General features: G+C 34.5%; 8 protein-coding genes and 1 long non-coding RNA gene across 16 annotated transcripts in view; 6 read left to right on the forward strand and 3 right to left on the reverse strand.

Annotated features, from left to right (window-relative positions):
- The first annotated feature begins 14,822 nt into the window (after window positions 1-14,822).
- On the forward strand, window positions 14,823-15,912 carry LOC105162875 (transcription factor IBH1-like 1). The gene is made up of 2 exons (XM_011081035.3): window positions 14,823-14,985; window positions 15,161-15,912. The coding sequence occupies exons 1-2, from the start codon at window positions 14,975-14,977 to the stop codon at window positions 15,735-15,737; spliced, it is 588 nt and encodes a 195-aa protein (XP_011079337.1). The 5' UTR covers window positions 14,823-14,974; the 3' UTR covers window positions 15,738-15,912.
- Window positions 15,913-22,507: 6,595 nt separating this feature from the next.
- Window positions 22,508-27,253, reverse strand: LOC105162874 (Alg9-like mannosyltransferase family). 2 transcript variants are annotated; one of them, XM_011081032.3, is made up of 9 exons: window positions 26,943-27,252; window positions 26,724-26,841; window positions 26,338-26,442; window positions 25,888-26,174; window positions 24,903-25,184; window positions 24,362-24,563; window positions 23,762-23,913; window positions 22,934-23,096; window positions 22,508-22,810 (listed from the first exon to the last, which is right to left on the reverse strand). In XM_011081032.3, exons 1-9 carry the CDS (start codon window positions 27,164-27,166, stop codon window positions 22,727-22,729), a joined length of 1,617 nt encoding a protein of 538 aa, XP_011079334.1. In that variant the 5' UTR covers window positions 27,167-27,252; the 3' UTR covers window positions 22,508-22,726. The 2 variants fall into 2 exon arrangements, 1 of the variants encoding a protein (XP_011079334.1); XR_016065416.1 differs by lacking the exon at window positions 22,508-22,810 and having other exon boundaries at window positions 22,957-23,096; window positions 23,644-23,913; window positions 26,943-27,253.
- A 4,536-nt stretch (window positions 27,254-31,789) lies between these two features.
- On the forward strand, window positions 31,790-34,774 carry LOC110011983 (uncharacterized). 2 transcript variants are annotated; one of them, XR_016065437.1, is made up of 2 exons: window positions 31,790-33,142; window positions 34,421-34,774. It is a non-coding gene; the product is annotated as an uncharacterized LOC110011983 (long non-coding RNA). The 2 variants fall into 2 exon arrangements; XR_016065436.1 differs by having other exon boundaries at window positions 34,469-34,774.
- A 4,726-nt stretch (window positions 34,775-39,500) lies between these two features.
- Window positions 39,501-45,896, reverse strand: LOC105162873 (putative E3 ubiquitin-protein ligase XBOS32). 5 transcript variants are annotated; one of them, XM_020693877.2, is made up of 12 exons: window positions 45,882-45,896; window positions 45,023-45,705; window positions 44,512-44,821; window positions 44,342-44,401; window positions 44,059-44,130; window positions 43,778-43,953; window positions 43,534-43,694; window positions 42,189-42,247; window positions 42,058-42,104; window positions 40,597-40,737; window positions 40,429-40,547; window positions 39,501-40,315 (listed from the first exon to the last, which is right to left on the reverse strand). In XM_020693877.2, the coding sequence occupies exons 3-12, from the start codon at window positions 44,704-44,706 to the stop codon at window positions 39,795-39,797; spliced, it is 1,551 nt and encodes a 516-aa protein (XP_020549536.1). In that variant the 5' UTR covers window positions 44,707-44,821; window positions 45,023-45,705; window positions 45,882-45,896; the 3' UTR covers window positions 39,501-39,794. The 5 variants fall into 5 exon arrangements, with proteins under 5 accessions (XP_020549536.1, XP_020549537.1, XP_020549535.1 ...); XM_020693878.2 differs by lacking the exon at window positions 45,882-45,896 and having other exon boundaries at window positions 45,120-45,806; XM_020693876.2 differs by lacking the exon at window positions 45,882-45,896 and having other exon boundaries at window positions 45,023-45,806.
- Window positions 45,897-46,268: 372 nt separating this feature from the next.
- On the reverse strand, window positions 46,269-48,233 carry LOC105162959 (cation/calcium exchanger 1). Its single transcript, XM_088880774.1, has 2 exons — window positions 47,773-48,233; window positions 46,269-47,673 (listed from the first exon to the last, which is right to left on the reverse strand). Exons 1-2 carry the CDS (start codon window positions 48,002-48,004, stop codon window positions 46,361-46,363), a joined length of 1,545 nt encoding a protein of 514 aa, XP_088736900.1. The 5' UTR covers window positions 48,005-48,233; the 3' UTR covers window positions 46,269-46,360.
- A 2,911-nt stretch (window positions 48,234-51,144) lies between these two features.
- Window positions 51,145-52,243, forward strand: LOC105162871 (RING-H2 finger protein ATL39). Its single transcript, XM_011081028.3, has 2 exons — window positions 51,145-52,013; window positions 52,125-52,243. Exon 1 carries the CDS (start codon window positions 51,370-51,372, stop codon window positions 51,940-51,942), a length of 573 nt encoding a protein of 190 aa, XP_011079330.1. The 5' UTR covers window positions 51,145-51,369; the 3' UTR covers window positions 51,943-52,013; window positions 52,125-52,243.
- A 182-nt stretch (window positions 52,244-52,425) lies between these two features.
- Window positions 52,426-54,860, forward strand: LOC110012001 (uncharacterized). Its single transcript, XM_020693954.2, has one exon. The coding sequence runs from the start codon at window positions 53,765-53,767 to the stop codon at window positions 54,698-54,700; it is 936 nt and encodes a 311-aa protein (XP_020549613.1). The 5' UTR covers window positions 52,426-53,764; the 3' UTR covers window positions 54,701-54,860.
- A 10,242-nt stretch (window positions 54,861-65,102) lies between these two features.
- Window positions 65,103-66,425, forward strand: LOC105162958 (uncharacterized). Its single transcript, XM_011081138.3, has one exon. It carries the CDS (start codon window positions 65,205-65,207, stop codon window positions 66,177-66,179), a length of 975 nt encoding a protein of 324 aa, XP_011079440.1. The 5' UTR covers window positions 65,103-65,204; the 3' UTR covers window positions 66,180-66,425.
- A 2,430-nt stretch (window positions 66,426-68,855) lies between these two features.
- The window catches only part of LOC105162870 (uncharacterized), a 4,593-nt gene continuing 1,604 nt past the window's right edge, over window positions 68,856-71,844 (forward strand). The window contains exons 1-2 of one of the 2 annotated variants that reach the window (XM_011081026.3): window positions 68,856-69,092; window positions 69,933-70,035. In XM_011081026.3, the coding sequence (XP_011079328.1) occupies window positions 69,013-69,092; window positions 69,933-70,035 (183 nt within the window). In that variant the 5' untranslated portion in view covers window positions 68,856-69,012. The remainder of the gene's footprint in view (window positions 69,093-69,932; window positions 70,036-71,844) is intronic. The other variant, XM_011081027.3, reaches the window with a different exon arrangement.

Consider the following 71,844-nt stretch of genomic DNA (forward strand, 5'->3'; position numbering starts at 1 on the left):
ATGTCACGAAAATGTGATAATTAAATTGGAGATTTTGTCCAATTAAACGTTGAATCAGCAGGTCAGATGACATATAAACCTTCAATAATATTATTGTCTCAAAAAAATATTTTTTAATATATTTTGAAAATATTAAATCGGGTCACCAGATCCTAGGCAGGTTGCGTCGGGGTCCAAGATTTTTTTGACAAACACGCCCCATGCCCAACCCATTGTCTATGTTAAAATATGGATAAACTGTATCTACACTCCCTAAATTAGATTTCATTATACAAATATTTATACTATTTACAAAATTATAAGTACATCTCTTGAAAGTTGATGTAATTTATCGCATTCGGTGTACGTACTTGTAAGTTTTTTGTTCATGAACTGTGCCGATATAAAAGTTATAATTCTGATACTACAGAGTGTATTTATAATTTTACAAACAAATATGGAGTGTTTGTATAATTAATCATGATCTTAGGAGGTGCCCATGTGACTGTCCCTTTAAATCTTATTCATAAGCTTTTATATTGTAACACACAAAATAAATTTATACATATAGAAACTGCGTATCACGACAACTAACTGACGAGCCCTAGGACCTCGTTTGGTAGGTTTTAATGTCATGGGTAGATAATTCCACATAGTGGCGTATTTACTAGCAAAATGGGCAGCCCGTTATAGCTGGGGATGACGAGGAATTTTTGCTCCAAGATAAACCTTACTTGCCTTAACAGAAATGCAAAAAGTTGAAAAGGGAAGGCAAATTTTGAAGGATTCAAGGGAACCGAGAAAAAGTGGCAAGAAAATGACAAAAGTTGATGTATGACAAGACAATCAATTTTGTCTTATACTGGAGGAATGAAGTAATGTTTCAATACTATGAACCAAGTTGTCTTAAGTTAGTAAACACACATGAGAAATAGTCATAAATATAATCAAAAGAAATTTTGAACAAGTAAATGACTTACCAACCAGTTATTCACCACCAAACCCACAAGACAAGTATATTATGTTTGGATTTGTGTTTTAGTTGTTTTGTTTTGTATTTTGGAAATAGAGAGAGAAAAATAGAGTAAGTGAGTGTGTGTTGAAAATAGATAATATGTTTGGATTTTTGTTTTGAAAAAATTTAAAATATTTTAAAATAAGTGGTGTAGGTTTGATGTTGGAATTTGGGAGACAAAAATTACTGTTCATTGTCAAATCATATATTTTTATATATAAATATATATATATATAAATATTTTATGTTTAATGTTGTACTTTTGGAAGACAAAAATTACTGTTTATTGTCAAATCATGTCTGTTTTATGTTATGTATATATATAAATGTAAATATATATTATATATAGAAAGTTGAAAAACAGAAAAACACGCAGATAAGGTGTAAAAATACAAAAACAAACATTGAGTGTGTTTTATCTTGTATCGGGAAATGCGAAAACACAAAACCAAACAAAGCCGTAAATTTTGCATTTTCGCATTTTTGCAAAAGCTTCAATCATGTGCCCATCTCAATCACATTTCTTCTACCAGAGATATATCACTTTGAAAATGAACATTGTGTTTGTAAATACAATGTTTGATGACATTGTTTGCCTAAAGATGCAAGGCAATGGACCTAATACAGGGGCAATCTGTGCAGCCTTGCTTGCTGTTAACTCAAGGTTTAGGAAGTGACTATTGTATAGCAACTGCTTTGAATGGGTTTTCCATTTGAAAGAGCACCATGCAGTGTTTTTGTAGCTCATCAAACGTCGTGACGTTGTGTGGAATCCCGATCATCGCCAACTTGTGGTTACGATGTTGTATGGCCTTCAATTGGATGGGTATATCTTTCCTGTTTAACAATAATATTAATTTAATAATAGGCTTGGTGTGCGCCTACATTTTAACAAATTACACTCTTAGACTTAGCCCCATATGTAATTTAATTTTATTTTTTTATTTTCCTTTTTCGGAAAATCTTCATCCTACCCTACTGTTGGGCCCTTGAGGCACATTGTGTCCAGCTTAAAAAATTATATGCCCAGATTCAGCTAGCCTCGCCACCTACAAAATAATTATATATGGATATCTTGTGGCTCATTTTATTTTGGGGCTCATATTATTTTGATTTCAATTGTTTGTCAAAATAAGTTAAATAAAGAGGATAAATGCATATATGGTCGCTTGGGTTGGGCTGATCAAAAAGCTTGGGCCGTTGCAGCTGCATATAATATAGAGATAATTACACACCCTTCCCCTGAAGTTTGGTGTTATTACATATAAATTTCCTGTGATTTGGAAAATTACATCTACCACCCCTGAGGTTTGCTTCCGTCTAACAAATAAGTCCCCCCATTAGATAAAATTTATTGAATTTGCTGATATTAATAAAAAAAATTGAATGGAATTGATATTTACCCTCGATTGATTGATTACTGACTTATTGCAGGTCAAACAATTTTTTTTCGATCTAAACTACCTTTATAACAGTGAAGATATACCTCATCACATGCATTAACGCGAGAAGACGTATGAGGGTAATTTGGTCATAAAAAGATTTATTTGACCTAGAATAGGTCAATAAGAAGTCAATCGGCTCTTAATATAGATTTTTTTCTAATTTTTTTGTTAATATCAATAAATTCAGTAAATTTTGACTAACGGATGGGCTTATTTGTTAGACAGAAACAAACCTCAAAGGTGCTAGATGTAATTTTCTAAATTATAGGGGATTTACATGTAATTACACTAAACTTTAGAGAAGAGTATAATTATCCCTATAATATATATATTTATATATATAAGTTTTTAAAAATATTTTATAAGATATTTGACAATATACAAGATGTTTTAAATTTTTTAATAAAATATTCAGACAACTATATATATATATATATTGATTGCAGTTCCAACATTGACATGTTCACATATAGATGGTAATTGTAATTAGGGTGTAGCGGTACGTAGTTTTAAATGTTGCAATTAATATTAATATATTTCATGCTTTGCTCTAACTTAATTTCCATCATTCTCATTGAAGCAACCCCTCTTTATATATGTGAATCACATAATTAAACGGATGGCCGACGACTAACAGATTTAGAAAAGAATGAAATTAGGGACAGTAGGCACATGTTTGCCCAAAACCTAAGATGGAGACATGAATTAAAATCATGTTGTACCAATCAAGAATCTTGGGAAGCCATGCACGTGTGTCTCATTAACTTCACGAACCCCATTAGACATGACATCTCCCTGTCCAAACATATGCTTCATCCATTCATGAATAATTCACCTATATCCATATCTACATCAATATCATCATCCCTTCTTCACTCTTCTAATTCTAATTAACTATATATATATATATATATAGAGAGAGAGAGAGAGAGAGAGAGATATGGCCATGAGGGCAATAAAGAGAGTAGGCGCCACCTTAATTAGGACCTCACATTGATTTTCAATTAATTCTCTTCCAATTCTCTCAGCTGGCATATATTCATCATGGGTAGTATATGTGCAATATGGTGGGGGTGGGGGGGGGGAGGTATTTGTTACCGACACGCCTGTTTGGAGATCTTGTTATTGTTTGGACAAAATTTGATCAAATTTAATATAAGTTCGATCCATGCACAATATTATGACTCATGCGTTGCGGGGTTTAGGAGAAATTAACGTAACAAATTTAGCAACGAATTTGTTGAGAATATATATTAAATATTGTAGATTAGCTATGAAAGTTTTACTTACTAATCAACTCTTTGCAACGCTAATTTTAATATAAAATAAGTTAGAAATCATTAGAGAGTTATAAAGAGCTTTATGTAATAACGATAACATCTGCATCGAGTCGTATCGAATCAGTTAGGATCCATCTAATTAGCTTGATATCAAACTTAACCCTGACGAAGCTCACACACCCTATTTGCTAAGGTTCTTAATGTGTCTTAATTTTTTTACGACTAATTAAAATACCTTTACATATACTTATATTTTTCTCCAAACTAATGAAATCGATCGATTCGTTCTGTTAATAATTTTCTATTTACATATATACATATTTAAAATTAATTCATTTAATCAGTTCTCATCAATTGTTTGTTTTATTTTATTCTCTTCCACTTAATCAAATTAACAAGTATAATAAGAATTAAACAAATTACAGATCATCATGTGTTTTTATTGCCAGTACTGATGGGATCCGGTGCATTAGTGTTGGTATGATCGCACCCGTTGAGATATGGGCGCTTTAACGTTTTATGAGGCAGCGGGAGGAGCATGGAGGGCGTCGAAACTTACGGACGGCCTAACTTTGCGCATGGGTGGAGTTACGCGGTGAGCAGCATATGCACGCGAAGCTCTCTTCGAGCTCCACGACGTATAATAATCATCTCGCATGGAATTTTAATGTGTAATTATTGTTAATTAATAATATATAATATAATAAAATAGTGATAATTTATGATGAATGAAATTTCAAAGTTGAAGTGATGTAAGAGAATGAAGACGATTTGATGTGGGAACCCTTAAGATTTTGAAGGACAAGATTGGATTAATTATCTCATTTATGGGATGTGTCTTCACATTGTGAAGTGGTCCATATTCAGAAGTAGATCACCAATTATTCTACGTCACTTTCATGCACAGACAGACGTCGCCCTGCACCAAGCACACGATTCACTTCCCAATATCACACATTTTTATAAACTCAATTAATGTACATGTAATGCAAACGTAACCATCAATGATGTCTTAATTTACTGATTAAAGTCGATTAAATTTCTCGTTTATATTTGAAGTTATAAATTTGAATTATTGCCAAATATGTAGATATTTATTTAATATGAGTTTATTTAATGTAAATTTATGAATAAATTACACTTTTAATGTTATAGGACAGATGGATCAATCCTTTCAATTTTTTATTTTATGAAATTTTCAAGATGATTCTAAAATTAAAAAAAATCGACGTATATAATCCTATGCTTTACGGTATATTAAGTCTCTCATGTCCAAATTTCTATCATAAAATGGACATAAAGGACACGCGTAACATGTGTATATACATGTGTATTCATCACTTGCGTGAGTAGTTGCTTAAGACGCTCTATTTTTTCACGAAAACTCGACGTGTTGAGGTTTATACAATTTTGGGACCGTTTTAAATTTGTCGAGACTAAAAGTATTGAACCATCTTGTCATGTGGAACTACAAAAATATAAGTTTGTCGTAAATTATTAATCAAATCGATGTAATTATTTAATTTATTAATAATAATGTAAGATGCATGTAATCATTGTTTTTACGAAATTAATGTAATTGCAATGAATATGATCTCAAAAAAAAATTATGAGCAAGAATTTAGGGTTCTTAATTGGTTGGATCATGGACCAAATACTTTTGGGGGGGGGGGGGGTTAAAGTAATAGGTAGGGGTGGCCTAAATCCACATAATTAGTAGCCTATGGGAACAGTGTTTGGCTTTCTTAGGACAGTGGGATGGCCCATCCATGTGTGCACATGTATGTATTCACTGCTCCTTTCTTGCACCCTACCTATATATGTATCTATCTATCATTCATTCCTCTTAAATGAGTGCGTGCGTGCTTGCTTCCTTCTTAGTTCTTTCACTTCACACCCTGTTTTCATCACGCACACACCCGCATGTTTCTCTGTGTGCATGCTTATATTTATATATGTATATGTATATACACACACACATACTTATGTGTGTGTGTGTGTAATATTGCTCTGTCGTGTCGTCGTCGTTCAAAAGCAGCTGCTGGTCATTAATTTCGATTTTCTTTTTTCTAATTAATTACCCTTTTGCAATAATTCATTAATTTTGATTAAATTATTTTGATCGTATTTGATTCATTGTTACTGAATTTCCAACACTAAAATGAGGAATTTAAGTCATAATTAATATAGTGGTTTGAAATTAAATTTATGTCTTGTCTCTTCCTTACAACTTTGATTTTTGTTTTTTGTCTTTTTCTGGTAATGAAATGGTCGTTCTATGCTTTTCGTTGTCCATATTAAAGCATTGGTTAATTTATTATAATTAATTTATAACATACATATACATAGCAATATGTAATAAATGCAGATAACATATATGCTATTCGGAGAAATTTTTAATTCATAATGGAAATCATAAGAGGTAAGAAAATAAATAAATGAATAAAACATACAAAATTCTAAAACTAAGTATAGAGGCACAATACTTTTAGTCCATTTGGAATTTACTTTTGCAACGATAAGGATATTCGTCGTCGCATTAAAAAAATATAATATTTTATTCTGATTAATAAAAATTTATAACAAATATTAACAAAGTTCGTGAAATTGCATGCTGCTCGTCTGGAGGTGAGGGTAAAACATTAATTCGTCACAATTTATAATAACCATAATAAATATTTTCGATACAGTTAAAATTAACTATAGTGAGTTGATTAAATTGAGTCCGAAACTTATACTTTTACATATGTTTTATGATAGTATCGATTTATTACAGTTTTTAAGTCGTAATCATTTATAATTAATATAGGTAGTAATTTTTTTTATAGTTTCGGGAATTGCTAATTTCGTTTAAAGATGTTCCCAATTTGCGAGCATCACGCAACAATACACGTGACATTTTCTGGCCAAATTTGCAATTTTCAGCAGCAAACATTTTCAATATGCCATGTTTTTCTTAATTTTTGTTCTCAACTGTCAATATATTAAAAAGGTTTAAAGGCAATTTTCATATCCTAATTTCAGGTCATTCTCGTTTTAGTCACCTAAGTTACTAGGGTTCCATTTTGGTCCCGTAAAACTGAAAAAATCTCAATTTTGGTACAAATTTGATTGGAAAGTTGAGTCACTCGCTGGAAAAAATCACATGCCAGGCATGTGACTTTTTAAATTGGGGCTTGCATTGTGATTGGCTGAAAAAAGATGATGTGGTGAAGACATGACCTGAAGTTAGGGGACGAAAATTGCCTTTAAGCCTTTTATTTTCAACCAATCACAATGGAAGCCCCAATTTAAAAAGTCACATGCCTGACATGTGACTTTTTCCGAGTGACTCAACTTTCCGATCAAATTGTACCAAAATTGAGATTTTTTTAGTTTTACGGGACCAAAATGAAACCCTAGTAACTTAACTTGAGGGATTAAAACGAGAATGACCTGAAGTTAAAGGACGAAAATTACCTTTAATCCTATTAGAAATGTCACCCCCATATAGTACTTTCAAGACAAAAATTACAAATTTTTGTGCCTGAAAATATATAGTGCTACGCCAAGTAAATTTATTTTTCTATTTCAAAAAATCTATAGAAGTAAAAAATTTGATTTTATTCCCCTGCCCGCCACACGCATAGTAGTGTACCGTTTATATTAGTGGAACTCCAACACATACTAGCGATATCTAACTAGACTTTTTTGTTTTTAAATAATTACACTAATAATGATAGACTTATTTAATTACAATGTCTATATATATATATGATTATCAAAAATACATATCTAATATTTAAATATATGAAATTCGCATTCCTAAAATTCGTAAAATAGTCTACCTCTTATATATTAATCCATGTAATAATAACAAAAATAATATAAAGCAAAATTAGTGGTTACATACAAAGCACCTACCCACGTACACGTACATATAATTACGTAAAATTTGAGACACGATTGTCACAATCTCCGTACACGCAATGAACTGATGGTTTGTCAGTGGAATTATATATCTGAAATTGAGGATATCCGTGAATCTCGGGCGTTCCAAGTCCAACTGCATGGTCCCATTTTTATCAAACACCATGTGGCTATTGGAGTGAAAACTTTTTTTTTTTTTTTTATTTCATTTAATATAAACATATTATGTATGTTCAAAAAATTATTTATATAAACATATTATGTGTATAATTTTTTTTGAAGTAAAGAATATAATGTTGTTTTAATTTACGTTGTATATTGGAAGCTAGTAAACTAGATTTTTTGTCACATTTTTTTACGTTAGTTGTTTTCTAGACGGGGAAATTGCATTTTTGGTCTTCAAGATTTATACATCTTTTATCGCATTAAGGATGTGTGATTTCTCATTTTTTTTTTTTTGTGAAATGTAAGTTTTCATTCATCCAGTAATATTTACAGAGTACTCCGAGCATACCCGGAGAGATACAAAAGGACCCTAACTGAAGTTTAAAAAGCAATTAAACCGTGTGGGAAAAGTGTTAAGAGGAGCCTATACACTATGATCTTGACTGAGATAATAAGCCCCTCGGGATTGGGTTTAGCGCCTTCAAAGATGACTTCATTGCGATGTCTCCAAAGGGTGTGAACCGTGCATGCCAAAGCTAGGTGTCGCACTTTGTTATGAACTGAGGGCCGATTTTATCCTTCTTTAGCCATTTCACCACGCTGTGCAGGGTGGACATGCGTCGGTTAATCCCAAGCCATTTTCGGATATGGGACCAAACGTAGTTGCTGAACGGACACTCAAAGAAAAGGTGTTTGGCCAATTCCTTGATGTTGATGCAAAGTGAGCACAAGTCCTCCTTATTGAGGAATCCAAGTCTGTCCCTTGTAAATTACCTTTCGTTACATTTCATTTGTACTTTTATGAAAAAGACATATGCCAAGCACGTAGTCGATCATTATTTATATGACGAAAATAACTTAAAAGGTAGAGTTTTTTGTAACTTATGGGACCATTAATAAAATTAATCCCGTAATCAATAAAACTAAAAGCGCTCAACATGTGACTAAAAGTGGCCAAAGAATTAACAGTCACATGCTTAATACGTGCCTTTTTTATTGAAATACTAAAGCAATCGAAGGAAAGGACTCCAAGTGAGATTTTTGTAACTTATGGGACCATTAATGAGAATCCTGTAACCCAATGGAACGAAAAGTATACTAATCCTAAAATATGGGACGAAATTTACCCATCTGTTCGAAGGGTTCGTTAAATGAAAGTTAATTATATTTTTCGTCCTGTAACTTTAGATCATTAGCACTTTTGGTTCTGTAACTTACTCTATTTACATATTTAGTTTATTTTTTGACAAATTCAGTCCTAATCATCTCATATGCAATCCCTTTTTGGCTAATTTATCTTGTGTTGATAATTTTAGTCCTAATAACTCATAATTACGGTGTGACTAGGATCAATATTGTCAATATATGACTAAATTTATTAAAAAATGACCAAATGCAAGATGTTCAGGACTAAATTCGTCAGAAAATGGTTAAATGTGTAAATAAAGTAAGTTACAGGATCAAAGTACTAATGATACGGACAAAAAATATAATTTTACCTAAATGAAATACGAAATTACTTTATTTCGACTTATAATTATGAATCAAGTCGAATTATACTATTTTTTTTTTTATTTTTGGGAGTGGGTTAATTATATCTCGATTGAAATATTCTAAAATAAGAGATCATTAAGTAATTAATGACCTCGACAATATGATTGTAGGATTGAAACAATTAGACTATAAAGAGTAAATAACGCGTACTTTTTATAAGGTGACTGCGGGAATATATTTAAATGGAAGGATTTAAATTTAAGAAGTAAGAATTTTAAATGATTTCATATTAATTAGATTTAAAATATATTATGATGTTACTGAAAATAACTTAAATGAGAATTGAATGATTTCAAGTCATTTAAGACGTAAAATTATTCAAAACAGCACAATTAATTTATTAGGAAAAAATATTATTTTAGTCCGTTAAGTATGCCTAATTTTAATTTTAGTCCGATAATTATATCCATTTTTGTTTTGGTCTAGTAACTTACGAAATTGCTTACTTTTAGTTCTCTAACAGATTTTCGGACAATTTTACCCTATGCAACTTTTGAAAGGCAATTTTAGTCCATATGCACTCATAGGGATAAAATTGTCCGAAAATCTGCCAAAGGAATAAAAGTAAGCAATTTCGTAAGTTACTGGACCTAAACAAAAATGGACATAGTTATCGAACTAAAATTAAAATTAGACATACTTAACGGACTAAAATAATACTTTTCCCAATTTATTATTATGAATTTCAAATTTCCAACTCGAAATACATGATCGATCCAATCGAATGTGAGGTTATTTTGCTTTACCCCATCATACGATCGATGAACATATATCCCGAGTTTGGAATTATTGCACTAATCATATACTTCTAAACAGAGGATCTTGATTAATTAAAAAAAGGATCTTAATTAATTTGGTTGCTTCAAAATTTCTACAGCAGAACATGTTGACTTAGTATACTAGTTTATTAATCTTCTCTTTTATTACATAAATAGTAAAAAGCTGACAAATAAGTAAGAAAGGGACTGTAAGAATTAATGAAAAAGTCTAACTGAGAAGAGAAATGGAGTTAGGATTAGTAAGATGGGATGATCTGAAATCGAGATGGGGTCCACGAGTGATCTGAATTAGAGGATGGGATCCACGGGCAATCCTTTGCTCGAGTTGTAAGCTAATTACGTTGATCTGAAAATAAATTAGATTTATTGGGGTGACTCCCAACTAAAATTCTCTAATTATACTAAATTCAACGCCATTTATAAGTAGAGCGGAGTCGAGAAGCTAGAACTCTTAGTATTAATTGCATACTTGTCAAATGGTTGCTCCTGGTATTTATAAGGTGTCGATATGTCCAAAAATACACTGAGCCACATGACGTCTCGATGGTTGCTCGATGTTTCCGGCATCAACTGTCGTTGAAGCGGGGCCTCAGATGGGTCGAGTTGGGTCGTGCCCGACCTGTGTCGGAAAGACTCGGATCCCTATCTTGTTTGGTAATGAATGATGTTCAAGGAGGGTTATCACCAAAGAACCCCATCATAAACTCAGTGATCCAACTAATCTTAGGAACTCTTAACAGATGTCCAAACAAGTGTCGCACGTAAGCCGAAAGGGGCACGACATACATGTAAATACACATATATATATATATATGTGTGTGTGTGTGGATCATAATTGGTACTTGGAGAAAGCTATCATTCACAGCTCAGAATGGGTATAGTAATAAAATTGCATGTGGTGAGCATGTGATCCCTTTCTCTTTCCTTCCAAAAATTGATGCCCTAAGAATATATTTTTCTTGGTGGGGCCCATTCCCCTCTTCCCCATGTTTTCCGGATCCTGCCAATTTTCCCTTTTTTCTTTCTTCTGCTGCCCAATCCTTAATCATTTGCCTTAGAATCCTAATAATCAAGTCTAAGACAAGGACGAGGAAAAGTTCTCATGTCTCAACAGTTCAAGATTAAAGGAGAATATTTCATGTATTTATACATAAATATAAAATGTATATATTTATATGTGTGTATATATATATACATCTATATTCATTTGTATAGTATTTAGAAAAATAATATTTTTCGTCTCATATCTTAATATCAGTACACTTTTCGTCCGATTAATTATGAAGTTTTCAAAAATGGTCTCATAAGTTAACGAAATTATCAATTTTAGTCATTCTGTCAGATTATGTTGGCATTTTAATAAAAAAATGCGCGCGTGGTTATTAACTCTTCGGTCTTTTGGATAACGGCCACATGACCTATCTGTGAAAATACTAAGATAATCTGATTAAAGGACTAAAAGTGATACTTTTTACTTATGAAATTATCAATGAAACTCTTGTAACTAATGAAATAAAAGATATATTGAATCTGAGATATAGAATAAATATTGCAATTATCCTTGTAATGTCAATAATCGAAACATTCAGTTCGGACAATGTTGTTCAAATATTTGAATTGTTGAATTGCTAATTACAAGTAGGGAAAAGTATTATTTTAGTCCGCAAAGTATGCCTAATTTTAATTTTAGTCTGATAACTATGTCTATTTTTATTTAGGTCCAGTAATTTACGAAATTGCTTACTTTTAGTCCTCTGGCAAATTTTCGAACAATTTTACCCCTATGCAACTTTTGAAAGGCAGTTTTAGTCCATATGCACTCATACGGATAAAATTGTCCGAAAATCTGACAGAGGACTAAAAGTAAGCAATTTTATAAGTTACTGGACTTAAAGAAAAATAGACATAGTTATCAGATTAAAATTAAAATTAGGTATATTTAATGAACTAAAATAATACTTTTCTCTTACAAATATATATAACTTTTGACATAATACAAGAGATAGAGAAATCACTGGGATACAACACAATCAATTTGAACTTTCTTGTGAATATGAATTAGATGATTAGATGTATATTGCTTGTTCGAAGACTTATTATAATTAGTTCTATTTATATATATATATATATATATATTCATAATCCTTTGCTCCACACGTACTTAATGTTAAGGTTGATGTTAAAAAAATAAGTAACAAAATCAAACGTTTAATGCATAAATCTTCTCACAATCACCGTAAGAAAATAACTTTATAGCTATAAAAAATTTAATGTTAAAGTTAATCTTGAGTTAATTAGTAAGTAAATTTTTTATTGTTAATCTATATTATTTAATGTATATTTTAAACAATTCGTTTATTAAATGCATTAGCAGATAAATTTTTATTATTAAATTCATTAGCAAGTAAATTTTTCGTATGAAATAATACAGATTAGCTACGAGAATTTTATTTATTAATTGTTTTGACGTTTTCTTTACTTTTTTTGTTCCTATTGAGTTATTATTTTATAGTGAATACATATATATAGGGTGAATAGCAAATTACCATCCTGTAATATTGAAAATGAGTACATTACCCCTCTATGAAAAAAATAGAGCAATTTACCCCTGTACTTTTTAAAATGAAGCAATTTACCTTCTTATACAGGGAGGTAAATTGCTTCATTTTAAAAATCATAGGGAGATAGATTGTTGTATTTTAAAAATTACAGGGAGGTAAATTGCTACTTTTTTTTTTTTATAAGAGGTAATTTGCTCATTTTCGATATCGTAAGGGGGTTGCTTGCATTTTTTCCTATATATATGTGTATATATATAACCAACACAAATTTGAGTGATAAAATTAAGATTGTCATTAATTAATTTCGTATAGTTAATAGTAAGATTAGGTTTTGTTTTATTGTTATATGACTTCCATAATATTAGCAACAAATTAAGGATCGTGTATACATAAATTTGTGAATAGTGAATAATAATTCGTGTATATTGATTTAAGGGAAAAGTATTTTATTTTAGTTCGCTAAATATGCTTAATTTTAATTTTAGTCCAATAACTATGCTCATTTTTGTTTAAGTCCAGTAACTTACGAAATTGTTAACTTTTAGTCATCTGGCAGATTTTTGGACAATTTTACCCCTATGCAACTTTTGAAAGGCAGTTTTAGTCCATATGCACTCATAGGGGTAAAATTATCCGAAAATCTGTCAGAGGACTCAAAGTAAGCAATTTCGTAAGTTAATGGAGCTAAACAAAAATGGACATAATTATCGGACTAAAATTAAAATTAGGCATATTTAGCGGACTAAAATAACACTTTCCCTTTGATTTAATAACAAGACTATATATAGTCTAAGTTATATCAACATTGATAAAAATTAAATGAAACTATTCACTCTGCTGATAAGTTACGTTTTTCAGAATCATATTGTGGAAAAATTAAATAAACTAATTATTATTGGTGCATGCATGGCATTATGGCTAATTAATTAAATCTTACACCCAAGGTAATAAATCATTCCTTTTTCAGTAAAATGATCAAGCATACTATTAAATCTCTACACAACAATTAATCAATTAGCAATAATTAATCAACCAATTACAACAAGAAATATTATTACAACCAAGTATATATATATATTACCAATACTTACGATTTAGGTGAGAGTCTAACTCAAAATTCCTAAATCTTGAACCTCAAATTTGTCTCTTAAAAGAGGACCACATTGGAAGTAATTATATAGTTTATGAATTATAAGTTTGGTTCTTCTCTAAGCAAGTACTCTCTTATTTTTCTGAAAATATTTAGGTTGGATCAAAATTAGCGCTGGCGAAACCTAGCAAGTCTATCACATTTACCATGCGAAAATTATATCTATATATATAATTTAGCGAAAATATCGATTTATATCTTATAATTAATATAATATGAGCAAATTTAATTAATTCGAGTAACAATCTTAAAAAAATAATATAATTTTAGTCCTGTAAATATAAGGGGTTGCAATTTTGGTCATGTTGAAACCACTTTTGATAATTTTGTCCTACAATTAAAAATAATTGGCAATTTAAGGACAATTCTGACCAGAAATTCATAAATTGGTCAAAAAAGTGCAAGTCATGGGTGTGTGACATGTTAGTAGAGATAACTGTTCAATTTATGAATTTTCGATCAAAATTATTCTCAAATTACTATTTTTTTTTAAAAAAATTGCAAGATTGAAATTGCCACCATCTATACTTATAGGACTAAAATTATAATATTCCACGACAATCTTGACATCATTTGTATGTGTCTTACTACATTTTGGTGGTTACGAGCGCTTTCGATCCAGCTCTACCCTATCCCAAAGGAAAGTTGCAAGAAAACATTAATTGATGATGAAGTTATCCCAGTTTTGATAAGTTGAGAATTTTTTGTTTTCTTGTAGGTTGTGTTGTCACACAATAAGCTACAAATGTTAGGTTTACATTGCATCAAAGGGAGTCGACTACTTAAATAATCTTTTGTCTGTAATAACCATAACCCCCCCAAAAGAAATTTCAAATATTCTGTTTAGGGTTTTGACATGCGGGCCATGGAGTTGCATGTGCCCGCATGTGCTGTGTCTTTCTCCCATTGGCCCACCAAAAACACCCCCCCCCCCTCCCCCACACCCCCTTCTTTCAGCAAATAAATGGGCTTTATTCACTTTCTTCTCCTTCTCATTCCTCTCTTCCTCTATGTCTCATCTGTTTCTTGGTTCCTGTTTGGAAAGTAATTAATTCATTTTTGCAGTTTTTCTGCAATTTCTTTGTCTCAAGATTACATTCTTGCAACCTCGGATTTCTGCTCTTGATCATCAGTTCGATGAAAGAAAGGTATGTGCAGTTAGTTTTCTTGATTTCATGCTACTTAGAATGTAAGAAATAGATGAATATTTGATTTCTTTTCCTGTTTTTTTTTTGAAGAATTACAATTCATTGATTAATTTTATTGAAACCTTTTTATTATTTTAACTGATTTCATCTTCCTTTCGGGAAATTACATATGCAGAATGCCGAATTCATCAGCATTGATGAAACAAGAATTCCTGAAGAAATGGATAAAGGGTCTGCAAATATACAGCAGCTTCAAGAAGGAAATGACGATTTTCGAAAGAAAAAAGGCCATCAAATTGTCAGCAGATGTGGCCATTGCTTCGACCAGAAACGCCTCGACTCACTGGAGCCGGGCCCTGATGTCCGATGTTTCCACAGACGACGCCAACCACGCTGCCAAAATCGTCGTCGCACAAATATCAGGCCGAAAGGTAGAGAAGTACAGCAGCAGCAAAGGGTTGATGATGACATGCAGCAACAAGATTCTGAGAAGAAGCCGTGTGGCGAGTCGTTGTCGGAGAACTAGGGGTGTAGGTACAAGTGTTAAAGCGCGTTCCATTGCAAGGAAGGTGGTGAAGAACAGAACCCGAGTGCTTAAAAGTCTTGTACCTGGTGGGCAAGAAATGGATGGGGTTTGTCTGATTAAGGAAACCCTAGACTACATAGCTTCTCTCCGAGTTCAGGTTGATGTAATGAGACATCTTGCTGCTGCTGCTGAGCGTTTGGACCCTCCACAAAGGTCGATTTTGTAATTATTAATTTTCAATATATAATTATTTATTTCAGCTTTTCCTTTTCTTGTCTTTTTTTTTTTTCTGGTTTATAATTAGATCATGAAGAAGAGCATTATGTAACTCTATATGTACAGATGAAAGAGTAATCGATCGTGTTAGTAATTATATATATACTATTATAGAATTAATCAAAGTCGTGTTTTAATTGGATGACACTTTTAGACATAATGAAAATTAATGTGAATTTTGTGGAGATGCATGCTAATGAAAATTTGTTTGCACGAAGTATATGATTATTCTTTGAAATTTTGTCTTAGTTTTATAGTAAGTGTGCATGTCATGGAATTTAACTAATTTCCATATCGTTCCCCCCCCCCCCCCTTTAGATGAATTCTCAAAGGAAAAATTAATTACAATTTTAATCCTGTAAGTATATGTGCGGAGTGACGGTTTCAGTTTTGTAAGAATTCATTATCACTATTTTATTCTTAACGTGCGAAATTCTAAAAATTACAGAACAAACAGTCAAAATAAATTCATTTCACAACTAAAATTGCCGCATCCATTACTTACAATACTAAATTTGCAATTTTTCCTTTTTCAAATGTGCGTATATGGATTTCTGGACGGACAATGTAATTTCAATGTTTTGTTTTCTTATTAATCTTTCGTCAACCAAAAATACTTTAACAATGGCAACAACGTTCACGGTGAAAGTACGCCCCATCAAAATCGTGCCGGATTTGCAATGGGATTTCCGACTTGGAGTCCGTTACAAATATTTCATCAATATTTGGCGATAGGATTCATGATAATCATATGATAACCGGACTTATCCGTTCCAAATCAATCATAAAATTCCGTCGCAAGTTCCAATATTAGTGTATTCCTCGCGATAAACCTATTTATTCATAGTGATTATTACCATTAAATGCCTTCCAAAATCATTCTAAGTACCATGATCATTGTCATACATTTGTACGACGTACCGATACCGTTGACTTCAACTTGGAAGATGTCACTGCTCAATCGACGGCCCAGCTGGAGTTGTTCTCTGCAGTCATGAGGACTTTGTGTACTTTGTAATTCCACTCTATGGCTATTAATTAGTTCAAACTTCACAAGGAAAGAGCCTTTTTTTAGAAAAGAAAAAAAAAATATTCCGTAAATTCAATTAATACATCAATATACTAAGAATAATAAATTTCAATTCAATTAATATATTGATATAATTATAAATAAATTACAAACACACACGTAAAAATCAAATAAATACCCACACGTCCAGTGGGACTCAAACTCATCTCTCAAACTTGTTCATGGGACCTCAGATTTACCTTCAACCACGAGACTAAGATATGATTGGTGCAAGACACGAGTTTACGTATAATTTTTGAACTTAGCTGGACCACAATTTACTTTGGGAGTGTTTGTAAGGGCTTAAAATAAACGTTTACCAATTTATTGCTAAAAATAAGGTAAAAATATTATTTTATTTTACAATTTCTGTGATTTTTTTTAACTGTTTAAATTAAGTTGATTTAAGTCAGAAGCTAAGGTCCGTACCAATTTCTGCAATTTATTCGTAAAATTGTAAATATAAGTTGTTTTCTTTGTCCAAACACGCCAACTTCGACTATTGTATTCAAACACTCCTAACTTTTGTTACGGTTTAACTTACAATTTTCTATTTAACTTAATTATTCTCGGCACAAAAGTAGAAGTTATTATAAACACATTTTTACTCTCACATAGTAATAAGTAAATTGACTCGTAAGGTGTAGCTGAGATCTCTTGATCTTGGTTTGATGTTTCAGGGTTAAAAATACATAAAGGGGTAATTTTATTTTTGATACCCTAACTATACTTTTATTTCACTTTTGGTACCCTAAATTTTTAATTCATCAGACTTGGTACCTGATGTTTACATTGTTTATTATTATTGCTTCCGTCTATTAGTTTGACCGTGAAAATTAAGGATAAATCCCATTTTGGAGAAAACAATAAAGGCAAAATTTTGTCAATAAAAGGCTATATTTGGTAGTCATAGATATTAATACCTAAGAGAGGCTTGAGAGAATTGAATTGAGGGAAATTTAGCAACAAAACAAGAGAAATGAGATGAATTCAGTATTCATCTTTCGCAAACTCGAGTATCGGGTGAATTGTGTGAATGACGTTAATATTTTTTGTGAGTGTATATATATGTAATTATCGAAAAGATAGGAGTGATTTATATAAATAGATCATAGATCAAGGATGTAAATGTAAGTATCCAATATTTTTATATAAGACCTCAATTTTATCATTGAAACACAATTTTCTTTACGTTTATTTTTTTTTTTTGTTTGGAATTTTAATAGCTCCGATTATAATTATATGTTTTTTTAAGATAACAAAGGAAACTTAGAATTTACACAAACAAATAATTAAAATAAAAAGGGATCTTTTTAATTTTCTTTTGATTTTTTGAAATATAATTAAGGATCAAAAACAGTTCTTAACCAAAATAAACTTGATTTTGAACTTTTTTTTTTGTTAAATAAACTATATTTTTTGCATTTAAAAAGATAAAACAAAATGCCATATAAAATTAGCATGTATATAGTAAAAAATGATAATACACTTATTTTGATGTCAAGAAATATACCTAATTTTAATTTTAGTTCGATTTTAGTCCTACGAGAGCATATGGACTAAAACTGTCTTTCAAAAATTGCATAGGGCTAAAATTGTCCGAAAATCTGTCAAATGACGAAAAGTGAGCAGTTTCGTAAGTTACTGGACCTAAACAAAAATGGACATAGTTATCAAACTAAAATTAAAATTACGCATACTTAGCGGACTAAAATAATACTTTTTCCTATTTTTTATATCAATATTTTTTGTAAAGTAATGGTGATACTTATAGCTACCAAATATGGTCTTTCATTGATAAAAATCCGTCTATTTTTCCTTCAAAATAGGGTTGATCGTTAATTTTTACGATCAAATTAATATAGGATAGCAATAATGATAAAAAATGAAAAGTTAAGTATCAAGTTTGATAACTTCAAGAATTGGGATACCAAAAGTGAAATAGAGGTGTAATTAGGATGCCAAAATAAAATTATCCCATACATAAATAAAGCCCTTTAAAGTAATAGAGATTTTCAAATGGTTCTCTTTCTTTACAATGAGAGATAATTACACTTCTCTTCTCTAATGTTTGGTGTAATTATATATAGGGCTGTCAACGAGTCGAGCTCGAGTCGAGCTCGACCATTTTTGTCGAACTCGAGCTCGAGCTCGACTCTGTGATTTAGAGCTCGAGCTCGAGCTCGAGCTCGACGAGCTCGCCCAGGTAGAGCTCGAGCTCGAGCTTGACGCAGTATATTTGAGCTCGAACTCGAGCTCGAACTCGAGCTCGAACTCGAGCTCGATTTGTCGAGCTCGAGCTTGAGCTGTCGAGCTCGAGTTCCAGCTCGAGCTCGAGCACTTGTTCCAGAAAATTGTAGCAGAAAAATTTAACATTGCAGCAGAATGGAGGTGGGAAGGAGAGAAGAAAGAGACGATAGGAAATTCAGAAATGTTACCTTTTACAACATTACAACTCTTTTACAAATAACTCTCAAAGCAAACAAAAGTGTAAGGAACTAAGGCTGGAAAGGAATCTAACAACAAGAATTAAACAAATCCCCTAAAAACACAACCTAACCCAAGAAAAAAAATTAAAGACGATGCTAAAAACACACCCAAATCCAAGAAAAAAAATCCCCCTAAAAACCCAAGAAAAACAAGAATTAAACAAATCCCCTAAAAACACAACCAAACCCAAGAAAAAAAATTAAAGAAGATGCTAAAAAGACACCCAAACCCAAGAAAAAGAAGAACGAGCAAAATGCAACAGAGAAGGATTACCTTAAAGCAGTACTCGTCGCCGTCCTCGTTGCCGACTTACCGTCCTTGTTGCCGTGAGTTTGGGACTAGGGTTCTAAGAGATGGGTTTGGGGAAGAATTGAGAATTTGAGAGGAGAGAATGGGGAAGAAGCAGAAAGAGAGAAAGAAAAGAGGAAGAAGAAACGAGAACAAGAGAGAGAAAGTGATGGGTTTTGATTTTGACTTTTTGTATTACTATTATTATTATTATTATTATTACAACTATTATTATTATTATTATTATTACTACTACAACTATTATTATTATTATTATTATTATTATTATCATTACAACTATTATTATTAGTATTATTATTATTATTATTATTAGTATTACTACAACTATTATTATTATTATTATGTTAAATCATGAGATCAAATCATAAAATTTTTAGATAGATATAATTGAAATTAATATATGTTCACAATTTGCAAAATGTATATATTTATAAATGTTAGTATAACATTGATTTAACTATCATCTTATATTGTTGAACAACATGGGTTAATCGGACTCATCAAAATTCAGATCCGACCGTTAGATATGATAAAACTTACAGAAAAATACATTTCGTAAAGTTTTAAACTTATTGGATATACCGATGTCGAGATATCATACTCTAAACATAAGAGTAATCATTCAAGACGGTGTATAGTTGAATCGGGCCATGTAATTTTAAATCATACCGTCTGATATGATCTAATGGACACAGTCTTGTATATATTTAAATTTCGTATGAATCAGGAGTCCGAATTTTAAAATATCGTAATTATTGATTAAATTTTTTAATCTCATTATATATATAATAAAATAATAATTAGAAGTTCAACCATCATCATCATCATCATTATTATTAATATTGTTGTTGATATTATTATTATTATTATTATTATTATTATTATTATAATTTTTAGCTTAATTCATAGGAATTACTAAATTTTGACATAAATTTATAAATAATAAAAAATCATAAGTGAATTACTTGTCAATTTAAAAAATGTATAACATAATACAAATATATATTAAAATATAACATAAAGATATTATAATAATTTTAATTATAAAAAAAATTATAATTTACTAAGTTGTTGATTAAATTTATTTTTATATAAAAATTAAATGTATAAATAAAAGTACCATAGTTTATTATTATTCAAAATAAAATATATGATATTAATTAATAATTATAATATATGGTCAATTTAAATTATAAAACTGATCAAATATTAAATATAAAATTAAATATATAAAAAATTTAAAAATAAAAATATAAAATAAATATATATATATATATATATATTCACCAGCTCGCGAGCCAGCTCGCGAGCTGGTTAACAACAAAAACCAAGCTCGAGCTCGAGCTCGATAGGAGCTCGAGCTCGAGCTGGCTCGACTCGAGCTCGAATTTTTCGAGCTCGAGTCGAGCTCAAAGTCGAGCCGGCTCGCTGAGCTCGCGAGCCGGCTCGACTCACCTGCCACCCCTAATTATATATAAATTTTTTGTGGTTTGGAAAATTACATCTAGCACCCCTATGGTTTGCTTTCGTCTAATAAACAGGTTCCTTCATTAGTAAAAAATTATCAAATTTACTGATATTAACAAAAAAATTAAAAAAAAAAACTATATTAACCCCTAATTGACTTATTACTTACTTATTATAGGTCAAATAAATCTTTTTATGATCAAATTACTCTCATACGTCTTCACATGTTAACACATATAAGGGTAGTTTAGTCCGAAAAAAATATTTGACATGTAATAAGTCAATATCAATCAATCAAGGGAAAATATCAATTTTTATTTATTTTGTGTTAATATCAACAAATTTAGTGAATTTTGACTAATAGAGAGACTTATTTATTAGACGAAAGTAAACTTTAGGGGTGCTAGATGTAATTTCACAAATTATAGAAAATTTATGTATAATTATACCAAACCTCGGAGAGAAGAGTATAATTATCCTTTACAATGATGACAAAACCTTTCATCTTCTCTCTCCTCCTCTTTCTTTTTGTATTGTTTTTTTTTTTTTTTTGTTTTGTTTTATGAATTTCACTGAGGTTGTGTTCATACCAAAAGATTTGAATTTAAGAGGAGAATTAAAATAAAAATTTCAAATGATTCTATATGTAATTAATTTGAAATTAATCACAGTATCACAAAATATAATTAAAATGAATAGTTAAGAATTTAAAATTCTTTACAACATGAATTTATCCAAACAAATTTGTTGAATTTACTATTATAAATTTAAAACTCTAGAATTCAATTACATCAATCCACACACAACGATATGAATTTGATATACCGTCCACGGGCACTATGTACCAAATATGTGTTTATTTAATTTACACTTTACTTTCTTGCTTTAATTGCGCTTTTATTTATGCGAATTTATGCACTTGAATAAGTGTTTCTTGTCTTTGTACAAGAATTTGATACATTAGTGTTCATAACTGTTTGTCTGAAACTAATCAAAATTATTTTTTCAATTAATTATGCGTCCGCTATAAACAAAAAGAAAAGAAAAAGAAAAAATTCTTGCAAATATTTCTTATGTTGTATCATTATTTTGATTGTTCGATGTTGTATTGGTCCCGTAGAGATGTAAATGATTGAAGTCAAGTTGAACACATTATTGTTTAAATTTATTTCAATTGATATGGAACTTGAAAAATTGTATTTGAATACATTTTAATTATTGCTCTAATCGAACTCAAACAAGCTTTACTTTAATCAAATATGAACCGAACTCGAGTGGAATTTGAGAGCTTATCAAATGAAAGATTTTATTCAAGCTTGGTTTGTTAAATTCGACAAATCAAATTAAAACGAGCTTTTATCGAATGCTTTCAATCGAGTGTCGAGTAATTTAATTTAATTTTCGACCTATGGTCCGTAATATCTTTTCGAATAAAAATGAAGTAATCATTCATCATGGAAAGAAAGAAAGAAAGACAGTACATTGTGGGAAGAGGAGTGATGCTTTCTGTCGTTTTTTCCACAATTATAAAAGTCAATTGAGGAAACATATATAGGCAATCAAATGGCGTAACAACTAGACACTCATCGTTCGGGCAATGGAAGTCACTGGCCTTGAAGAGCATACACAACGACAGACGCTTGCAGCTCCCGATCCACTTTGAAGTGAGCATGAAAGAATCTTCTTACCTGTGAGTTACAACTTGAGCTTGTCAGAGCACAGACATACAAATCTACTACAACGTTTAGGCAAAAGAATCATCGTTTGCAAGAATCAAAACAATGAGAGAATAGAACTGATCAGACGAGGACCTCGTAGTAATGGTGTGAGACTAGGAACTCCTTTAATGGCTTTTCTTGTGAATCAAATAGCACAATGTGGCTAGGTTGAGTCCAATTCCTTGCCAACTTCATTGCAAAACCAAGAGGGTCGTTTAGAAATTGGTCAGATTCGTCGATGATTCCTTTGTCTTCGCTGTTCATACAAATTTAAATAGAGTGTTAAGAGTCAAATATTGTGCAAATCCTACAATAATGTAGAGGATCAGTGTAACTGATAAGACCCTGAATTGTAAGCATATAACGAAAAGAGTCCCTCAATGTTAAAAGACTACACTATACATCCAACGGTCATGTTTTAGAAACATTACAGATTGTCATCTGAAAACTGAATGAGATGGAGTCTGTGATGTAAAAATAGGGTAAATTACAATTTGTCATCCGAAATATGTCTAGTTTTACTCTGTCTAACCTTTTTTTTTTTATAACACTATGCAGAATTTCAGTTTGCTATACATGACTATTTATTGATCGATTTTTAATGAACATGCCTTAAAAATATCATTACATTGCCCTTAAAAATCACATGGTCACTGATGATGTTTTTCCAACAAAAAAAATCAACTACAAAATGGACATATGGCAAAGTACAAATGCCATGGTAAGTTGACACCAAAAAGAAAAAAACGGTTAAATGGCAAAGTGTATAAACTAGCATATCCTGATGACAGAATGTAATTTACCCGTAAAAATATGACAGCAGGGGGTGTCGGTGTACTTTCTGTAAATGCTCAAACTCAAAGGGCAACCATGTAATGATCACATGAAATATAGTAATGTGTTTAAGATGCTTGACATAACCTGGGTGTACAGTCCAAGAAACGCATGGGGATGTTGTGATGCAGAGTTGAGTAGTAGGGTGTGGCATGGCAAGGCGTCAAGAAGAGGATACTCTTCACTTTATTCTCACGAGCCTCGTTGGAGAGATAGTGCATGACATCCTCCGTTCCTCTCTGTGAAGTAAAGCACCAAGTGAAAACGACAAAGAAGGCAATATACATACAACTGCCACCTTGCTGGTAGCTTGTGTTGATACATTTCAACAGAAACAATTGAAACAAATATATTGCATGAATACACATCCGTGGGTGCACATATTTATGGTACAGAAAGCAAATATGCAGAAGACCGTCACTAAGAAACAAATGATACAATAATAATCATTAATCCAAGAGGCTCAAATTCAGTCATAAAGCTTAAAATTTGGACGTAACCATAATCAAATATTAAACATTTAATATCCTGTCTTCTGACTTCCAATTTCAGATTATTGAACATCTGTATAGCTTTTTTTCTGTTTTTAGCTTTAGATAAAATTTATCTTCGTATCTTGTAGTGATTAAATCAAGCAATTTAAAGGATTCATGCAAAATGGGACAATGAACTGCAGCAGCTATATACCTGATGAATCATACTCATATATATCGCCATTGGGAAATTAGTGACAAGCAGGAAGAAGACAGCTAATTGCAGCTTCAGGGAGCGGTTTTTATGAGAGCTTGAGCTTTCTTTCACTTTCCTCTTTGACAGTTCACATTTCCCTAGGTTGGCTAATGAATATCCGGAAAACATCAATGCTATTGGAAGCACAGGAAGAACAAACCTGATATTTGGATTCTGAAGATAATGAGAAGAATTAACCATTAAATTACTAATGGTGCTTTCATTTTGCTAATTTAAGAGATAACTAGGCATCGCTTGAAATTTAAGGCATATTATAATGAAACCCCTCAGTTCTTAAAAATTAGGCTGCAGTGCTGCACCCCGCAGCCATTTTTGGCATTTCAAATCCCCCTGAAGACCGAATAGTCAGTGGGGAATCCACAATGTGAAATATGAGCGTAGGGGTGCTAGTGCAACTATTTAAAAATCAAGGAGTTCTGCTCTAATACGCTCAAATCTCAAGGTGTTTGTGGAATAATCTCTAAATTTGACGAAGTACCTGAACTCTTTGTGGCCAAGAAGGCTATAAGTTCCCAAAACCCATACAATTAGTCCAGGAAGTTTCCACTCTTTAGACAGGATAACACCAGCAACTGAGAATGGTAGATATGTAAAGAGCATGACAGTAAATCCTTGTGTGATATACCAGTGCCATGCATGAGTTCCATAATAATCTCCACCAGAAGAGAAGAAATTGAACTTTAGAAAGTTAATCGCAACTATAACCCATGATCCATATAACTGACGATCCAATAAAAAAGTGAGTCCAAGCACGAGGCCCCTGATATATACATAAGAGTGCAAAATAAGTATATTTGACTTCATAATATCTTTTAATCAAGAAGTATCACATAAGCAGGCCTATAAATATTGATCTATACAGATAAGTGAAAGCTAAAATACAGGACAAATAACATTAATTCCACATGATCTGTAAGTTGGTGTAACACAAATTTCAGCATCTTCCTCTGGTCCTTCAAGGAGACAATAGTAAAGGAACGAAAAATCTGTTAACTGCTAAAGTTGGATGTCAAAGAGAAGTCTAGGCTCTAACCCTTCATTCTGGAAAGAAAACATGAAAGCAATAAATTTATTCATATTTGGTTCTAAATTATACCAAATAACATACTTTCATGTCATTTCAAGATATTCAAAGTCAAAGTCAATATATTATGTAACTTACTGAGATAATAATAGCTGCATAGTCAACAGATCACTGTATGTAACTTCTAATTAATAATGGTCACATATATCTTTAAAGTTTTCAATCTTTGGCTTTAATTATAGAAGAACTCGGATGATAATCTGAAGACTAATGTGGGATCATGAAATAAGTGAACTGATGTTAGAGCAAGGCATCTAAGAAGCCACTTGTTAAAAGAGAATAAAAGCTTTTGTTATAGATGAATTAACTTAAAGCCAAGATAAATGAAAACTTAATAAGGGAAAAGAAGCAGAGGATACAAAGGAAATCACATACTGACCCAATTGGTATCACCTCAAGAAGGACAAACTTTAGCTTATCACGTGTCATAAGCAACTCGAGAAAACCAACATAAATCCAAGTGATAGCACTTGTCGGCCGAATAGCACATGCTATCGCCGCTAAGACCAAGGCACACTTTCTTGAACCACATGGAACTGCCCCAGAAGATGTTCGCAAGCAGGGCCAGTAGTATAAACTCACGAGTGTGAGAACTGTCTCTAAACTATTAGATAAAGTGCGAGGGATGCAGAAAAACATGAACCAGTTTGTGAGCTGTGCAAGAAGCTTTCAAAAGGTTAAGTACAGCGAATATTTCAATTAAATTCACCAAAACAGAGATAGAGGTTGGAACCAAAGCTATATATAGGAAAATCAGAAGACAGTAAACTAAAACAAAGAGGGGAAGAGAGCAATCAAAACAAAGGGGCATATAGCAGTGCAAGGATACAGCCCAAGTAGCAACATTGTCACCAAATAAGGCCTGAGAAAATTTGTAGAGGTACAGATCACCAACAGCAGCAAATATGGACTGCACCAACCGAGGAGCCCTTACCTGTGCAAGGCGGCAATTTTCGGCACACATCATAAGTGGGAAAATTGCTATACAAACAAAACAAACTGTAAAATCACATAGAATTAATCGAAAAAAGCTTAACAATGCTTCACGAGGCTCAACCTAAGGTTCAATACTAGTATGATTTGATAATTTCAGACACATGGTTCAGCATTGCAGAACAATTTGCATCAGATTCAAATTCTGCACAATGTCATCAAGAAACAAAGACACCTGAAATTTTATTGGCATTGTCAAAATAAGACAAGAAAAGCAAGTACCATGAACCAAGGGGAATCAAGACGGAGAAAGGCGAGAGCTTTGTAAAGAGCGGCAAATAGAATTGGATGCAAGTAACTCCTTATACCCTTCTTCCATTCCCACGTCAAATGTCCATACCTAGCATTTTTTTATTCCAATTTTAATCACAAAAAGAATCAAAAAACCAAAGACCCACCAAACAAAATTCTGAAAAATAGTCGATTCACATTCTCGCTTACCCAAAAGCAATGCGATGTGCTACTTCAAGAGCTTGCCAGTGTTCGTCCGGGTTGAAGTATGTCTGCACCAGCAATGAATTGATTATTCGTGTAACCAAACAAATCGAAAAGACTTTGTGTGGAGCTGAGGAAGAAGTATTCTTCTGAGGGTTTCTGGAGGTGAATTTCTTGTTGCTGTCATCAATGGTAGGCGATATGATTACAGGGTTTTTCCTTTGTCTCATTTTTTTCCTTCCTTTTTCCAAATAATTGGATTATGAGTTGTGAGGATTATGAACTGGGCTCGTCTTGAAACTTTTACTTCCCCTTTGTACAAGTTGACTATAAAAGTGAAAGGAGATAAAAATTGGGGTTATAATTGCATAAAACCCCATATATTATGTTTAATTCGCTGAAAGACACACTAGATTAAAAAAACTAGCAAAAGGGTCCTTGTGTTAGTTGATATCTATACTAATCTATATTAATTATAAAAAGAAAAGCTCTTTTATATCTAAAAAGAAAGTTATTTATGCCTTTTTACATAATTCATTCACCATTTTACTTTTACAATGAATTAATTAATTTGTAGAAAAAAAATGAAAATTTAACAATTTCATACTTCTTTTTAGTTTTAGAAAAATCAGTTTATTCAATTCTGCAGAGCTTCAACCTAAAAAAATGTCTAACAATGATGGAGGAGGGTCACAAACCCTTAATATTAGTATAAGCTACATGTGCAAGTATGTGGGCAGCCAAATTGGCGGACCCCTTAACAAAACGAGAGGAGATAAGTCGAGTCTTTGACGCAGTTCTTTGATGTTATAGCTTAATGGCTCAATCATGGAGAAATCATCAACTGGCTCGTGGAGTTTTTGAATGATATTGAGGTAGTTTCTAGCACCGCAAAACTCCACTGATATTGGCAGCAAAGGTCAATTGCAAGTTTGGCCGCCAGCGCCTCATTGTGCTTAGCATCTTTGACACAGTACGTACATCGCATTTTCAAGGCCAAGCATCCATCGACAGAGTCTTGGGCAACAGTTCCAGCACCTACACCTCCAACTTCAAAATATGTCGCACAGTCGAAGTTGATTTTTACCATGGTTCCAAATGGAGGTTGCCATTGCGCTATTGTTGTGGAATTGGCGAATGGGTGCCAATCAATGTAATTGGATGGAATGTGAATGACCTTAACAACAAATGGTCATCTTGTACTCTTATGTGGTTTCCATGCCCGACCCTTCAGCGGATGCCTGCTTCAAGGATTTCCTTCGCCATGAAAATGTTGCTCTAAATAAGAGATGTATTGGAGCGCTGCGTAGCCAGTAGGAAATTACAATGTGAAAAGTATCTTGCTTGGATTATACAACTAGACAAGGTATTTGGATGTTTTATGACCCGCCAACCTTGCTTAGCTAAAAGGATGAGATTGAATGCACGTAGGTCCCCGGAAGACAAGTCCTCCCTCTTGTTTACTATTGTGCATCTTTGCCCATGATACCCAATGCATCTTCTTGCTATTGGGGCTATTCCGAAATACATTAGACAAAATGCTTTCAATTTCTCTAAGTAAAGAATCCGGAAGTTTAAACGACTTATGCTATAGGAAGGGATAGCTTGAATAATTGATTTTATAAGAACTTTTTCTTACCTTTTTGCTAAAGTGCTGCCATGCTCGACTCCTGATGTTGCCGAAAACGTCTCTCTTGTTTCACCCCACGCGTAAGGTAAACCAAGGTATTTCTCATGGTCGATGTCAATGAGAATGCCTAACAACTCAGCTAGTGTCACCCGGTCTCCTTGTGTGTGGAATGGCTAAACATTAGGGATGACTTCTGGAGATTGATCAATTGGCCAAGCACATCCACATATATCCAAAAACAGGCGGACTCATGGTATGAACTCCTTCATCCCGTGACAAAATATTAATATATCATCGGTGAATAGAAAAGGTGAAATACTAGAGCATCCTAGCCACTGGGACTCCATAAATAGAACCTTCCACTTCTGCAACGTGAAGTAAACAGCTTAATATCTCTGCACAAATTATGAAGATATAAAAGGAAAGAGGGTCTTTGCACACATTGTCAGGGATTAGTTTCCAAGGTATGAATGCATATTGTGATGGTGATATGATGGAAGGAGAATTGGTTTTAACCTATTTGCTATTTTTTCATAGCAAGCTTAAAAACAACATTGCTTAGGCTAATGGGACGAAAGTGAGAGACCCTTTCTGGTTTCATATGCTTGGGAGTCAAAACAATGTGTATAAAATTGAGAAAAGAGGGAATATCATAATGACTAAGTACCTTAAGGACGTACCATTTTAGTAGCATTTCCATCAATGTGCCAAAAGCATTAACAGAACAAGGGGGCATACAAACAGGGCCATGGCGTTTAAATGGAAACAATTGAGAAAGGGAATATTTTACCTGGTCTGCCGTGTACTCAAGTAGTTTCCTATTCATCTCCTTCGAAACCCGCGTAGGCACCGCTCCAATCACTTTTCTAAACTCATCATCCGTAGGTTCAGCAAAGACATAAATCGTTGTGGAAATAATATTGAATTATTTCCTAAACAGTCTCTCTCGAGTCACATCATTCTGTAGACTCATCCTTCAATCTCTCAATCTGATATGTTTTCCAACAATGAGAAGCCTTAGCATGAAAAAATGTTGCCTATGTTTGCCTATGAGAAGCCTTAGCATGAAAAACTTTGCACACCTTGACTAGGTGTGTTGCAGATTTTTTTTTTTAAATATTTTTTTTTCTCTTTTTTTATTTTTTTATTCTCTTTCTTCCTTCTCTCTTTTTTCTTCTTTTCTCTCTCTTTCGGTTTTTTCTTCTCATTTTTCTTCTTTTCTTCTCTTTCTTCTTTCCTCTCTCTTTCCTTTTTTTCTTCTCTTTTTTCTTCCTTCATTTTTTATTCTTTTTTCCTTCTCTGTTCAACCGATTTTTTTCCTTCTCTTTTCTTGTTTGCTCTCTCTTTTCTTGTGTGAAATTGCATAAATCATCGTGCCCTCTTCACTACCGTTCGAAACGCCGCCGCCACTGGAGTCAACACCTTCGTCGTCTGCCGTGCACGAGGCCTCAGATCTGTTGCCAGTTGTTGTCATTGATTTGGAGGTTGAGTTCGTGAGAAGAGATCGCCCGCTGCATTTACGAGTGAAGGGTCGTGTCTCCGTTGTCGGTCATTGCAAGCTGCCTAGGGACACGCCACCATGTGTGGCACGTCGACGCGCCGCACGCGCGCCCATTTCAAATCGGTCAACCGCACCATTTTCTTTAATCGTGACTTTTTTAATTTTTTAAATTTAGGATCTTGTTTTGAATTATCAAGTAATTCTATGAATTTCGACATATTGCTCAACAATACAACGGTGATTAAGAAAAATTAGAACTGATTTCTACATTCTAATTCTTTTGTTTACATATTTTCATAAATTAATTTTGTCGTGTTGTATTATACTGTATTGGCGCACTGTAGATATACTGTTTTGCCGCACTGTAGATAGGACAATACTTGAGGATTCTTGCAGAGAGTGTTAAAATGTATATCAAATGCAATGACTATACACTAAAATATCGTACTATTACTATTTTTTAATTTAACATTTCGTTGACAGTGGTTGCATTATTTTTACTGATGCTAGTCAGTGTGGCAGTGTTGAATTTCTAACTTAAACTACCTATGGCCGTATTAATTGCCTATTGTCTGTGATTGAGATTCACATGCCTCACAGTGACACTTTTTGTACATTTCAAACTATAACATAGATGTTACATAGTGCCTATATATAGCATTCATATAGTGCGCTATAAAAATACTCCATCTAAACTTCAAAGTTCAAATACTGGTATTGGTTATTGAGTATTGAAAAGGGGTTGTATTTCGGAACTTATTGCATTTCACTTTTCGGTTGTGTTGTTCTACTTTTGAACCATCGTCTTCCTAGGTTGACTGAAAAAAGTACTTGTTAATCCTTTTAACGCAATGTTTGAATTCTAGTTGAGTTCTTATACTCTTGCATTTTTTAATCTCAGTAAGTCTAATTTTATGCTGTTTAGTTTCATATGCTATTTCATGGTACTAGCATCGTATTTTTGTGATTTTTGGCTTGATCACTTACAATACACTATATCCTACCTCACCCAAATGTTTAAACTAAAATTGATTCATGCATATATATCTCTTTAGTTGAAATAGCATTTGGTTCATGGATCAGGTTGAAATTTGTTTCCGTCTAATAAATATACCCATTCGTCACTTAAAATTCATAAAAATTGCTGATATTTTTTTTAAAAAACGATGACAATTCATATTTTCGCCCAATTGACTTATTTCAGGTAAATTAATACTTTCTGACTAAACTAAAAAATATACTTCCTTACATGTATTAACATGTGAAGATGCATGGTAGTTTGGCTATAAAAAGATTTGTTTGACCTGCAATAAGTTAATAATAAGTGAACGGGGGGAATCATGAATTTTCATCCAATTTTTTTATTAATATTATCAAATTTTTTGAACTTTCAGTAACAGAAGCAAACTTTGGGGTACTATTGTTTGTATTGGAAATAGTGTATATGTGTTATCAACTTATTATTGAAAATTATAATTTTTATTTTTAAATTGTTTAAATTAGATCATTTTAAAGTAAAAAATTATAAGCAATTTTGTATGATAAAATAATAATAAATATTAAACTATTTTTTGAAAATACTCAAACTTTAATATATATATATATATAATTTTTAAGTATTTTTAATTTTTACTATTGTATTGATTTATAATTAATTTTCCTCATAAAAATAGAAGTTTAAATGGTGGCTAATAGAGAGCGTATGCTCAAAGCATCAAACTTAGTTCAGACATATACTTAGTTTAGGATTAGAATGAATTATTATTATTAGGGTTTGTCTTCTTGTCTTTCTTCTTTGCTTCCCACTCTCCAAGTTTCCACAAAACACACCCAAACATGGCCGGCATCCATTTCCCTCCTCCACATTCCACGCTACAAACCCCCACAGCACTGATACGCCGGCACAATCGGCTGCATTTATAGCATCTCCATACCAGTAAAACCCTTCTTGCGATTCTCCTTCTCACACCTCAAACAATACCCTTCTTAAGCCCTCGAATACTCGTACAGATTTTCTCCCTCCAACAAAGTCAAAGCCGCCGAAGAAGAGACGGTGCAGTTCCGTCCTCCCACCGCCAAAATACCCTCACTCTACCCCACCATCAAACCATTTCCCTTCTCCTCTGTTCACTTTTCTGAGGAAAAAAGTCAAGAAAAGCAGGTGAAGTTCTTCGTGGTATGGCCAACTCAAGGCGTTGAATGTGATGGTGTCCCGTTTCAGGGCAGCACCCGTGGGAGAAGCAGCGGCGGATGTAGGTACAAATCCAAGAAAGGAAAACCCCACTGGTAAAATCGGTCAACCGCACCATTTTCTTTAATCGTGACTTTCTTTCATTCTTCAAATTTAGGATCTTGTTTTGAATTATCAAGTAATTCTATGGATTTCGACATATTGCTCAACAATACAACGGTGATTAAGAAAAATTAGCACTAATTTCTGCATTGTAATTCTTCTTTTTTACATATTTTCAGAAATTAATTTTGTTGTGTTGTATTATACTGTATTAGCGCACTGTAGATATAACGTTTTGCCGTACTATAGATAGGACAATAATTGAGGATTTCTTGCAGAGAGTGTTAAAATGTATATCAAATGCAATGACTATACACTAAAATATCGTACTATTACTATTTTTTAATTTAACATTTTACTGACAGTGGTTGCATTATTTTTACTGATGCTAGTCAGTGTGGCAGTGTTGAATTTCTAACTTATACTACCTATGGCCGTATTAATTGCCTGTTGTCTGTGATTGAGATTCACATGCCTCACAGTGACACTTTTTGTACATTTCAAACTATAACATAGATATTACATATTGCCTATATATAGCATTCATATAGTGCGCTATAAAAATACTCCATCTAAACTTCAAAGTTCAAATACTGGTATTGGTTATTGAGTATTGAAAAGGAGTTGTATTTTGGAACTTATTGCATTCCACTTTTCGTTTGTGTTGTTCTACCTTTGAACCATCATCTTCCTAGGTTGACTGAAAAAAGTACTTGTTAATCCTTTTGACGCAATGTTTGAAGTCTAGCTGGGTTCTTATACTCTTGCATTTTTTAAACTCAGTAAGTCTGATCTTATGTTGTTTAGTTTCATATGCTATTTCATGGTACTAGGATCGTATTTTTGTGATTTTTGGCTTGATCACTTGCAATACACTATATCCTACCTCACCCAAATGTTTAAACTAAAATTCATTCATGCATATATATCTCTTTAGTTGAAATAGCATTTGGTTCATGGATCAGGTTGAGAAATTATATTATGGATATGAACTAATTCACATAAGTAATCTTAGTATCACATCCTGAGCAAGATTTTCATATTATGCTTTATTTGAATTGCATAGAGCTATAGATTGCACTAATAAAAATACTGTAGCAGTTGCGTATACTGAGGACAATATATCAGTACTATATACCTAATTCGTATTTTAATTACTTCAATTATCTATTAAAATTTATCAGTTCAAATATAAAAATCTAATGAATGTATTTTCAACATGTTAGTGTAGTGCATTTTAAGCCTTAATTATAAATTTTTTCAGCTTAGACTATTTAAATCTTTTGTACTCAAAATTTTTCCTATTTCAATGAAATATTTGAGAAATTTGAAAATTAAGGACAATATACCAATAATACATACTTAATTCTAAAATTTTTATTTAAATTTTATATATTATGTTTTTTCATTGCAAAGAGAAAGTCTAACAAAATCATTTTGGAGACAATACTACAATGTATTTAGTTATGCATTAAATTTGTAATTATTATTTAAAATGTAAAAAGAAATTTCTCAATAAAAAAATTACTTAACATAAAGATATATACTATATTTCACTAACAAACAAAATACTATATACATACACATATATATTAATAAATATATATATATTCAATGACATGATTTGACAATGAACAGTAACTTCTGTTTCCCAAATCCCAACATCAAATCTACACCATTTATTTTACACTATTTTATATTATATCAAAATACAAATCCAAAACATACAATCAATCTCAAATACACACTTGCTCATCTCTATGTTTCTCTCTCTATCTACAAAACACAGAAATAAAACACTCAAAATACTAATCCAAATATAATGGTTATGTTTTGTCACCCTCTGCCAACTACTCGATCTTCCGTCATTTCCGTTTGAGTTCCTCCACTTCAAGCAATTTATCATGTTCGAAATTCAAACAGCTTTCATGTGACTTTGAAGTAGTCATGATACGTCCTGATAAAAGCCTCTTAATTTCTTTTTCCATTTTTTTTGGATTTGTTTTTGCATGTTACCAAGTTTCAATTAATTTATTCCAATGTATTAATTCATTTTGTAGCCCTCGATAAAGCGATCATTTGAACCAAAGTTATCTTTTGTTTGCAAGCTGTTGACAAGGTTTCTTCATAGTCTATGGATGCCAGCCAAAAGGAGTCTCAAAGCAAATCAGTTCAAGGGTTTGGCGGTTCTCAATTTGGATATACCTAAGGCATCTGGAAATAACAAGTGCATGGTCTGAATAAATTCTATTAAGATGCGTAACAAGTGATTGTGGCCATCTTTGAATCCATCCATAATTTGTATAGGCTCGGTCAAAAAGCCGCTTCTTAATTCTAAACAATATTTCCCTATTGTTCTATCAAGTGAACCAATCTCCACTAAAATCCACTCCACACATATTCAATTGTTCTAAGGCTATCCTGAAGGTACGAAGTTGCCCTTGTGTCGTCAGTACGGATCCTTTTTCATTCTAGTCTGTTTCAATAGCGTTGAAATCTCTAATACAAAACCACGGTAAATTCATTTGCGTACTAAAACTTCATAGGAAGTACCATAATTCATGTTGTTTGTTTGTATCTGGTTCACTGTAAAAGCCCGTAATCCATTAGTATTCATCTTCATCATCTAGTTTAACTATTGCATCAGTGTGATTGTGGGAATAACTAGTCAAGTCAACAAAGGTCTTCTAGTCCCATAAGAGTGCAAGTCTGCCACTCTTTTGTCTAACGTCAACCGAAACTCCATTCATACTCAGCATATTTTTTATTCGATCAATACGCTTACTATCACATTTGGTCTCTGTTAAGAAACTCATTGAGGGGTTAACCTTCCAAACAAGTTCTCTAAGATGGCGAATCGTCCAATATCCCCCATGTCTTAGTAATTCCAGCTGAGACAACTCATCGGTTCCGGCTGCAAGACCACTTAGTAATCGCAGTCGACATTTGATCGAGGTCCTTATAATAAGAAGGAATAGTAGCCATCTTTTTTCCTGGTTTGGTCCATTAGGTTGTAAAGAAAGAATGAAAGGGTAAGTTTACGTTTGCAAGGAGTGGAGTTTGAGGGTATAGGTTTCTATTTACATCACCCATATTGGCTGGAGTTGGGTTTTTGTTTTTTAAGGTAGGCTAGGAGTGGACCGAGGTTAAAAGGGTCTGGGGAGGAGACTGGGACGTTGACAAAGTTGAACTCTAAATAAAAATAGATGGGATTGTTCAAATTCCATGGGTTTGGGTGAATGAGTAGTGTAGTCAGTTAAATTCATGTGGGGATCAGTGTTTTCTCCATGCATGCATGCATGCATGGTTAGTAATAGGTTGGTGAGATTTGTGAGACTGTGGATGAGGGGCAAGCGGGTTAGGGTTAGTTATTTCATTTAGTGGGTTCAAAAGTTCCAAAAGGGTAGGAACCAGGTTAAATATAGTGGGATTTTGTTGGTCAGTTACTTCCACAAAAGGTAAGAGGTTGGTGCTTTGGTCTTTAGAAGGGAAAGCATCGGTTAAACCCTTCTTGCCGCCATTATTCTTAGCAAAGGGCTCCATAATAGGAAGGTATCCTTTAGGCTTCGATCATTGGCTACAGCTTCATGTCAGCAGCTAAATTACAAAGTGAATCTCGTTCACCTTTATCATTACAAAAGTTATAGCTCTCAAGATCCCCAAAGATCTGTGATCCACACACCTGTTGTCTCCTTTCCATTTTTTAGGAAGATTTTGATGTACGACTGAAGAATGGAAAAATTTGGAATCCAGGGCTCGGTGCTGCCTGGAATACAATTATTGAATTGGACCTGATTAGTCTCCCTAAGCCAAGGACCATATGGTTTTGCTTTCCTCGGATTCAAAAAACCGTCATCGTAATGAAGGTGATAAAATTTCCCAATGTGCGCAAGCTCACGATAAAGGTAGCAAAAATTGGGCAGATGTTCATATGTAAACAATATCATTAGTTCATCGCCGTTAGGAGATTTTAGACGTAGTGCTTTTTCAATGGTTTGGTGGTGTTGAGACAAACCCTCATCTTCATACACTTGTAACCATTTTCGTGTAGTTTGATATCCCTAAAATGGCCTAATTTGTTCCCAATACGCTTCACCATTTTCTGGGTTTGTTGGTTGAGTGGGAGACCATGAACATGAGCTGTGAACGGACACCAATATAAACAAATATTTTTTTGGATTACCTCCTCTCTATACCGATTCTATAATCAATAAATTCTTGTCAAAGTCCATGGGTGACCCTCGAGAACACTTGCTTATCCAGTTTTTGGTTTAACTTTATAGAGAATCGTTCCACCGATATCTGCCAGATTGTCACCTATCATTGGTTGTAATAATGATGTGAGATTTGTTAACACTAAGTTAGTATTTGTAAAATTCAAGGTTTGTAGATGTATTGCTTTAGTAAGATTTGTTAAATTAGTTTCTAAGTCTTCAGTACTAGACTGCCCTTACTATAATTCAATAATACTTGATCAAGGCAACACTAACTTTGTGAGAAGATTTTTTTTCTTTTTATGTGTGTTTAATGATGTCTTATTTCATCACCATTGGGTTTTCTGGGTCATTATTGTGTTATTGTTATTGTTATTATTTTTTTTACCTTCTTTGGAAGGTTGTTTTATGGAGATTCAACCACATGAATTTCAGTCTTGGGGAATTGCAAGCACATAAAGGAGTCGATGGAAACCTTGGATTAAGCATTTGAGTAATATGTTTTGGATTTTACCTTCCTCGTCGTAGACATCTATTGGATTTTTAAAAAAAAAAAAAAAAAAATTGGGAAGCATCACCTAGCCAAGCAAGAGAAGATCTCAATTCCCAAATCTGACGAGAGGCTAAATATGTCTTTACATAGGCCAAAAAAGCTCCCAAAGTCGCACAACATACGCGTGTCCACACCACCTTCAGATGGAAGGGGGGTCAATTCCATCTTTTTTAAGACGATAGAGTGTTTTTTGCCCGTTATTTTTTTATGGGGGCATTTAACCCACATTTTCATGTCGGTACCTAAAAAAGTTGGTGGTTCTTACTTTGTAAGATCATTTGGAATTATACTTATACTCCTTCTGTTGGATTTGTATTTATAAAAAAATACATAAACTTATAATTTTATGGCTAATTCAACATTTCATACAAATTATTGACAATAGAATTAGTTTCTCATTCATCCGTAGCTATTTTTTTATCTCTCAACAATTCAAAAATAATGTTTTATTTCAATTACACTATTTTGACTTAATATATATTACACTAATCCCCTTATAAGTATAAAATATCATTAAGGTATCTTTGTCCACAAATTATACGAGGTAAAATCAAAGGTTCGTGTAAATTTTTGTTAAAGTTAATATTTTTCATCCAAATCCTACACAGTTATAAATAGAAAGTTCTGGGAGGAAGTGCAGGTGTAATTTTTTTTTTTTGAAGTAAAATATAATTTTATATTTTTAAAAAAGATATAAATATAATCAACTTTTTCATTTTTAATGATTTACGCAACTAAGAAGACAGTACTATCTGTCTATGGTTTAATCATTTTAATATTACAAAAAAAGTAATAATATCGTAGTATAATATATTGAGAAAAAAGTTTAACTAATATAATATTTGTATTTATTGCAGTATTTGTAACAACTGATTGTAATTCTTTTAATTAATAAATTTTTAAACATTGATTATAACTAAAAAATATTTTTGAATCTAAAACTATTATTTATGATCTGCAACTCTGAATTGATACATTAATAAAAGTTAATAATCATTGTTATATTGATGTACTTTTTTAAATAATATATATTATTATTATTAATATTATATGTTATAATTATTTAATTATAAATTTACATACTTTTTAATTATAATTAAAATGTTAAAAAATTTATCAATTAAAGAAATTACAATTAATTGTTATAAATACTACGATAAATACAAATATTATAATATTGGGTTAAATTATAACAACCTCCCCTAAGGTTTGGCATAATTAAAATTACCCCCGTTGTTTGAGAAATTACTAATACCCCTTAATTTTAACGACCGTCTAACAATTAGTCCATACCGTTAGTCTTCAATAGATTTTCATCCATTTTTTATCTGCTCAATGAATTATTTTTTTAATTTTTTTAATTTTTTATCCATTCAGTTCGGTTTTTCTTATAAATTTGTTGTTTTTTTTAAAAAAATACAGTAAGGACATAGTTGACAATTTCATACCTCCATTCAAGGATTACATAATTTCATCAAATATCAGAGGGTATTTGTAGTTTAACAAACAACGAGAGGGTATTTGTAATTATGACAAATCTTAGGAGAAGTCGTAATTTACTAATTAATTAATTTTTATCCCATTTTATATAAATTATTGTGTGATTTAATTATCGTTTTTGTATTGATTTATTTTGTTTTTTGAAATAAGTTTTATATAAATAATATATAATAATATATGTAATATATATGATAATATATTTATAGACAATAATATACATTATAATAAAAAAAGAAAAATTTAAGCTTACACACGTCAGCTTATAAAAGGTTGGCAACCAAGAAGAGAATACATATATATTTTTTAAAAATAAAAAGGGGTTTGAGTCGTGAACGAAAGTCGTTGATGCTGTCCACGACTCGAACATTCTTTTTTTAAGAATTTTTTTTCTGAAGTCGTGGACAATTGTAATAAAATTATTATGTATTTTTAAAAAAAATGATATTTTATTATTATTATTTTTTTATAATAAAAGAATAATTAAGCCACCTATCCATTCTTTTACCTTGCAAGACCCTATCACAAGAGACAACAATGACTTTACATAGTGATGGACTTTATTACTAAACTTAATACTGTCTCTTGTTTGAAAATTTTAATCCTGGATCGAATTTGATTAAATTTGAACTAATTATATAATAAATATAAATATATAATAAACTTACGATGTAACTGATGTATAATTTAAAAAAAATGATCAATCACATGATAAGTATATTACACTTACTTTATAATTAATTTGATTCAATTAAAAATGATTTAAGTAAAAAATTTCAGTTTCTTGCAGAATGAGATGATGTTTTGTAGAACTCTCAACAGGGAAAGTAAGCAAAACTTTTTTATTGCACTAGATAGATACAAAAATTCCTCGTATCACCGAACAACAATTTATTCTTATTATTATCATATATTAAAATATACTCTTGCATAAAAATGCATCCTTAAAAAACATATTCATAAAAAGGATATGCCTCTTTTTAGCTGGCATGGAAGACTGAACAAGAACTCAAATGAAGCCATTCACTTGATCATTGCGTATACCCCATATATATACACATACAAATACGAATTTTCGTAAATAGTTGTTGGCCGCGAACAAAAGCAAATGGCGACATACCGTTTATGTCCGAAAGTCGAGTTGTGGATGTATCTGATTGCCGTCAGTCTTCAGCAGCTTCTTTCGGTTGGCACGGATGGACTAAAGGAACACAACCATCTCCGGCCCTCATTCTGTGAAGCCGAGCGCCTAAAGCTTAACCTCGAACATCTAACCAAGTCTTTCCCGGAACTGGATTCGACAGATCTTCCTACCAAGGCAGGACTGGCATCCGGGGCTCCCAAACAAAGGCTGGGATTGAATTTAACAGCCGGAAAGTTTTGGCAGGTTACGGGTTGGAACGAAGAACCAAACTGCGGAAGTCGTGCACATGAGATACCGGGCTTGCACACTGCTGTTTCCAGGGTGTTGGGATCTGTAACCTCAGCTGAGCAAGTACAGAAGGTTAACGATCTCGTTCTTGCCATTTCTTTAACTACCGGTTTTGTGCCTGGAAGCTTAACAAAAGAAACTATTCCGTGGCGGCATAGGGGACACGAGATCGAGCCTGCTGGAGCATGAGCCACTATCGACGTGCTGTTTGTCGAGCATAGATATAAAGCACAGTGAGTGCAGAACTCATGGCGACAACCTGCATATATACATCATTCTCGTTAGACAAAATCCGTCTTATGAGTACCAAATGAATCAACTCATAGGAGTTCTCGATGTTATGCAGTGGAAGTATAAAATAATGTAAGATACCTTCTGCAGCAACTGTGCATTTTCTCTCCAAGCAAACGACACACGGGTCCGAGCACGCAGATGACGAATCATCGCCTCCCCATCCACATTCTCTGAAAATGTCATAGAGAAGGATAACACTAAATTTAGCTGGCTTTCGGTAAATTCAAGCAATCGAGTCTTGCTCACCTGGCAATATCAACAATGCTCTTAAGTGGAAGACATAAATAGGGTGAAGGACTGAGTCTTCGCTGGCTTCCTTGTTGTTGGCTAAGAATGTCCTCTAGACAATCTCTATGCCATGAACGAGCGACCATCAAGGGAGTCCATCTTTAACATGTACCATAGAATAGTAAGTCCGATGGAAAAATTAGCAATCCATACGAAAGTAATAGAATAATGGAACTGAAGATTCAACAACCCAATAAACATCAAAGATCTTCTTAAACAACTGTAACATGAAAGAACCTTCACAAGGACCCATACAAGGACTTGTTGTGAAAAATTAGGTAACAAAAATGTGTATTCCAATGATACGGAAATTCAAATCCCAACAACCCATGCGTTTAACTAAGAAAATACTCTGTTTGGCAGTTCCATGGAAAAAGATTAACAGAGGCTGACATTGAACACAATCTTCATTACCATCTTAAGGAAAATAACAACAGGAACAGGCTTTCTTGGTGAGTTACATAAGAGAAGAGAATTTGTTACTAGGAGAGCAACGCTAGGATATTGATTCAGTGCAGACTCTGGACACATGTAAAGGGTAACTTGGATTTTCGTGACCACAAAGTTATAATCAACATGCAAGAAAGTGGGGCTATAATCAGAAATTATACTCAGTTTTTAGGAAGCAGTCGTGATTTAACTTTCTTAGATGAAAATTTTGAAGACAAAATCAACTTTCTGGAACTGACTTAACAAATTCAGTGTCTTTGTACTAGAAGCGAAATGAAGATAGAAAATAACAACAGAAGGAGGATTCAACTGATTAAAGATATATATTGCTTCCTCGCTCAATCATTATTTTAGTATTCCTTGAAAATCAGCAATGTTTTATTGCATCAGATGCACGGATTTTTTGGGGGGAAAAAGGTCACAGAATAAAAAACCTTAACTTAAAAAGATGTTTCTTCAAAACAATTTCTGTAAGAAATTTTATACAAAGATTCAACACTTAGAGGGCACCATAAAAATGGGAATAAAGCTTACACCTTGGTCGAAGAAAAAATCATTTGACGAAAAGAGGATGACGTGATCTTTTAGTACTGGTTGCTTGTTATATATGTAAGGCTATACTGAAATGGAGGGATTTCAGTTTCAAGAATTAAGGCAAAATCATTTCAAATGACTTCATATTAGATAAATTTGAAATCCACCAAATTTGCTGAAAAAGATTAGTTGAAATTACGACTTTGAGATTTAAAATCATACTATGAAAGTATCCAAACAAGATTAATGAATCTATTGTTATGAAGCTAAAATTCTTAGCTCCATATTTATCAATCCAACACAATCTGAAGGAACTTTGGATTAATGAGAAGAACAACATATCGCCCAGAAGAGATAAACAATAGAAAACAATTCAAATATTAATGTTCCATGTAAAGCACTCAAGAGAAAAGCGAGGACCAGGAGTTTGCATACCCATTTGAATTTTCTATTGTCAGACCTGCACCCTTTGCTATTAAAAGCTGAATATAGCCAAGAAAAAAGATATTTTCAGCACATATATATGTATGGACAGCCGAATTTGTTCATTCATCAAATATACCAACCTGGCAACACTGTGCATTACCACCGCATGCGGCATAATGAAGGGGAGTGCTGCCAGCACCTTCAGGGGAAAAGTACATAACATAGAAAAAATCAATCAGTGAATAGAATCTTCATAAACATGGAATAGCTTCATCGATGTTGTTAACATATGAATCTACAGATGAGATGCTTTTCGAACCACATAATGGTGCATTATGAGATGATTGTTCCCGCTTTCAAAGTTCACCTACCCTAACCCAAAGGAAAAGAAATTTGTACGTTCCATCGTCAAACAGGCCTCCAGTTCACTCAAATTCTGGTAGCTTCCAAAATACGTCTTCGAACAATTATAGAGGGTTATCTGAGAGGTCAAGCATTACTCGGGATAACTTATCTATGGTGATCGGCATCCTTATTATCAGATTAGTATAAGTTGCAAGTAAAACACAGCAATAAGCAACTTTTAGTTCAGCATAAGAAAAAATTGAATTTAGAGGACTAGATTTTCTGGAGAGCATGAAATTTTTAGTTCAGCAGCTTTATACAAGCACCTTATAGAAAAAATTCAAAAGTTTTACTTTTCTGAACTTTCTAACATCTTCAGAAGGTGGAAAGAGGGAGAAATTTCAGAGTTCTTCATTTCAATTCTTTTTTCTCTCAAAGATTAGTGATGGAATGAGTTAGAAGAGTTTTGCAAGAGTCAGAACTGGTTTTATGTAAAAATAATATTTTAGTTGAAAGGCACTAGTTGACTATTATATCCAATAGTCGTGGTGGCTTCATATAATTATTGAATAAGATCAAGAATTCATCATTTGGTAGCTACCAATTAAGTAATAAACGTCCAAAGCTGAGCAATTAGTTAATGCAAAATCAGCCGATAGATTTGGTGAAATTCAAACACATAAAAGGAATGGGCTGTGTGGTTCCGTGAAAATGCAAATGCATTTCATGAGAAACAAACAACGGAGAAAGGGATTATTTGCTATCATCTAATGAAATTTGGCAAAAATACTAATGCAACCAGATTCATAAGAGAAATTTTTGAAAAGCATTTGTTTACTACTAAACAAAATGCAGAATCGTCTGTGTATAGTTCATGAGGATCCGCACGTCTTATCAAAAGGAGCCAACAAAGCTCGGTTTACTCTTTATGGTTGACATCTCCAATATGAAGTATCAGTCACCAAATAACCCTTGTAGCATTTTTGTAAAGGCAGCAGTAAACAGCATGAAGTAATTCTACCTATCAGAATTAGGTTATTATTCTTGAGCCTGATAAGTCGTACTTGAAAACATAACTAAGCATGCATAGTAAATGGCAATATATGAATGCATATAAAATGAAAAAGGAGCCCATCCCACCTATTAAATCGAAAGTAGTCCCATCATCCACTGTGGTAGCAGATACAGAGGCCCCGAGATCCAGAAGGAGGTGAACAGTTTCAGCGTGCCCATTTAGTGCAGCCATATGAAGGGCAGTAACGCCACCATCAGCAGTTCCATTGACTATCTCAGCAAGTGCACTAGTGAAAGGAAAAAAAAAAATCAAAATTAGTTAAAAAACATCATGGTTACAATACATCAAAAAAGAACTTTTAAAAAGTACCGCCAATCAAACTCTGAAACAGATTCATCATTTTTCAATTTCTTCCTTAAGATAGTGGAAACATTAGGAATGCTGGGAATGTGATCAGCAAGGAGAAGCCGAATGCACCGGGCATGGCCATTTAGAGCAGCTAAGTGGAGCGCAGTTCCTCCATTCAGATAATCTGTACTGTCAATCTAAGCCAAAAGACAATCCCAAGCTTATATTTCCACGGAAATGAACAAAACTTATCAATAGAAGACGAAATGAGTTAAACCATAAGACAAAACAAATTGCCATACATTGGCCTTAAGTAGCACCAAAATCTGAACAACCTCCCAGTGACCATATTGGCAAGCTTGCATCAAGGCAGTCTGTCAAGAGATAAAGAACCAACCTTTTAAATTGCTATCAAAAGTGTATTCTGCTTACAACTAAACTACTGATCTCAAGCAATTAATGAGAACGTTTGTTAAGCATCACTTTGTTATCTATAGTGTCAAAAGGACTGAATTTACAATGAAACTACATCCTAGCATTTAGGATTAAAAGAGAAAAAAGAAAATTACGAAATCGAAACTCTACCTGTCCACGATAGTTCCTGAGATTAATATCAACTCCAGACTCAAGCAATAATGAGACAACCTAAAGACATGGAAGGAACAATTTAATCAATAACTAACGACCACAGTTCAAGACTCTCCTAGTCTATGATACCAATCAGTTGTACTTGATAACATTGCATTGCAGCATACCTCATAATGACCTTGAGCTGCAGAATAATGCAAAGGAGAATTGCGAACACCAAAAGTTGAATACCTCACAAGACGAGGATTGTACTCCAACAAAGCCTTAGCTTCTTGAAGATCCCCATCTCTTGCTGCAGAAACCAGACGCTCCCCAGATGACGAACATCCAAAAGAGTTGCCCACAAGACTCAAAAATCTCATAATATACAATTCCACGAGTGGACAAAACTAAAGATCCTAATCTATCTCCAAAAAATGACCTCCCTGCTCCGGCTTCTCTACGCAAAATTTTTCTTCCTTGATCTTTGAGCCACTCCTATCAGAATGACAACTGAATCAACTTTCTATACACATACCAGGTCTTTCTATATAATAACAATCCATTCAGAACCAATCTTCGCCTATATATAGATATATATATATATATCCAAAATAATATGTTTAAACCATCGGAATCTGACTGATTCTGATTGATTTTCCAATGCTTAAGAGTTTCAAGAAGAAGAGAAAAGCATACCTTGATCAAGACAGAAATCTGTACAGGCTACAAAAATTCTTTGCCAACTCCTAAATTCCAAAAGAAAACAGAGAAAATCTCAATCTTTACAACCCACCTGCAAGCTTCCTCCAAAAAACTGAGAGAAAGAAGAAAATTTCAAATTCCCACTTCTCCCGTTACGCTCAAAATCAAGATTCCGCAATGCCCTTCTCTGAAATTCCCGGAAAAATAAAGCAAAGTCTTCCTAACTTCCCCAAAAATCAAGAATTCCAGCTCCCAGCTTCCAAAATTTTCCGGGAAATCCAGCAAATTTCAAACATCCCACAAGCTCAAAACATTTCCACGATCCCCACAAACTCCGCACAGAAGGGGTATTTCTCTTTTTTGGGAAAAGGGGTGAGGGGGGTCGTAAATCTCTCTGTTTTTCCCCTCCTCTCTCTCAGCAGAAAATGTCTTGCAATGAGGTGTAGTGCTTAATATTCGGCTCCAACAACACACCACAACTCTCCGTTGATTACCGCGTAGTCGGTGTAAATGTTAAGGCTGTGAAAAACGGTAACAAACGTGGAGATCGATAAGAGAACCAATGTTGGAAGGGAGAGGACAGCGAGTTTCGCGACCACCTCAAACCAACAGCAATAGAGGCCTGCAACAAATGCGTACGCGTATTCCTTGCCGCTTGATACCAAAATTGGCGCTTCCTATAAATCTTACGTTGTCAGCTTCCATGAATAAGTGAAATTGTGTGCAATAATATCATCATCTACACTTTACTAATTCTTACATAATAATAATAATAATAATAATCAGGTGGATGGCATTTCTTGTGCTAATCATTCATTGAACTGCCCACAAAATATTCAAATCATATGCTTACCTAATTCTGAGAAAAAATATTGATTTTTATCAACCTCAAGAACACGTTGGACGTGAAATATTAAATAAATGTTTGCGTTACATAACACGGTAAGTTCTTTTAAATGAGATTCATGATGAATTTGATTAAATTTAAGTTGTTTATATCAAAAAGAAAAGAATTAACGATTTATTTGACAACAGTTAGAAAATTCATTTACCATTAAAAATTCATAAAGTTAAGGATATTGCAGGCCCATTTATTTTTCCATTGTAAACAATATAAATTTGAATGAAATAATAACCTTCAACAAAAAAAAAGTTTGAATGAAATAATATGATAAGATCCCTCTTTTCATTAAATATATATATATTATATATATAAAAGAAACTAAAGATACATACATAATAAAATCAAATTCTTGGAACTTTTTCAATCATCCAACATTTGCATAAGATGTCTGAATGTGCAAACTAGCATGGAAATCAGCTGTGAGCAAATTATAAATTGGGCACAAGAATTTCCACAAGGCCTAAAAGCCTTGCTATTTGTAAAGACAAAAAGCACAAGTATATGACCAAAAGCCCACTTCCCAAATACTTATCAACCACCATCTTTCTCTTTGTAAGCATGACAAAGGCCCAAATTAAGCCCACCATGAAAAACCCAACTGTAACAAAAACAGATTGGTCCACAAACAGTGCATATGAAGCTGGATAATTGCTCCAAGCTGAGAAACTTAATGACAAGCCCAAGCCCACAACAGTATTGAATATGGGCCCTGCATAGGACCCAGAAACAGCAATTTGGGCCCCTTCCGTCCCACCTTTCTGGGCCATGGTAACATTTGCAACCAAGTCACCTACTGAATTCCCCCATGCAAGAACTGTCAGGCCCAGCAAGGATTCATCTATTCCAAGAATATAGCCCAATGAAACCAGCAGAGAAATCAATTCTTGGGCCAAGATGTAAGCCCAAGTCACACTCATTATAAACCCCTCAGCCAGCCAAAAGATTATACATTTTCTTGGTGGATTAGAGCTCTGAATTGTGCGAAATGCAAGAATCCCACATACAATCCCAACTGATCCACCAATCTCAAGAGCTCGCAATTTTGTGCTGTTGGAATTCCATGTTAGAACCAATGCAATAGGAGCCAAGGTCACTGATGAAACTGCAAATGGTTTAGACCATTTATCCTCGGAAACAAGTGGAATAGTCAGCCTTCTTGGCACGTAAAGTGGCAACTCTAAAATGCACAAGATTTTGCTCACAACTCCACCGTTCTTTCCGTCCTTCGGCAGACGTCCGGCCGTATCGTCCCCATCATGGCCTTCGTTATCTATATAACAGCATAGTGGCGCCTCTACGTCCTGCAATCCGTTTTCATTCTCTTTCTCTTCAGAACATGCGAAAACGAGCAAGGCGTATATGAAGTAGAGAGAAAGGAAAGACAGAGCAGCGCACAGACTAAGTTCTCCAACAGCGATGATCAAGATTAGGCAAGCAAGGGACAATAGTAGAACGCCAACATGGATTGTGAAACCACGCCTGCTGATTCTTGCACCATCGTTTCCGACAGAAACGCCTATGATCCCAGTGACAACGCACGACACGAAGAACGCACCGCCTAGAACGCTGTTCAGGCCGATATCTGCAGTTCCCTCTCCCGTAAAAGAAATTATACTTGCAAACACATCGGGTGCTCCATTTCCCAGAGACAGAAGAGAGATTCCTGCTGCAGTTGGGGAGAGTTTGAGAATCTTCGACAGGCCGACGAGGGAATGGCAGAAGTAGTTGCTCGCTGTATCAGCTAATAAGTAGAAGAGCAGTATGAGCCAAAGGGATAGTGAAACGTATCCAAGAACAGGGCTGAATGTGCAGTAGAAGAGGTGGAGATAGGGAATATAACCTCTTGTCTTGCAGCCTTCGTGGGATTTCACATAGGAGCATTTTTCTTGCCTGATTTCTAACATTTGAATCCCTTTACAACCTGTTTCTGTATCAGCTGTCTTGTAATGATCTGATGTCGGATTAGGGTCAGTCCAGAAATGGGCTGTGAGCAGGCAAGAAACGAGGAAAATGAAGCTCAAATTGAGTAGGATCGTTGCGTATGGATACTTGGAGAAGAACTGATCTGCCATGTTTAGAAAAGGAATTTGAGTTTGTAGTGTTGGGGTGGATAAGAGGGAAATAGACAAGGGAATCAAGTGCAAGAATCAAGAGCGGGAGTGTGTTGAGAATGATACGAGGAATCAAATCAGAGTCAGAAATCAGGATTAGCTGTGTGGTCTTGGAAAATGAAATGGAATTTTGGATAGATGGGAGTGATGGATCTTGATCATAGTGTGAACTGTGGGATTTGTCGGTTTCTTTTCTGAAATTAGTTTGAGCTCATGCTTTCCAGTTTGAAGATAGTACTTTCCCCAGTTGGAGCAATGGGGCAAGGCAACATGTTAGTTCCGAAAATTCTAACTCAAATTTGATTTGATTTGAATTAATTATAAGATAAATTACAATGAGCTCTCTTTGAAGTCTAACATAATTATAAATACTTTTTATTATTTCAAAAAGTATCAATACCCTCTGATTTTAATGACCGTCTAATAATGAACTAAATCCGTTAATTTTCGTTAAATTTTTCATCCATTCTTTGTGGTAATTTTTCATCCATTATAATTTTACTTATTTTTTAAATTTTTTTAATAGACTAAGTGGATAATTTCTTTACAGTTTTGAGAATTTTTCTATCCACCCCCTTTGATTTTTTTATAACATTACATTTTCTTTTCAAAACAAGAAAAAAAATACAGTAATTAAGAACAAAATTGACAATTCTAGACCTCTATTCTAGAATTATATAATTTTATCAAACATCAGGAGGGTATTTGTAGTTTTCAAACAATGAGGAAGTATTTGTATTTATGTCAAACCTCAAAGATTTATTGATTTGTATTATATATATAATAAGTATAATTCATTTATCATGTGATTTATGTACGATTTTATAAGATTGACTAATTACATAAATAATATATTATACTTATAACGTGATTTCTTTGATTCTACCAAACTTAATTTGTATAAGAATTTTCGCATAGTATTGCATGAGATTTATGTTCTGAATATAAAATCATAGCTCTATTCTTACAACGTTAACTCTAAAACAAAAGATAATATAAACGATAATAATTTTTAAATTATCGTTAAAAATATATATTAAATGTGAATCGTTTGATCTTATCTAAATTATAAATAGCTAAAAATTATCTGTAAAATTATCATTAAAATAATTAACGATATATGTACAACGACAGCACAAATACAATGAAAAAATTATTCATTATCACTATATCATCATTATATATGCAGTACTTTATTTTTAGTGATAATTTTATACACGATATTTTTATTATTAATTCTTGCTATTAACAACTTATACAAAATCATTCTCACTATTGAAATTATAAAAGTTATTATTGTGATCAAATAAATTATTTTCTCACTTATTACAAATATGAAAAATTGTCCCTTTTTTTTTACTAGTTAGTCAAATAATAAAGGTAAATTTTATAATTTAATAAAAAGTTAAAAGGGTATAAATGTAACTTTTGCTAAATAGTTGTGGCCAAGATGGGATTACACTAGTTGTACCCAAAGGGGAAAAAACCAAAGGCTGAGATTTTCGGGAGAGAAGTGACGGATGAGGCATTGCGGAGAAGCAATGATGATGTAGTTCCAAACGAACGGTCATTGATGATTTGTTGTTTGAATCAAAGAATAATCAAGGATGAATTTTTATGAATATCCTCATAAGAGAGAAACAGGTTATGACAGTCAGCTGAGATTCTGACGATAACCGTTTGATATTTAAGTTGGAGTTTGTGTTGATAAGTAGCAATTTAGAAAAATAAACAAGATACCAAGTAATAAATGTGTCTTACCATAAATAATTAAAAAATATGGGCGTATTTATAAGATCAGATAGTCCATGTGGCATCATCTCAAGTCTTGAACCATCAGGATGAAGGGACAGGATCTCAAGCCCTTTGAACGGGTTCTCTATTCAAGTTAATGCGCAGTTGAAAACAAGCCCCCACCCGAAATAAAGTACGCGAATCCTATTGTGTCATTTTGGCTAATTTAAAGGGGTATATATGTGTTTTCTTCAATAAATGTAATGTACCTATAGATGTGCAAATTGGTTAATCGAACCGAATTTTCGATTAATCAAAAATTCAGTTCGGGGTTTTGTAAAATTGAAAATCGAATCGAATTTGACCGGTTCGGTTCGGTTTTAACCGAACCAAATTCGGTTTTCGGATTAAAAAACCGAAAAAATCATTTTTTTCCTTTTTTTTGAAAAAAAATAATAATATATTTTATATTTTTAAGCGAAATTGTGATATTTTTTCAATTTTATCCAAAAATACAAATATCAAAATACCAAAATTAAATTCTATATTAAATACCAATATAATATTAATATATTATATATTAATATATATAATTATATAATATTAATATGTGTAAAAATATATTTTATTTATTTTATTATTTAAAAGTTCAATTTTTCGGTTTGGTTCGGTTCGGTCACCGAAACGATGACCAAAAACCGAACCAAAAAATTGAAAATTTTTAAAAGAAAAATCAAAAACCGAATCGAATTTTCTATTTGGTTCGATCGATTTTTCAATTTTCTGCTCACTCCTAATCCATACCAATAAGAAATCAAGAAAAAATAAATTAACAAATTATTACAAACTAACAGATAGAGTTTGTCGGTCAAAGATGATGTTCTAAGTTCATCAAGATCCCTCTTCTCATCAGTTTCAATTGGTCGTTTACGCATCATGTATTTGCGTATGTATAATAAATAATTTTTTTATATTTTATAATATATTCTAAATAAAGACAAAAGATTATCGATATAATAAAAAAATTGATGAAGTGCGTAAAAATAACTTGAAGTCTTAAAATAATCTAAGTAGATATATAATTGTCATATTCAAATATTAGTGCGAAAATGTCTTTAATTACCATTTATGAGCGTAGAAAATCTTTCTTTTTTATATTAATATAGAAAAAGTACATTCTTCTTCTTACATTTTATCTCTTAATACTTTTTTGTAAACTAAATTAATTATCGTTTTCTTAATACTTTTTTATATTGAAATTGCAAAAAAACATTTTTAATTGATTGTGGCGTTTATTTATGAGTCCACTAAAATATTCCGGGATGATCGGAGTACTTGTGGCAAGAACTGAATCACTCAGCCTCAGCAACTATTTTAGCGAAAAACTATGTGCTGTTTAAGGGGGTAAACGTACCTTCACTATAACCGACAAAACCTACGGCGTCTGTCTCTATCCTGATTCCTGTCCCAAACTCTAAAGTCTCCACCCCCAGGAAAAAAGAAATACCCCGTCCTCAATTCCCCGTTTTTCTTCACAAAAATCCAGCTGAATCGATCCAATTATCAGACAATTATTCAAGAATCCTTCCCACATGCCAGCTTTCACCGGAGAAAACCACCGCCATGCACCGCCGCCGTACCTCAGCCGGAGCCAGAGGAAACTCCTCCTCTTCTTTCTGAAGTGCGTCATCATGGTGGTTGTAATATCCCTCTTCCTCTTCTTCCTCGGTTTCGCCGCCATCGTCCTCCTCCACTTCCTCTTCATGTCCAACACCTTCCACCGTCGCTGCACCCGTCTCTTCCACCCCACGGCAGCCGCTGATGACGACACAACGGTTTCCACCAGGGCCGCCGAGGGCTCCCTTCACATTCAGGCCCTTCTGCCTGACGTGACTTACAGCGTGGCCGCTTTTCCGGGGAAATCAGATTGTGCAATTTGCTTGGATTCTTTCCAAGAAGGAGATGGGTGTAGGAATATTCCGGTTTGTAATCACTTGTTTCACGCGAAATGTGTAGATAGGTGGATTAGGAAGAAGCCCACTTGCCCCGTCTGTCGAACCCGGGTGGATTTGGATCCGACAAGGTCACCAGGTTCGAGAACCAGCGGCGATGATCAATGGAAGAGGCTTTGGGCTGCTAATTTCGAGGAGGGCACTTCTTATTGAAGTTTGACGGAGTTCGAAAGCGAAAGAATTTGAAGAAACTTCTGTATGCAAATGGAATGCATAGTGTTTTTGTAAGTCTTGAAATTCTGTCATTCTGTATCTTTTGTTATTTTTTATCATGTTTGTAGGGACTTCCTCTTTGGAGATAATCATATAGTTGAAGATAGGTCCTTTTTTTTCAGATTTGATTTCAAAGCTGCTGGTTCTTGCCGAGATAACTGTAATGATTATATGGGCTTGAGCAAAATTACAATATTGAATCAAAGAAAAGGGGCTGAGGCATAATTATCTGCTGTATAAATTGGTTTGATGTTTTGTTTATGAAACCATGGAGGTTAGACAAAGTTCTTGAAGACATTGTTTTGAAGAAATTGCTCTTTGGATTTGCGTTTTTGCCATATGGATTTAGAAGATATCTTTAAACTATGAATGCCCTTAGAAGATATCTTTAAACTATGGATGCCTGGAAATTGTCGGATCGTGTTTGTGGATAGATAATGAAGGTTTACAATTCTTCAATGGCTAATATCCATTACGGTCTTAACACAGAATTAGTAGACATGTTTGTAACTCGAGAAATATGGTTAGCTCTATGTATGTTTTCTACTCTATTTGCATAATTAGGAGCAGCAGGGAAAGGTCGTATGCTCTCTTTTTCCTTATAATGGTGTTATCACGGTATTTGTGTTGTTTATTTACGAAGAAATATATAGTTTTATGTTTCTTGAACTGTTGAAGTTCATCTCAACGATAGAATGAGAAACGTTAGAAGTAGTGTACGACTATCTTAATCGTTGTTTGTGGTCGACTAGTTGGTTTAATTAGTCCTTACATATAATCTACCTGCAGATACACATGTTCTTTCATAATTGTATATGCGGAAATAGTATAAGTTTGGTAGAATTGGCCGCACCAAACCTAGAAAGCCTGCTAGGTATGGTTACGGTTTGAGATTCCCGATGGGGAAAAATAAAGATTATACCGGAACCTTATAAATTACCAGAACCAATGATAAGAACAATCTGTGTGTGTGTGTGTGAGTGTTTTCTTTTATTCCGCCCTTGATGTTTGAAGTATATTTTCAAGAAAGTGTGTGCTTATGAACTGAGGGTGCTGAGCAACATAGTGTCATCATCGAGACCCTGCCAGTTCTGCTTCAACCAACAAAACTTATGCATTGTCGAGTGATCTGCAAATTGCTGTTGTGCGGAACATACATTTTCGTTTCATGGAATAGCCTGCTTTAGGACGCCCAACTTCTTAACTGTTTCTGCTGGAATTTTGTGCTTTAAACCTTGAACCAGTATTGAATTTTGATCATATGGCAATCACATCTTCTACATATCATGTATTCTAATGACTAGCTGGAAATACATCCAGTTATCTAATGTTCGATTGCTTGGATCTTTTGGTTTAGCAGAGGTTAGTTGTATTCGTTGCAATTAATTCATTTAGAATTATTTCATTTTCAATTCTGTCAATATCTTCGAGATGCATATGAAAATTTTGCTTTCGAGAGGAAACATGTTCGACGCAAGTGTCCTGTCAGAATCAGTGTCATGGAAATCAAAAGGTTTGGTTTGGTTTGGTTTCCACAATCTCTTTATTGGAAGTTCTTACAGTGGAGGATAATGCTTCAACTAGTGACCTCCACTTAGACTTGGTCATTGAAGACTTGCACCATGTCGATTTACATTTTCAAGCTGTCATGGTTGACCCAAGTTGCTCCAATATTGACCATTTCAAAGAGAAATCCAAACCCCACTGTACCTCAGAGTAGATCACACAGGTTGTCTGTAGACCTCTGATCCCTGAAGGTGCAATGGAACTCTTCGGATCATACAGTTTCTTCACTATTTCAAGGGAATCGATTGAACTTCTTCCCAAGAATGGGAAACTCAAGGTATTCTTAGCTGTGTTTTCGGCAGTTTTATCATCGTGTTTTGTTTTGTTGTTCAAATACTCCCTCCAATCCCTGGTGGCCGACATGTTCGTTGCTGCCCAGCAGTCAGTCATGTCTGAGCCTTTTGTCTTAGATATCTCGTTCACGCCCACAACAGGCTTGATGATCACGGGCCAGATTGGCCATCTGGAAGATGATTTCGTACGTCTTCTTAAACTTCAAATATCTTTTGTTCTTTATGTGGCCATCATCTCCTTCTTCTCAGTCGTTTCAACGATTCTACACTCAGCCATGTCCTACAGTTCCAAGCCGTTAATGCTAAAAGACCTGTTTTCAAGCATTTGGACAACATGGACACGGCCCCTCATCGCTATTCTATATGCATCACGACTAGCGATTGAATGTGTCGTTCTTGTGGTTATACTCGCCACTCCTCTCCTGATGTACCCAATCTGTGTGATCTTTTGGGCTACCATTTTCCTCCGGATTACCGCTTCAATTTTCTACCTCTACTTGTCCGTTGCTTGGGCATTGGCCGTGGTGGTTTCAGTGGTGGAAGAAGGTTGTTACGGGATGGAAGCACTTGGAAAACCTGCAGCACTAGCTAAGGGCAAGAGAGTTCAAGCTTTCTTGCTCAGCGTCTCTTTCAACGTTGTGGTGTACGTCATCCTCGCGGCTTACAAGATGATATTAGGACACAAAGGGTTAATAAATCCGACGATGCATGCACTGTTTGTAGTGAGTGTGGCTTCTTTTACAATGATTTTCCTAGTCATAGCCTACATGGTTTTGTACTTCCATTGTAAGGGCCAGCGGATAGAGCTACACGGGAGTTTTTTCTTACCAGTACGCTAAACAGCCAACTACACAGTAATTGGCTGATAACATGTCTTAATTGGCTGTAAAAGATCTAAAGATTGATTATCAGAGAATGGGGATTGGATGGAGGCCATTCGGCCAAGTTTCTTCATCGGAACCACTCATCAATTCGAGTTGTTGAGGCTTGTCTTCTGAATTTGAAGTGATTTTTCCCATAGACAAAGTCATCTGAAATTGCCAACACTTGTGTCTGAAATTTCCACATTCAGGACCAGGTCCACGTTCTGGCAGCACAGTAATAATTGACTTCGTCTGCCCGACAAAGCTAATTCAATTTCTATGATTTTTTTTTAATAGTATAATTTTGAAATTTAATTATATAATGTAAAATATATTAATTAAGTTTGATAAGAACAAATGAATTCAGATTGGGTTGGTCAATTTGAAACATCGTCCTAATATATAGGAAAAAAATACTAAATTTAGATAACAATACAACATAATATGATCTTCATTGGTCTTTGTCTTTCTTTTTCTTTTTTTTTTTTTGTTTTCATCTTGTTTTCTTCCTCATCGCTCGGATTTTATATCTCAAATTGTGTACTTGTAATATTTTTGCATGTCATAATGTTTTGTTTTCTATTCTATTTCGAGGCCGGGGGTCTGTCGAAGGCGATTCTGGAACGTCTCTGCAAAATAAATAAAATTATTAGTACTTTTAATTAAAAATTAATTTTTTTATAAAAAATAATATTAATAATCTACTTACCGCCACCTCAGCCGCCGTCCTCCTTTTTTCTTGTAGCACATTTCAAATAACTCCATCTGCTTGGCGGATCGAGCTCTGCCTCCTGTAGAAGAAAAAAATAGTTAGCATCTTATTTATCAACATTGTCTTTTATTGACAGATAAAAATGGATAAACCTAACTAGTTCTACTGGCAAATTTCACTTGATGGCTAAACAAACGTAAAGTCATTCGTGATCTATTTGTACGTAGTTACAAAGGAGCTATGTATGTTTAAATAATTATTATTTATTGGAAATATTATCCACAATTTGTTTTCTATTTCTAATGATTATGTAATTGTATTTTAATTTGAAATATTACCTTAATATTATTATTGTTGATATTATTTTGTAAATAATATTATTATTGAGATTATTGGTCTAATTTTTTTATTATTGACATTATTATGTAAAAATATTATTAATAGGAATATTGGTCTAATTTTATGGTTATTAACATCGTTATGTAAATAATGTTATTATTGGGAATAGTAGCCTATATTTTTTTTATTATTGACATTGTTATGTAAATAATAATATTATTAAAAATATTCATCTAATTTTTATGATTAATTATATTATTATTTAAGTAATGTTATTATTGGGATTATATGTTGATTTAATTTTTGTGATTACTTATATTATTATGTAAAAATTAATTAATTGGAAATATTTATCTATTTTTTGTGATTGTTTATATTATTATTCAAATAATGTTATATTGGGATTACATATTGGTATTTTTGTGGTTATTTATATTATTGTGGAAAATATAATTAGTGGAAATATTGGCCTAATTAATGTCATGTAAATAATAATATTACATCAATTAGCCTAATTATACAATAAATTGCACATCTTATACAATAAATTTCAAAAAAAAAATTAAGCAATATGATACAGTACACAAGAATTGCATAAATTACATAGTTATATAGTAAATTGCACAAATAATTTCATTATACAATAAATTACACAACTATACCATTCATCGAAAAAATTACACAAAATTACTCAAAAATTTGCAGAGAAATATTATAATTTCAGAAAAATATATCATAATTTAATTTCAGTGTGATATATAGATTTCTAGGATTGCAGAAATTACATAGAATAAATTTTCTTATAGAAATCTTTTTAAAATCACAAAAAAATTACAGAAAATGTTTAAAAATTAGAATATTATTAAATATGTTAAAAATTACAGAAAAATGTTAAATTTTTTTTAAAAAAATTAAATATTTTTAAAATTACCAAAAATTATTACAATTTTTAAAAATTATAGAAAATTATTGAAATTACCAAAAATTGTTAAAAAAAAATTAAATTTTCAGAAATGTATTAAAATTTTAAAAAATTACTGAAAATTATTAGAAATATTTTATAAAATTACAGAAAATTTTTAAAAATCTCAAAAATTAAGAAAAAATTTAAAATTACCGGAATTTTTTATATTTGTTTTTAAATTACAGAAATGTATTAAAAATTTCAGAAGATAAAAAATTTAGAAATTTATAGAAAATATGAAAAAATTCTAAAAATTATAGAAAAATTTTAGAAAAAACAATTATATATTCTGAAAAAATGTTCAGAAATATTTTCAGAAAAATATTTTCAAAATACTCTCAAAAATTTTTTTGTCAAACATGTATGAAAATATTTTCTAAAAATTGAGGGAAATTATTCTCAGAAAATGGGGGGAAAACAAAGTAAACTTGGGGTAAAAAACAAAAAAAAAAAATGGGGGAGGGAAGACGAAGAAAAGTGGGGGGTCAACCAGTGTCGGTGTCACGGGAACTTACCTCAACCAGTGTCGGTGTCACAGGCTGACGTTTTTGTCTTGCAGTAGAATATATTTTTCGCCCGTGATAGCATCTCAGATTACACCCAACCTTTGACCCGCCTTCTCACGTATCAGAGTTTACCGACTGCCCGTCGCGTGTTTTCGACACTGAAGCTTGCTAGCACGACATCCAAACACATCCCTGCGCGACACTGCATACCCTTGTGCTCGCCTATCCGTAATATCCATGTTTGCCGAGGCTCTCGGCACTCATGCCTTAGCGTCTCGTGGCGGCCGGCCCCGACTAGCTAGTCTGTCATCATGCATTTCGCCCACAATCTCGGAACCTGCCGATGCATTCCTCAATGACAAAGAGCATCCTTGCTCCGCCTCAGCATTACGACGCTCAGCATGAGTCCGCAACGCCCATCTCATGCCCAACACTCATTCCGGGCATCCTCAGCCCATGCCTTCGTCGTGGCCGTCTTCTATGCCTCGCCCCAGTAGGACCGCATTATAAGTCCGAGGCCCATTCAATATGCCGACATTTTGCCTTGATCACACACACGGCATGCCCGACATGCTTTCTTGCCTTTCAGCTTGGCTTCATAATATACTCATAATATAGCATCGTCCCACAACCGCTCATCTTCGCCAACCGACCCCTATGGAAGGGTAGAACTCGATAGCGCATACCATGAGTTGGATCACGAGGTCTTGGAATATTTGCCTCGATCACCCATTCGCATGAGAGGTGTTGCCTCGGATATCTTGCAGCCCGCGGAGCAACCTTGCGCGTCACACGGGGGCTCTCGGTCGTATTTGCACCTAACGTAGGCCACTCTGGCCCTACGCTGCCCGTCAGGTTCCCATGCCCTTCGGGGACTCTAAGCACTCTTTTGAGCTGCCTAGAGCCGGTTCTTGAATGCCCCCATCATGCCCTCAAAAGAAGCTCATTTAGTGCAGACGTTGTCTCATACTACTGCCGTCGTGCACGGGGAGGGCTGGTTGGAGTTCACCACTATGCCCTCCTTATAATATGCTTAAGAAAGTTTTCTCTTGTTCCAGGAGTAGATACTCGCAAAGGCCGAAGAGTGCACCTTTTCTGCATCTCCCTCCACCAACATCTAAATCACGTGCTGCTTGGACCGTAGTGTAGCCTACGACTTCCACATCTTAACTCTAGAGTTTCAGCCCCATCCGATCACATGGCTAAGGAATTGCCCTTGCAATATTCTGAAACTATAGTCTTGTCACTGCACTGACAGACTCTGAACATCGTCATCGTTTCCTACTCAAACGGAACCATCTACCTCTGAAACATCTTGGAGGTGCTCCCAACACTTCAAGGATCTCCACATTGAAACACTATTGTAAATCTCCAAAGATAAAGTACTCTGCTTCACACATTTCTCTCCTGCTAGCTGGTATGGTGGCGATGACCAAGCACCCTTATATCTTCTTGCTCAAACGTCCTTGGAATGACTTCATACTTGGCGGATAGCATCCACACACTAAGAAAGTTTCCATAAGAACAGTATTGCAATCCCCAATCGGTAAGAATCTTTGCCCGAAGACTATTTGCGCCCCTGAGTGCTGGCCGGCATCCCCTAGCCGCCCGCACGTCCTGCACAAGTCACTGTCGTCTGTCTTGCCTAAGGAGCGACCAGTGAGATCCTCCCCCTCTCGATCTTTTGATGTCCTCGTCAACACATACACGAAAGAATGAGGTGTATGCGGTACCCAATACTATCTCTTAGTATCACGCAACACCAGACCGACCTCTTGCTCTTTCGAGCTCTCCAGTCGTGAAGTGCCTCTCCAGCACAATATGTAATCTCCCCACAAATGGTGCCTCTGCCGCACCCGATGTGATCATCTCAACAAACGGAAGTCTGTCTACTCGTCGACACCCTCTTTCCAAATTGGTGCTAAGCTCCCGCACCAAATATAGTGCCTCTAATGCACTCACTCAACACGAAAACTCAAAGCAGAAGTCTGTGCCTCTCTCTACACTCTCTTCCTAAAGTGGCGGGTAGCTCTCAGCAAACAGTGCCTCAATGTACTGCATTTTACATGATCGCCTCAAGTTGGAAGTCTGTGTACTCGTCTACACTCTCTTCCCCGATGTTGCTTACGTTGGAAGTCTGTGTCTTTCTCTACACTCTTTTTTCAATGTAGCTCGCTGAAGTCGGAAGTCTGTGCCTCGCTCTACACTCTCTTCCCGACTGTTGCTCACTGAAGTCGGAAGTTTGTGTCTCGATCTACACTCTCTTCCCAACTATTACTCAACCGTTGTTGGAAGTCTGTACACACATTCTGTACTCTTTTCCCAACATTCTCAAGTAACAAGTAGCAAACTGTGCTCCAAGTCTATCAAGTGCGCCTCTGACATTTCGACTGTCCTCAAAATAGTGCCTCAAATACACCCGAATTGATTTGGAACTAATGAAGTGTGGAGTCTGTGCGCGCACTCCGCCCTCTCTCCCCCACTCGAGGTGTTGTCGTCCTCGACAAACACGCAAACCTGCCTCTGCGATTGACCATACTTAAACACTTGCAAGTACATGGGCCGGATGCCGAACTGTAGGAACCATGCTGCTCGTGGACCGAACGTCTCTACGAAGGGTTCTCGCTCAACCCAACATGAAAATGGGGCCTCTGCCCCCAATCTGGCTGACAACCAAGTTCAAGTCCTAGCTCGGCCGCAAAACTCAATCTCATGTCTCGGCCGGATTGAAAAACTCAAAACACAAGTCCCGCATCGATCCGACTGCTAACAAGGTTGGGGTTTTCGTCTCCCCAGCCCGACCGTAACATCAAGTTGAAATCCCGGCCCGCGCTCACCATGCCGCTCATGGTGTCAATGGAGCCCGATGCTCCTCACAACTCTCCACACAACAGTCCCTCTCGAAAATCCTTGGACTTAGATTCTCCTCAAATAATATTCGCAATTCAGCTCAAACTTGTGCTCCTGACAAGCACCCAACACATGGCTTAGTGTGTTGCCCCCACTCAAGTTCGGGACAAGTTGCCTTTCTCACATAATGGATGCTTATGCTCCTTGGTTCTTGAAGCGTGTCGTCTCTCTCTAGACGCACCATCATCTACCACAATAGCAGTTCATCCCACAATTCTGCTCGGCCAAATACGGCTTGCACTGGCAATTGCCCACAAAGGGATCTCAACGTCCACTCCTCGCAACCCCAAGGGTGGCTTGTCCACGACCTCATGTGCAACTGTGCTTCGGCACCTGAATATTCAACACATCATCTCTGCTGGAAGGTTCTTCAAACTCATGAGAAGGTGACCCTTCATCTACCACCCTCAACTCAAGGTTGTATCTCGCCCACCAGAAAGGCCTCATCGCCTAGATCACCTCCTGACTTGCGGCAATTCCGCACACATGGTTGCTTATCTCGCAATCATGGCTCTCGCAGTCCACCCAATGCATCGGCATATCCCCCTCTCGCTTAGGGAAGCCAAGGTGAAGTCTGAAATCTAAATATCAATCTGCTGAAGAAAAATTTCAGAACATGGTTGACAGTTCGCTCAACATATCACCCAACTGCCAACCAACAACAACGAAGTTGGACCGTAGCCGCTTGCTCTCTGAAGCATCCCAAACGCGCATAAAAGGACTCTACCCAACATAATGTCTACGACAGATATCCCCTAAAATCGTATCGTTGTGAAATGGTCTAATCTTGTCTCAAGAGCACGGTCTCAACCCACCTCTACCTCACGTAAAGCTTGTGTGCCAATTCAGATCTTCAACTGGGCACACTCTCCTTCGCGAATCTAGGATTAACCGAGCTCTAATACCAAGTGTCACGGGCTGACTCTTTTATCTTGCAGCAGAATATATTTTTCGCCCGTGATGGTGTCTTAGGTTACACCCAACCTTTGACCCGCCTTCTCACATATCAGAGTTTATCGACTGTCCATCGCGTGTCTTCAACACTAAAGCTCGCTAGCATGACATCCGAATGCATCCTTACGCGGCACCGCGTGCCCTTGCGTGCGCCTATCCGAAATGCCCATGTTCCCCTAGGCTCTCGTCACTCACGCCTTCTCTCGGTGCTCATGCCTTAGCGTCTCTTGGCAGCAGGCCCCGACTAGCTAGTTTGTCGTCATGCGTCTCGCCCATAATCTCAGAACCTACTGACGCATTCCTCAATGACAAGGAGCATCCTTGCTCCGCCTCGTTATTACAGCTCTCAGCATGCGCCTGCAACGCCCATCTCATGCCCAACATTCACTCGGGGCATTCTCGGCCCACGCCTTCGTCGTGGCCGTCTTCTATGCCTCGCCCCAATAGGACCGCATATAAGTCCGAGGCCCATTCAATATGTCAACATCTTGCCTTGATCACACACGGCATGCCCGACATGCTTTCTTACCTTTCGGCTTGGCTTCATAATATGCCTATAGTGTGGTATCATCCCATAACCGCTCATCTTAGACAATGGACCCCTATGGATGGCTAGAACTCGATAGCGCATACCATGAGTTGGATCACGAGGTCTTGCAATGCTTGCCTTGATCACCCATTCGCACGAGAGGTGTTGCCCCGGATATCTTGCAACCTGCGGAGCAACCTTGCGCGCCACATGGAGCCTCTCGATTGTATTTGCGCCCAATGTAGGCAATCCTGGCCGCTGCCCGTCAGGTTCTCATGCCCTTCGGGGACTCTAAACACTCATTTGAACTGTCCAGAGCCGGCTCTTGAAAGCTCCCATCATGCCCCCAAGAGAAACTCATTTAGTGCAGATGTTGTCTCATGCTACTGTCGTCGTGCACAGGGAGGGCTGGCTGGAGCTCACCACTGCATATCCCCCTTATAATAGGCTTAAGAAAGTTTTCTCTTGTTATAGGAGTAGACACTCGCAAGGGCCGAGGAGTGCACTTTTTCTGCATCTTCCTCCACCGACGTCCAAATCAAGTGTCTCTTGGACCGTAGCGTAGCCTATGACTTCCACATCATAACTCTAGAGTTTCAGCCCCATCCGATCATCCATGGCTGAGGAATTGCTCTCGCAATATTATGAAACTACAGTCTCGCCTGGCAGACTCTGAACATCGTCGTCGTTTCTGACTCAAATGGAACCGTCTACCTCTAAAACATTTTGGAGGTGCTCCCAACACTCCAAGGATCTCTCCATTGAAACAGTATTGTAAATCTCCAAGGATTAAGCACTCTGCTTCACACATTTCTCTCCTGCTCGCGGGCAGGGTGGCGATGACCAGGCGCCCTTATATCTCCTTGCCCAAACGTCCTCGGAATAACTTCATACTTGGCGGATAGCATCCCCACACATCAAGAAAATTTCCATACGAACAGTGTTGCAATCCCCAATCGGTAAGAGTCTCTGCTCGAAGACCGTTTGCGCCTCTGCATACTGACCGGCATCTCCTAGCCGCTCGCAAGTCCTCCACAAGTCACTACCGTCCGTCTTGCCCAAGGAGCGGCCAGTGAGATCGGGGAGGCATGACAGCGGTTGACGGTGGCAGACGGCGCGAGGAGGCGAGCGATCGGGGAAAGAGAGAGAGGACGAGAGTGAGGGAGAGAAAGGGAGAAGGGAAAGAAAAAATCTGCTATGTGTTGTATATATATTGATTTTTGGAACGATTTTAAAACGCGCATTTTTTAAAAAAATCATTCCAAAAAATCCTTCCAAATAACCAAAATGACGTCGTTTCAATTGACGAATATTTTTAACAATAACCATTCTTATTTTTAAAATCATTCCTAAAAATAAAAATGATGTCGTTTAATCTAAAAACAATGTCGTTTAATCTAAAAACGATGTTGTTTTGGAGCATTTTATACAAACTTGTTCCTATTTTTAAAATAGAACGTTCCTAATTTTGTGCCAAAATTATTTTTTCTAAAAAATCAACAAAATAAAAAATATAAGAAAAAACATCACAGGCATGTTAATGATCAGAAAAAAGTAGACCATATATTAACTAAGGCTATTGAAAACATATACCCTATGTTTGGTTTTGTGTTTTGGCCCTTGGCCTATCTTAGAGATGGGCCAAAACACAAAACCTTATTTGGGTTTGTGTCTTCACACCTTTACTAGGTGTGGAGTAATTAATTTTGATTTTTTGTTTTTTTTTCTTTCTTCTCTCTTTCTTATTTTTTGATTTCTTTTCTCTCTCTCTCTTCTTTCTTTTCTGTCACTGTCTCTGCAGCTTTTTCTCATTCTTTTCTTTCTTCTTTCTTCTCTCTCTCCTTTTTTTAATTATTTTTTTTAAAATTATTTGTATTATATGTATTATAATTGTTTAATGTATAATATATGTGAAATGTAATTAATAATTAATACTAAAAAATAATTATTAAACTTATGAAATTATTAATATTAAAGGTATTTACTATCAATGCTACTTGATTAAAATATTTAAAACTTTTCTAAATTGAAGACAATATACCAATAATACATACTTAATTCTAAATTTTTTATTTGAATTTTATATATTATGTTTTTTCATTCCAAAGATAAAGTCTAACAAAATCATTTTGGAGACAATACTACAATGTATTTAATTATGCATTAAAATTATAATTATTATTTAAAATATAAAAAGAAATGCCTCAATAAAAAAAATTACTTAACATAAATATATATATTATATTTCACTAACAAACAAAATACTATATACATACACATATATATATTACTAAAGATATATATTAAAAGACATGATTTGACAATGAACAGTAACTCCTGTCTCCCAAATCCCAACGTCAAACCTACACCACTTATTTTATAATATTTTATATTATATCAAAACACAAATCCAAACATACCATCTATCTCAAAACACATACTAACTTATCTCTATTTTTCTCTCTCTATCTCCAAAACACCAAAACAAAAATACCCAAAATATTAATCCAAACATAACGATAATGCTTTGAATTAAATTGATACATGTTCAGAAGATCAAGTATATTTGTATATATAAGATTGTTAGTCTTACATAAATGTAAGTAGCATCTACACTATTGGATTGGATCGCCTAATTAGACCGTTCAATATTATTAAATTGACATAATACTACATTCGATAACGTTTTCGATATTTTTCTTATACAGATACTGAGATATCGTATCTGATACACAATCAACAAGGTTAAAAACGATACAACTGTCCATCAGACCACTAGATATGTTCACATATGGAAGTATTGTTATGCGTTTAAGTTTGGAATTAGTCAAGGACTCAGATGTTGAGATATCGTAACTGGAAAGTGAACGAGCAATCTGTGGACATATTTACGAACGATTTTGGAACTCTTTTAGTTTTTTAAAATTATTTTAGGAACAAATATTTTATACATTTAGGTACAATTTTATTTAAATTCATCTTAGAAACGGTCAAAAATTTAATAACTATTCCTAAGTTTGATTTTCCCTCCACTTTTCATTTGACACGAAATTAAATTTTTTTGAACTGATTTTGGAATGGTTAGAATAAATTGACCGTTCCTATATTTTTATTTTTCCTCTTTTTTTATTTAGGATATTGTAATGTATGTAGGAACGATATTTTTTTAAATCCCGTTCTAAGGTGGAACGGTATTTTGAAATTTGGACCGTACCTAAACAGAAAATATTGTTTTTTATTTTAAAAAATAATTTTATTGTGTGGGAAAAATATTTTGCAAATTGTCTCACTTTCAATACTGTAAATATCTATGCAAAGTCGATGCAGACGAAAATTTTGCTTTCAGGAGGAATTAGTCTCATTGCAATATTATTCGTAGTATATATCTTGTTCTCTTGTAGTCGTCGAAGACTTAGTGCCATCAATTTGCGTTGCATTTTCAAGCTGTACATGGTTTACCAAATAGAACTATCAAACCCCAACTATAAAATTCATGCTGGTTCTATCCCTCATAGTAGATCACACCAATATAGGTTTTCTGTAGACCTCTGATCCCTGGAGGACCAATGGAACTCTTCAGATCATACAGTTTCTTCACTATTCTAAGCGAATCCATCAAACTTCTTCCTAAGAATGGGAAACTCATGGCACTCATAGCGATATTTTCAGCAGTTTTATCATCGTGTTTCGTTTTGTTGCTCAACTACTCCCTCCAATCCCTGGTGACCGACATGATGGTTACTGCCCAGCAATCATTCATGCCTGATCCTAGTTCATTCGATATCCCGGCAGATCCAAACTCGTTTCCTCCGTCTGACCCTAGCTCATTCATGCCCAAAACAAGCTTGATCACAAATTTATTCGCACGTCTTCTTGCACTTCAAACTGCTTTCGTTCTTGCAGTTTCCATCATCTCCTTCTTCTCTTCTGTTTCAACTATTCTAGTCTCAGCTGTGTCCTACAGTTCCAAGACGTTATCGCTAAAAGACCTCTTTTCAGGCATTTGGACAACATGGACACGGCCCCTCATCACTAGCTTATACGTGTCGGGACTAGCGATTGGCTACTTTGTCGTTGTTGCTATGCTGGCAGCTCCTCTCCTGATGTACTCAAGCCGTGTGACCTTCTGTGTGGCCGTCTTGCTCGGGATTACAGCTTCAATTCTCTACCTATACTTGTTCGTTCCTTGGGCTTTGGCCGTCGTGGTTTCAGTGGTGGAAGGTTGTTATGGGATGAAAGCACTTGCAAAGTCTGCAGCACTAGTTAAGGGCAAGAGGGTTCAAGGTTTCTTGCTCAACGTTTCTCTCAACGTTATGATTCTCATAATCTTCGAGGTTTACAGGGTGACATTAGGACACAAAGGGTTAATGAATGCGACGATGTATGTATTGTTTCTAGTGAGTGTTGCTTCTTTTGCAAAGATTTTCATAGTCGCAGCGTACACGGTTTTGTACTTCCATTGTAAGAAGCACCATGGGGAGGAGATCGAGCTACATGAGAGGTCCTTTTACCAGTACGCTAAACTGCCAACCACACAGTAATAGATCAGTCTTGTATGTTATGGAGGGAATGCGGCCAAGTTTCTGCATTGGAACCATTCATCCATTCAAGAAGTGCAGGCTTATGTTTTGAAATGATTTTTCCATCGGACAAAGTCATGTGAAATTGCTAACACTTGTGTCTGAAACTTCCACATTCAGGAACAGGACCCAGTTCTGGAACACAATAATAATTGACCTCATGTGCCCGACAATTTTGCTAATTCATCATCTCTGACATATTTTCAATGATTTTTTTCTTTTGTACTTCTTGAGAAGTCAAGAGTCTCTCATGGAATCTTCAACTTCTTAGGTTCTGTTAATACTATACTTGATGTATAATATTGGATACCAAGGCCCGTTTTGTTTGGGCTTATTAGCCCAGATATTCGGACAAAATTATATTTTTAGCCATATAAGACAGGATATGAAGTTCTACTTTACGGAATTTTGAAAATAGTCTCAAAATTATAAAAATTTGACACATTTAATATTGTATTTTACGAAATTCATAGGATTAAATGTGTCAAGCTTTTTCAACTTTAGAATTATTTTGAAGACTTCTTAAAGCATAAGACTAAAGTTATTAAACTTTTTCAACTTTAGGAATATTTTGAAATCTCGTAAAATAAAAGTCCAAAAAAGATAAATCCTATCCTATGAGACTAAAAGTATAACTTCGTCGGCTATCCCACTTAATTATGCTTTATTTTTGGATCAACTGGAAATTATAGCCGAAGGCCGTCGCTCTCTCTGATTATGGCTTGATTGGTAATTATGTTGTCAACCGAACCCGTTACATATGTATTAAAATTTGACTCCCAAATTTACTATCAATTTTATGCTTGTAGCCTCATTTATGTCACGTAAAGAAGGCCCAAGTGATTAGCTCTTAATAGGTTGATTGGGTTATTGGATACCGAGTGGTGTTGTAATCAGCGTGAGCCCATTTGGATTAGAAGTTATTGTACAATTTACGTAAATAAGTCGCAAAACACTTCAATAAGCTCTTTTGTATTATGTTTTTTTCTTTAAACGCACAATGCCACACATCCAATACCTCCTCAAGGCACAATGGGCGGGCCGGCTTAGGGCTAGCACGGCCTAGCCCAAAATGGCTCTGTCCAGAACAGTTCATTACTATTTATGATCAGTCATAGGTTTTTAAATGGGTCTTAATTGAGTATTATAAATTTAGGCTCGGCTTGTGAATCGGCCTGGTTGAGGCCTGGAACAGGCCCGAGTGTGCTTATTTTATCTTTATTTTTTTATGAATTGAGGTTTTTTTTTTGAACAATTACTTAAATTATGACTGTATGGGAAAATAAAATAAATAAGAAATTAAATCACATAAAAAATTATAACTAGAAAAAGTAATAGTTAAGACAATATAATTGACTTAAATAATAATTTTGATGAACAAGCTTACAATATGTTGTGTCCTGGAAATACGAGGTATCTGCAGGTGAGCAGAAGGACTCCGAAAGTCTTTGAGCTCAACGTAATGGAAGGTGGTGCTGTCATAGAGGTCCTGCAAACAAACACATGTTAGAGCCTCGCCGGAGGGGATTCCAGCAATGGCTCTCTGATGATCAAGTCAGTAGAATACTCAAGAAGTATATAGTGAATGCACAAGTAAGAATGAGTGTTCCAACCTGGTGGAGGTGGAGAGCCGTATTTACATGTAAGGGTGGATTTGTACTATATAAGGTCTGTTGAATCGTATTTTAATCTAATGTTTGGCAATGGATCGTACCAAGGCAGCTGACAAAGACAGAGGTGGTCTAGGGGACAAACACTGCACAAGTATAGTAGTGTACGCGACTTTGATAGTGCTTTCTTCACATTCTGTCCTTGGTATTTAGAGGTCCTCTCATGACCTTTGGATACCTCCATATCACAGAACCTTCTCTATGTTATAACCTTCAGAGATATTCGTCTACTTAAACCTTGGGAGGTCTCTTTCATAGATGTGAAGGTCTTGCTGAGGGATGTACACAATATCCTCACATCACAATAATAAACAGATGAAATAAATTTAAAAAGAATTTAAAATAAATTTTGAAAGAAATAAATAAAGAGTATTAATAAATTAAAGTACTAAATATTTAGAAGTAAAACAATTAAGATAATAATTTTTAAAGTTTCAAAAGTATAACAAAACTACCAAAATAATCAATTTAGAAGAATGAAATAAAACTTACATGCACATTATTTTTATATAAAAAGATAAAAATGGCCCAATAAACCCAACTTAAATCGACTCAAAACCAGATGATCCTGAGTCATTGGACTGGACTAATTCAAGTTTCAATATATGAAAATCAGCCCAAAATCAGTCCCATCACAAGTGGATCTGGACCAATTCAATTATTTTCTTATTAGTTCAATTCACTACTGCTGCATCTTGACTACCTCTTATACAAACAAAAAAAAATAGTTGAAATCGGCCCTAACAAATTCTTTTACTTTAAAATTTTGTTAACTGTTGATAAATTTTGTTAAATGGATTGTTGGTCCAAGACCCTATTTTTGTCCCAGCAATTTACAGTAAATATCACCCAATAAATAATGAATTGCAAGATTATTTGGTTTTATTGAATTTGGCTTGAGATTTTTTTGATAAAGAAAAAGAGTCAATGGCCAAGATCAAGTTAAGAAAAAGATATGGCCAATGCTATGCCGTACTGAATAGAAACTTAGCAAATCAAGAATCAACTGTCCAGTGGAGGAAAAAGTTCCAAGTCCGACGTTCTGAATCCTTCCACTGTCGACCACTTTAAACTCTTCAAACCCACAAAAAGAGTTCTTTAAAAATAAGGACGAAACAAACACGATGTTGTCTTCTTTGTCACTGCCCATTATCAATGGAGGGCAACTGTCTTCCTCTGGTTTTCGCACTTCTGTTGGTCTCAAGTAAGTTTCAGACAACTCTCGGGAATCCAATTACTCTTTGCTAATCATTTTTTGTCTTTTCTTTTTCTTTTTGCTTTTTGTGTGTGTGGCTTGAAATCCTGAGCAATCTGTGCTTAATTGTAATATTTGGATTGGAAATTTATATGGGTGCGCTGAATTTAACTTTTTTAGTGGTCCAATTTCGGAATGGTAGTGTCTTTCTTTGTCTTCGATTTAGAATGTATGGAATTGTAATTTCAAGAATGATCAGTTCTTGTTCATATGTGAAAGCTTTGTTCTTATTTGAATCGTGTTAAATGGTGGGAAACGTTGGGTTTTATATTAGAGGTTGTTTTGTTTGGTCTGATCTTCCATTTGGGTTTCGTCATAATTGCTTGAATTTCAAGTGGTGGGCTTTGGCAGTTTGTACCTGTACCAATTCCTCATGAAAGTTGATGTCTTTGAGTTGTTTTTTAAGGAAGAACTTAACTTGTTCATTATTTTCGGTGAAACAGAGTAGATTCTGACTTACATAGCTGTGGTTTTCACCTTCGACATCTTTGTGCACAAGCTGTGTTATTATTACACAAGTTTATCATCACTGTGTCATGACAGCATAAATTTGTCGTTGAATTTGTACTGTCCAATGTATTGATCCTAATTCCAACTTTAAAGAAGCTGAAGGGGTGCAGTGTTTATTACAGAAATCTGTTTTTTGAATTTTTTTGTCCGAGTTTTAGAATTGCTGGCTTTTTTCCATTCATCTGCGTCTTGCCCTGCAACAGGTTTTCTAACAGTATTCTTTTCTAAAAGAAGAATATTGTTAAATCATGTTTCTCACGTGTTTGTCAATTTCCTTAGCTGCTCTCTATTTTCCAGGTGGGGTTTGCAAAGAGAGCAAGATGTGAGATTGTCTCCTCGAAGAACAAGGAGTCAAGCAATCCGTGTCCTGGCAAATCCAAATGTATGCACCACCCATGGCTTCCGCATGTATAATGCCAATATATTGGTTTGAATATGCTCAAAGCTATTTTTAGGTATGTGATAGTGATATGTAGCTGCCGTGTAAATCTCACAGTTACACACTATTGCTTGAATACAGGTTTTTAGTTATTATTTTTGCCAAGTTGATGGCTTTACATATGCAAATGAGTCCTTGAAATGGCAATCTAATATCAAAAGCCAAGAAACTTTTGATTGTCTAGCTGTTCACAATGTTGCTGTTGTACGTAAGTTTCACGGAACTTTCCATTTTATGCAACTTTTATACCAGACATAAAAGAAGAAATATAAAACAATTTGAAGATAAGCGGACTTAATCTACTCATCAACCAATGGCAGCTCCTTCCCTAATTATCCAGCTTCAAGCTGTTAGCATGGCCACCTCTTTGTCACACCAACTCTTGTTACTTCCCTCATCATCCACTGTGAACTTTTAACTTTCACATTTTCCTCAAAGCTATCTTAACCGTGCCTCTTCAATTTCTCATGTGCTGGCATTGACTGCAATCTGCATCATAGTTACCAATTCGGCAATCCTTCTGGTCTATCCCATGCAATAATGAAATGGATCTTTGAGATGCATTGACACTATTTTAGGAGGAAAAGGCCAAAGTTTTTGAAAAGTTTGGTCTTTGTATCGACAGATCTGCCATAGATTCCTTGTGATCTCATAGTCCTATGGTACTAACACCTTATGATATGAACAAGGCCTGCCTTTCTTAATGAGCACTTGGTATTCCCGTCACTGAAGGGTTCATAATCCTGTTTGTTCTAAGGGCAGCTTTTCGGTTATTCATTGTTATACCTCTGTTCTTATAGAAATCATAATTGGACCTGGTATGATGCTGATGCACTGTTATAGATTGTTGCTTCCATTTTTAAGTTTGGGCTTTGACGAGTCAGTATCTTAGCCTTGCTTGAATCTTTACTTACAAAGAGAAATTGATCATGAAACGAATGTGAATATATTCAATTCTTTAGATGTTACCCACCCAGGAAACTGCACCATAACGATCAATTCATTTGTGGTTTGGCCATCCTAATGTATTTTTGTATTTAAATTCCTTAACAATGGCTTCTACAAGACCTAGAAAGCTACATGCACCAAGAATGTGAATAGTAAGTAGAAAGCAACGGGTGGATTTTGTCGGGGAAATATAGAAAAGATAATGGAAAGATGAAGCATGATTCCACTTTCTTTAAAATGGAAATGCTCCGGCACTACTAGTTTGCTGCCAGGATCAACAGTAGTTTGCTGCAAATACAACAAAAACCACCCAAAGATATAAAACCAATGGTGTTTAAAATAAACCAAAATTCTGTTTCTACAATGAAAATAGAGTAAACACAGATCTGTTCTTGCTCTTCCTAAAGTCCAACAGCCATTTACACGGTTGTATAGGCTTGCATTTTGTCCTAGTTTCATGAACACATAAAAGTTATTCTTGAGGTTTGGTGGGAGGTGCACTGCTCCTTCTGTGTGCTTGGGTGAAGCCTTTGCATAGCTAAATATGAATCAGATTTTGACTTTTGCAGATATGTTTTTGTGATTAAAGGATTAAATTCTCTACATCCGATACTTGGAAATATTCATATTATTTGCATTATTGACTTTCCTATATTTTGCCATTACCTTCAAACCTTTTAACCATTATTTTAAATTTTTTAACCATTATCTTGACATTGTTATATTCGTTTTATCTACCATTCCTTTTTTCTAACAAACTGAGCATTTTTCATTTTTGTTCGTCTATCATTTGATTGTCAATTA

The sequence above is a fragment of the Sesamum indicum genome, linkage group LG5, assembly GCF_026168435.1.
Source record: "Sesamum indicum cultivar Baizhima isolate 11 linkage group LG5, ASM2616843v1, whole genome shotgun sequence".
NCBI lineage: Eukaryota > Viridiplantae > Streptophyta > Magnoliopsida > Lamiales > Pedaliaceae > Sesamum > Sesamum indicum.

Coding starts and splice junctions, on each gene's coding strand:
- LOC105162874 (XM_011081032.3), bottom strand. CDS start 27,166: ATGAGACAAAGGAAAAACCCTGTAATCATATCGCCTACCATTGATGAC. Junction 25,185..25,887: donor CTTGAGGTGATACCAATTGG/GTCAGTATGTGA, acceptor TGTATATATCAG/GGGCCTCGTGCTTGGACTCA. Junction 23,097..23,761: donor TTCTTGGACTGTACACCCAG/GTTATGTCAAGC, acceptor TTGTATGAACAG/CGAAGACAAAGGAATCATCG.
- LOC105162873 (XM_020693877.2), bottom strand. CDS start 44,706: ATGAGATTTTTGAGTCTTGTGGGCAACTCTTTTGGATGTTCGTCATCT. Junction 40,738..42,057: donor ACAATAGAAAATTCAAATGG/GTATGCAAACTC, acceptor TACATGTTAAAG/ATGGACTCCCTTGATGGTCG. Junction 40,548..40,596: donor AGCATTGTTGATATTGCCAG/GTGAGCAAGACT, acceptor AGCTAAATTTAG/TGTTATCCTTCTCTATGACA.
- LOC105162959 (XM_088880774.1), bottom strand. CDS start 48,004: ATGGCAGATCAGTTCTTCTCCAAGTATCCATACGCAACGATCCTACTC. Junction 47,674..47,772: donor CGAAGGCTGCAAGACAAGAG/GTTATATTCCCT, acceptor TCTACTTATTAG/CTGATACAGCGAGCAACTAC.
- LOC105162871 (XM_011081028.3), top strand. CDS start 51,370: ATGCCAGCTTTCACCGGAGAAAACCACCGCCATGCACCGCCGCCGTAC.
- LOC110012001 (XM_020693954.2), top strand. CDS start 53,765: ATGGAACTCTTCGGATCATACAGTTTCTTCACTATTTCAAGGGAATCG.
- LOC105162958 (XM_011081138.3), top strand. CDS start 65,205: ATGGAACTCTTCAGATCATACAGTTTCTTCACTATTCTAAGCGAATCC.